The following is a 58,333-nucleotide window of genomic DNA, read 5'->3' on the forward strand; positions in this document are numbered from 1 at the left end:
GAACCCCAGGAATTCATTTTTTGTTAAAATCAAACTTAGTTTTATTTTGGACCCTTTTGACCAAAATGTAGACCAATTTGAAAACGGGACCCCAAATTAAAAATCTAAATACACAGTTACATTCGGCATATCAAAGAACCTCTGTACTATAATTTTTGCTGAAATCAAACAAAGTTTAATTTAGGACCCTTTGGCGAAACGCACGTCTGGCGTACTAAATTATGATCCTGGTACTTTTGATAACTATTGGACCTCATGTGGACCAATTTAAAAATGGGGACCAAATTCCAAGAACTTAATACACGGTTAGATTCAGCATATTTAAGATCCCCAAGATTTCAAGAATAACCCCCATTGAAATTGGTCAAGAAATAAGCAATTTATACAAAGTATTAGAAAAGTATTGTTTTTGGCCCCTTTTTGGCCCTCAATTCCTAAGCAGTTTGAGCAATAACCCCCAAAATCAACCTCAACCTTCCTTTTTGGGAATGGAACCTTGTGGTACAATTTCAGAAAGATCCATACACTTACACACAAGTTATTATCTCAAAACTAGAAAAAATACTTATTTTGACCCCTTTTTCTAAACTGTTAAGACCAAAACCCCCAAAATCAATCCCAACCTTCCTTTAATGGTTATCATCCTTATGTTAAATTTTCCAGAAACCATCCCTCTTCTGACAAAGCTGACGACGACAAAGTGATACCAATATATGACAAAAAAAATTTTAAATTTTGCGGTCGTATAAAAATCTGGGAAATACGTTGACAATCTTTGATAATAAAATTGAGAATGGAAATGGGGAAAGTGTCAAAAAGACAACAACCTGACCAAAGAGCAGAAAACATTCGACAACTAATGGGTCATTAACACACCGATAAAATCCTGTACCACGAGGTGTGTCTTGGCTGATAAGCATTCTTATAGGCAATCCAACATTTTCAAAAATGGAAATTTTTAGCTAAATAAAGGGTAAAGATGGACAAATAAGTCATGTAAAGCTAGAATTACAACTTACAGTGATGGAATGACAATGGTGAAAACTTAAAATGAACATAATCAGTAGCTGACTGCAAGACCGAAGCAAAACAGCTCTGTGTCAAAAGTACAAAAATAATATTGTCACATATCAAGTAGGCCAGCCAAAATTGTAACAATCAAGTTACATTTACCAGGAAAACAACTTAAATGTCTCTTGACTTATGTTTAACTGTAAATATGCACAAATGCAAACAGCTGGTGCTAGTGCAAGTGACACTTAGTTCAAATATCAAAAGTACACATAAGCATATGAAAAGGTTCAGAAAAGTAACAACCAGCAACCACTGACCCATGTTTTATTTAAAAACATACAAAAAATGTAACAACTAAACTAAAACAATACAATGTATTAAAAAAAAATCAATGGCATCCCTAATATATGTTTCATCAATCTTCCTTATAATTGTGAAAATATTCTCTCTAAAGCAAATATCCAAAAAGATATTATACAATAACTAACATGGTAGAACAAAAACTTATTAGATGCAATGTTTTTCACACAAAAACATAAAATAAAAAATAGTTTATGACAACAAAACATATTTCAAATTTAAACAACCAAAACTGTGGCCTTAAATAATACAAATTAAACTATGACAAAAAGCTGCAAATTTATATCAGAATACTTATTAAAATTTAAAGAAGAAACTTTCTCATTTTTTTAACAAAATTATTTTTCATTAGTGCTTGACTATAATTAAGTTTTATTAGTAATAAAATCATAAATTACACAGAAAAGCTTTTTTTTTGTAAAATTCTTGAGATTTAAAACTTTTTAATATTTTATATTAAATTCGTTTTATACTAGAAAGAAATTATTTTGTTTCATAAAACCAATGATTTGCAAATAATCTTATTGAGTTTTCATTCTAGTATATATATCAAATATGGCTCCATATCTTTTGAAACAAATCTTTGACAACTGCATATCTATTTCAGAGCCCAGAACAAATGGTATAAGATGGTTATGTGAAAATTGAAATCAACACAAAATCTTATCAAAAAATCAATAAATGAATGTCAGAAAATATATCATGCTAAAAAATGTTACACACAATAGAATCTATACTTCTGTAAAATCTAAGAAAAAAGCTTAAGCACATATTATGTCAACTTGTAATCTAAGATGAAAACTAAAACACATATTATATAAAACTTGTAAACTATTTAACAAATATATATAACATAACTGTTTGACTAGCAAGTAAACTGCTCCACTAACAAATAATACTTAATAAAATCTGATGAAAACTTAAAATTTGTAAAATCTTTAGTTCAATTTAAAACTTAAAATTTCTTGTAAAAAAAAAAAGGATCCTAGATAAAATGTTATAATTTATAATAACATATTTTACTATTCAACCTATGGATAATAAAAATCAACTTCTGTTTTTCCATATAGGATGTTTTACTCTTGTTTAAAACTGTTGTAACTGAAATCACAAATGATACCCTAGTATTGCAGCTTTGTTTTTTGGTTAAACTGTTTCTGTGGAGAGGTTAACCCTTTCCTCCATAATGACGCATTTTGACGCCACCCCTTTCCTCCATAGTGACGCCTTTTGACGCCTGTGTAGTACCTCAGTTAAAACACTTTGACTACAAAATGTCTGAATCAGACTTAAAACAAATTGTTTCCAATATGAAAAGGACATTCATAAGAATATCTGACTTGAATTTCATTGATGAAATATTCGTTTTCACAATGCATTAATACTTTAAACCTGACGAATTTTTTTTTATTGACAACTGCATATCTATTTCAGAGCCCAGAACAAATGGTATAAGATGGAAATGAAAAAATCCTATGGGAATCAAGTATGTGAGAGAAAAAAATTCCATGGAGGAAAGGGTTAAGCACAATCAATGTGCTGTATGCTGTATATCCAAATTGTTATAAAACATGACTATGCAACAATAACCAATAATAAGTGAAAAAGTGACATCCTTGCATGTGTATAAACATTCTTTAAAATGCTACAGGGTGTTATTTTGTGAAAAATTTAAGGAAATCAAGCCTCCTAAATCCTTATCAATATGTTCATCTTGTGAATATTCTGAGCAATAAAAAGGTTCCAGTGTAAAAGTATGATGGGCAATCCATATACCCACTATACAGATCGACAAATAAAATCACCCTGATTTTTATCATCATTGCATAAATAACAAAAAAATATAATTATACGAGTGAAAACTTCGACTAAATACCGGTAATACATTTGTACATGAATGAAAACTTCGACTAAATACCGGTAATACATTTGTACATGAATGAAAACTGGACTATGTAATAATCATTATGCATTATATTTAGCATCATTTAAATGACTTGTTCATCTTTACCCATACCCTCCTTCCTTGATGGGTGCATTTTACATAGACAAATATAATCGTATAATATAATCAAAATGAGGATGTTAATTTGATGTATGCCTTTTTGTGCTTCTTCGTTACATTTGTTGTTTTTATAGTGATTAAGATGATAACACAATGTTGACTGCTGTACCCCTATTTTGACATTTTTACCTATTATGTCTGTTTGTTTTGTTCACGTATCGGTGACTATATAATGGAATTCGATGCGACTGTCATACAAGTGAGAGGTTTAGCTAGCTATAAAACCAGGTTCAATCCACCATTTTCTACATTTGAAAATGCCTGTACCAAGTCAGGAATATGACAGTTCTTGTCCATTCGTTTTTGATGCGTTTTGTTATTTGATTTTGCCATGTGATTATAGACTTTCCGAATTGATTTTCCTCTGAGTTCAGTATTTTTGTGATTTTACTTCATACATCTTTGTAAATTACTGTAACATGCTTAACAAAATAAAGACAAACATATTCACTAAAACTAATGCTACATGTATGGTTCTATTCTGGTATGCCCCAAATAGCCCTAATATCAGACTCAGTAATTTTAGGAATTGTAAACAAAAATTAGTTATACAAGCACATTTTTTTAGAAAATTCTGGGGAGATAAATTATTATTTTAAACCTTATAAGTAAATATGAATAAAACAATTTTACTTATACATGTAGAAGTATTATATTATCTACTTTAAAAAGTAAATGAAAAAACTTGTTCAATTAGCACCCTGACTGTACTATAAAAATACATATGTTCATGTTGTTATATTTTTTTGTGTAGTTATGTAGTTGACAATAACCATAAATTTAAAAAAAGAAATTTAATTCAAAATCTGCTTTGCTTAGATATTGATATAAGATCCAACAAACAAACTATGTATGTTTTAATAAATTAACTTCGTGTATTTAAATGAGTAGAACAAACACATGAGTAAAAAATAAATTTGTGAATGCTAATAAGATTCCACTTTAAATGTTATGAATAATTACACAAGCTGTACACATTGGATCAGAACCTCAACTTACAGGCAGTTGCTTTAATGAACAAGATGTGAACACAAAATTTATGAAAAGTCTGTTTTATTTCATATTTTTTCCCCAAATTCTGAACCAACATATAATTTGTGTATAGTGTATTGTGTAAAAAATATATGAATACATGTTATGTTACAGTGACATTGGGGCTTTAGATTTTTCACCCAAAATGACCATCAAGTTCAAGTTAGTAAAGATTCATTACTGTGTTCAACAGAATCCATATAACTGGCTCAGTTCTTTCCTGAAGTTGGTAATTGTTTGTGGTGAAATAACTCCTCCTGAAAATATCTTGGTTTCACTCTGAAAGAAAAAAATAAATGGCAACAAAAAATTTAAACCAATCAAGTAATTCAATGCAATTTTTTTAGCCTGCAACTGCTGGGGTATTGATTTCTTTATGATTATAAAATGCTTCGCTGAGTGCAGCCTGATACGACCACAGAGGTTGTACCCTGAACAGTTGGGGCAAATTTGGGCACAATATTCAATAATTGATACTGTCTGAATTTGAAATGTAATCAAATGTTTGACATAATATAGGTTTCTGACACAAAACAAATGTCAAAATCTTACAAATCTATTGCGCAATACTGTGCTGAAACTTTAAAAAAATTTGAAATTTGAAAAATTAAAAAAAATTAAATTGAACCCCTAAAAAAATTCAGAACACCCCATTCCAAACTTTTTGAATCCCCCTTGAAGCAATTACCCCCACACTAAATCCCAGCCTTCCTTTTGTGATATTGAACTTTGTGGTACAATGGCAGAGAGATCCCAACACTTACAAGTTATTGTCCAGAAACTACAACCAGATGCTCTGCAGGGCGCAGCTTTATACGACCGCAGAGGTTGAACCCTGAACGGTTTGGGTAAGTATGGACACAACATTCAAGCTGGATTCAGCTCTAAATTTGGATTGTGATTAAATAGTTGACACAGCATAGGTTTCTGACACAGAATGAATGTGGTCTAATGAACTTAAAATATTTTTTTTGCCTTTGAGCAATTCACTATGATGTTGAATATTAATCCTCTCAAAAAAATGTTTCTGGACAAAGAAAGATAACTCCAATTGAAAATTTCTTGCTATTGCACAATATTGTGCAATTAGATATTTCTTGCTATTGCACAATACTGTGCAACTGAAAATATTTGCTATTGCAAAATACTGTGCAATTGAAGATTTCTTGCTATTGCGCAATACTGTGCAATTGAAAATTTCTTGCTATTGCACAATACTGTGCAATTGAAGATTTCTTGCTATTGCTAATTACTGTGCAACTGAAAATTTCTTGCTAATGCACAATACTTAATATAATAATTTTGAATCCTGATTTGAACCAACTTGAAAACTGGGCCCATAATCAAAAATCTAAGTACATGTTTAGATTCAGCATATCAAAAAAGCCCAAGAATTCATTTTTTGTTAAAATCAAACTTAGTTTAATTTTGGACCTTTTGGACTTTAATGTAGATCAATTTAAAAACAGGACCAAAAATTAAGAATCAACATACACAGTTAGATTTGGCATATCAAAGAACCCCAATTATTCAATTTTTGATGAAATCAAACAAAGTTCAATTTTGGACCCTTTGGACCCCTTATTCCTAAACTGTTGAGACCAAAACTCCCAAAATCAAACCCAACCTTCCTTTTATGGTCATAAACCTTGTGTTTAAATTTCATAGATTTCTATTTACTTATACTAAAGTTATGGTGCGAAAACCAAGAATAATGCTTATTTGGGCCCCTTATTCCTAAACTGTTTGGACCTCAACTCCCAAAATCAATCCTAACCTTCCTTTTGTGGCCATTAACATTGTGTCAAAATTTCATAGATTTCTATTTACTTAAACTAAAGTTATAGTGCGAAAACCAAGAAAACGCTTATTTGGGCCCTTTTTGGCCCCTAATTCCTAAAATGTTAGGACCAAAACTCCCAAAATCAATCCCAACCTTCCTTTTGTGGTCATAAACCTTGTGTTAAAATTTCATAGATTTCTATTCACTTTTACTAAAGTTAGAGTGCGAAAACTAAAAGTATTCGGACGACGACGACGACGATGCAGACGACGAAGCTAACGTGATACCATTATACAACCAAAAAAATTTCAATTTTTCCGGTCGTATAAAAATGCTTGTTTTGACCCCTTTTTGGCCCTTTATTCCTAAAAGGTTGGCACCATAACCCCTAAAATGAATCCAGACCTTCTACTTGAGGTATTAAACATTGTGGTACAATTTCAGAGCAATTGAAATATTTAAACACATGTTATTATCCTGAAAGTAGAAAATCGTTTGGGACCATCATCCCCAAAATCAATTCCAACCTTCCTTTTGTTGTATTGAACCTTCTTATTGAATTGTAAAGAGATCCATTCACGTTAATTAAAGTTACCGGTATTGTCTGGAAACCAAATGTGTCTTTGGACAACGACGATGCAGACAACAGCATACCATTAAACAATCCCAAAATTTTTTTGGCAGTTGTATAAAAATTATTATTTTAACCAGGTGCTCCGCAGGGTGCAGCTTTATACAACAGCAGAGGTCGAACTCTGAACAGTTGGGGCAAGTATGGACACAACATTCAAGCTTTATACAGCTCTAAATTTGGATTGTGATCATATTTTTGACATAATATGAGTTTCTGACACAAAACAAATGTCAAGATCTTACAAATCTATTAAACAATATTGTGCAGTTAAAGATTTCTTCTTCAAACTTTTCAAAAAATTGGAATGAAAACTACTACCACCCCCCTTTTTTTGCAATTAGTCCAAAACCTGACATTTCTTTATACATAATTTACAAGTAGTGTAAAGGAGGTAAATCTGAACATACCCAACATTGCATGTTAAATATTTTTGAATTACCTCCCTTTATGCTGCTTTTAAATTGTCTTAATTGTCCATTGACCAGAAAAACCTAGTTTTCCCCTTTTTTTTGCCCCTAATTCCAAAACATTTCAAGTCATAACCATACCTTTATGGTAAGGAACCTTGTAATATAATTTCAGAGAGATTTAAACATTTAAACACAAGTTATAGACTGAAAATACAAAAATGCTTATTTGGGCCCCTTTTTTGGCCCCAAATTCCTAAACCTTTGGAACCATAAACCCCAAAATCACTCCAAACCTTCTACCTGTGGTATTAAACATTGTGGTACAATTTTAAAGCAATTGAAATACTTATACACAAGTTGATATCCTGAAAGTAGAAAAATGCTTGTTTTGAGCCCCTTTTGGGTCCCTAATTCCAAAACAGTTGGAACCATCATCCCAAAAATCAATCCCAACTTTCCTTTTGAGGTATTGAACCTTTTTATAAAATAAACTTAAACTAAAGTTATTATCCAGACACCAAATGTGTCTTCGGACGACGACATCATACCATTACACGAACATTAATTGTTTTTGCGGTTGTATAAAAACAGACTATTTCATCTGGTTTAAAAAGATACAGTACATAGTTCCAACAATCTAAAAGGCAAAATTCTGGCTTGTCAAGTATAATGCTATGGGAAATAACCAGTTTCTACTTATAAAATATTCATGTTCTTTTTTCTCTTATAAGTTTTAAAATTAAGGGTAAAGTGCATCCACTGTACAGTTTAACAGCACATATAACCTTTTTTATAGAGATTCAACCACTAACATGAGTAAAAGTTAGATAGTAACCTGTAACAAGGGGATCTGACACAGTTTCAGGGTAGATAACTATTCAAACAATAATGAAAGTTCAAGGTTCCATTGTTGTTAGTTTTGTTTATGACATCAAAAATATCAGAATCTTAACCCAGGATTTCAAATCTTTAAAACTTAAAAATTGTGTAAGATTACCAATCTAAAGAATTAACAAAGGAATATTTGATGTCTTGAAAAGAAAATCTCAAAAATATTTGAAACTGAATCCAATTCCCTTATGAAAGTTATAAATCTTCAATGTTACTTACCAGTTTTACTACTTCTTTCTGTATGGTGAGGGCATAAGGTTTAAATTCTTGCTGTGACTCTCTGCACTTCATGGCGATACCTTGTTCTTGGAGTTGATGACTAGGGACTGGGTGTTCAAATCTTTCCTAAAACCAAAACATTTTGGAAATACAATAGGTATAACAAGTTTTATACTAAAAAAATATTAATGATTGTTGTGTTACATGTTAATTTAAAGTATTATTGGAAAGCAAATAAAAACCATTTAGTCTTGAATAGAAGTCTACTTAAAAACTTTTCCTGCCCATTTGGTTGTAAAATGGCCAAATTTAAATTCAATAATAACAAGCATCCTGTGAGGAATGCATGGCAAAACATAGTCCCCTACTGGTGAAAAATTCTTTGTATTGGAACAAATTGGTCATTCAAGTATATATAAAACATAATCAACTTTTTTTTTAAATTTGAAGTTTCATATAACTTTCATCTCTGTTTAGCTAGTGAATTATTTCTTAAGCGTAGATAAGAGTGTAGATTTGGAAAACATAACATAACTTGTGGATAAAAAATATGAATAGGAACCCTAATACATGTATAACTCAACATCAGATCATACAAATATATCCATTACATCCCAATATGAAATGTTAACACAGTTACTCACTTAGGTGGAAAATTCAAGTCCAGGAATTACCCTTATAGTTAATACCATTCAAGTTCAAGATTAGATAACTCAAAAAAATATGTTTTGGGCAAATTGATTTTTTCAGCTCTGGCCTTTGACAAAGGGGATTCCCAGCTCTGACCTTGGACATGAACACAGGAGATTCCCCACTCTGACATTGCACTTAAACACAGGGGATTCTCAGCTCTGACCTGGATATGGAAACAGAGGATTCTCAACTCTGACCTTGGTTATGGACACAGGGGGATTCCCAGCTCTGACCTTTGACATAAACACAGGGGATTTCCAGCTGACCTTGGACATGAACACAACGAAATTCTCAACTCTGACCTCGTACATGAACACTGGGGATTCCCAGCTCTTACCTTGGACAAAAAAACATAGGGAATTCTCAGCTCTGACCTTGGACATGAACACAGGTGATTCCTTAGCTCTGGCATTGGACATGAACACAGGGAATTCTTAGCTCTTACCTTGGACATGAACACAGGGGGTTCCCAGCTCTGACCTTGGACATTAACACAGGGAATTCTCAACTCTGACCTTGGACATGAATACAGGGAATTCTCAACTCTGACCTTGGACATGAATAACGGGAATGTCAACTCTGTTCTTGAACATGGTTCCAGGATTGTTCAGCTTTAGCCTTGGGCATGGACACAGAGAATTCTTAGCTCTGACATTGGATGTGAACACAGGGGATTCTCAGCTCTGACGTTGGACATGAACACAGAGGATTCTCAGCTCTGACTTTGGACATGAACACAGGGGATTCTCAGTCTTTTTCTTAAACATGAACACAGGGGGTTCCCAACTCTGTTCTTGAACATGAACACAGGGGATTCTCAGCTCTGTTTTTGAACATGAAAGTATGGGATTCTCAGCTCTGTTTTTGAACATGAAAGCAGGGGATTCTCAGCTCTGTTTTTGAACATGGTTCCAGAGATTTTACAAAAAGTGTAGTGATAAGACCCTGTGAAATATTTCAAAGGAATTTATCAACTTACGCCACATAATTCCAGAATAATTTTCAATATAGGTGACATGAGTAAGGCATGTTTAGCTCTGGTAACTGCTACATACAAAAGGTTTCCTTCATCTGTATTTACATAACCTGCAAAAAGTAAACTACATTTTTAATTTTATATCAATTTTTCATTGATTACATATTGATTACTTAACAATATCTACGGTAGTTAAATGTAAGTTGCATAAATGAGAATTTGGGCCAAGATTGCCTCTGAAATATAATGTTCAAAATTTCTTCAGTTTTCAGTATAAAATGTAGATTTAAGAATCAAAGTTGATCAATAAAACATGTCCATTTATTATGTTTCACTCAAATATGCAAATAAATAGAGCAAAATCATCATTAAAAACAAAAATCATATAGTTGTATTTTCTTAACTTATTACATAATATCAGTAAGAATCAAATTTCTTAGTGACAATTTGCAAATCACTTTGTTGATGTGGTTCATAATTGTGTCCTGTTTTTTCTTATAGATTTGACCTTTGGTTTTCCTGTTTGAATGGTTTTACACTAAACATTTTTGGTGCCCATTATAGCTTGCTGCTTGCTGTTTATTGTAATCCAAAGATCGGTGTTGAAGATCGTACTTTGACCTATAATGGTTACTTTTACAAATTGTGACTTGGATGGAGAGTTGTCTCAATAGCACTTATACCCCATCTTCTTAAATCTATCAATCATTTATATCAAGCATTGTTTTAATCTAACATAAACTTTTTTTTACCTCTGTGCGTTTAACAAATGAGATTTTCTTATTCATGAGACTAAAACTCATCTTTACTATCATTAGATAGAAAATGCAAAAACAGTTTCAAATCCTGTACATACCTGGACATATTGGTAGCTGAGCTATTTGAGGTTTATTCCCATAATACCTCTTTAGAATGGGTTCAACACCATAATCATCTGTAACTTTTACTGTACTAAATTCTAACCCCTTAGCTTTGTGAGCAGTCGACAATACAAAATCTGAAAAAGTCACAGCATATAATTCAATACTCATCAGACTAAAGCTTGCAAAAGATAACACTTAGCAAAAAACTTTACCTACAAGTGCCCTTATTTTTGTCATAAATATAGATATTAATATTTAATCAAGCAAGTAAAATTCATTCTCAAAATTTCCAAGTTATAATATCCATTGAAGACCAGGGGACTTATAAAATCAAGTGACTCAATCATAAATTATTTCTTTCTCTAATTGTATATGACCACATATCTTAAAAAATGTCAATCTCACATAATACATCCTAATACCACTTCTCTGCACACGTTTCAGTAATTTTGACCTTCACTTTATACAGAATAACTTCAAAATCTATATAGTGTACCTCCTCTCACAATATGTGACCATATATCCAAGCAAGTTTGCAATTCCATGTATTGTATTTAATTGGGCATCTGGAAACCACTTTTTTGCACCAATTTCAGTAAATTTCTAGTGTGACCTTGACCTTTGACCTCAAAATCAATTAGGTTTCTTCCTATCATTATATGTGACCATACATTTAAGGAAGGTTGCAATCCATTATAAAGAAATTAAGATAGCATAAGAAAACGAAAATTACTGGCGGCTGACGGGTATTAAAATTGTTTAACCCATGCTTCTTTGAAGCAAGATGTATAATCATACAATACACCAAATATAGTATTTTGTTAATATAACCTAGTATGTTATAACGGTAGTTTTCATAATACATGCCTTCTTGGGATCTGTCACACAAGTACTAAATTGATAAAATCTGGGATGTTATATTTATAAATTAACACCATACCTGCATCCTTAAGATCTGTCACACATTTACTGAGTATTTTGTTGATATATACAGGTGTATCAATGCTGTAAGTCTTCACAATCTTTATCTTCCCCAATAGTTCACAGTCTAGGGTATTATTTGCATACTTCTCAAACTCCCACATGTTTTTAAATTTACTTATCAGTCTGTCCTCAATAACTCTGTGTTCTGAAATGATTTTATTTTTTATTCAACAACAGTATTGCAAACACACAGTTAACAATTACTCAATTGACACAGCTATCTCAGTGAAGGTCCCTGTTACCAGAAGTTAATGGATTCTTAAGGTAGATAAATTGAATATTGTAGGTTGTTTTTGCTTTTGTTAGTCTTGTGTATTTTTTTCAATATTGGTTCATTTTATATATGTTTTGAAGATTTTTGTGACTTATATTTTAGCTGAACTGGAACACATTTCTATTCAAAGGCCAGCTGAAGCCTTATTCAGGTGCTGGATTTTCTCACTGTTGTTGATGACCCATTGGTGGCCTTGGGCATTGTTTTGCTTTTGGTCAGGTTGTTGTTTCTTTGACACATTCCTCATTTCCATTGTCTATTTTAACCTCCATATATTTCTATAACAAAATACTAATTTCTAAAACTTAACTTGAGGGTTAATCAATATGTAAGAATGAAATAGTCCTGTTCTATATCAAGATCTACACAAAAACCATTTAAAAAACATAGAACATTTATAAAATTTCTAAACAGTTTAATAATATTTAAAAAAAAATCAGACTTAGGTGGTTGCTATATATGCACACTTATCTTAAACATCCTTGATAAAGTTGTTCCTATTTCAAGGCAAATGATATATAGACATGATAGTTAGTTCCTAAATACGGTTTAATCTTGTTTCCATTCTATTTGTTTACCAATTGTAAATTGTAAAATGTTACAAGTTATTTTTTTTTTTAAATCTGACTGTAGTGTAACTTGACACATAACATTTATCTTCAATATGTTCCATACCTTTTATTCTCTGTTGATATGACATCGTTAATATATATATATCCAGTATTCTGTCAAATCCAAAACCATCTGCTCCCTTAAAATCATAAATTAATAAATTATTAATATGTGGGTAATAAGTCATTCCATATATCTTAATTTCATGAACCTGTTCCTTTTTTTAAATTTTACTCTCTCACAGCACAACTTTGTATCTTCATGAAACATTTTCCTAATTTACAAGTATCACATTAACTTAAGGATGCTCTAAGTTGATTTAATAAAATAGTAATGAAAAGAAAAAATGGGTGTTTTGGGGCAAAATATTTTACCGTGTATTGTAGAAAAAAACAGGTTTTCTGAACATCTGGCAAAACTAAACCTGACTTAAGTACATCCTTGACATTAATATCAATGATTTATAAAAAGGAATTCCATACTTGGACATACACCAAATAGTGGTCATATGGCTTTAAGAACCCGAGAAATAGATCAAACCACAATATCTTAAAAATAACCATGAACCATGAAAATGAGGTCACGTTAATATGAACCCTGCTACTAGAGCTAGACAGACATATATACTTTACATTGGTCTCCTAACAATGTTAATTGTACTCAACAGTAAAAGAAAGGGACAGATTTATATTCCAAGTTTCTAGTTATATCTTCACCTGACTTTCTTTATAGTCTTATAATTCATATAGGAGTTGAATTGATCAGATTGGTCAATAAAACAAATGGCGATTTGTTATTTATTTTATACAAATGTCAAGGAAGGACTTCAACACTAAGTCCAGTCACAATAATAATCCAAGGCTATTGTTCACATTCAGTTTTAGCTGTTTTAGTGTTAGGTGGATTATAAGTTTTCTAATTAAAAATCATACCACACAATCAATGGTTCATAATAATTTTTGACCAAATATATAAGTCTCTGTTTACGTGAAAATATATTAATCATCAACAAATAATGTATAACTTACTCCAACAAATCCTACTTTGATGTCATCATCATTCATGCGACATATCTTGACAGCTTCATCAAAAACAGTGGCATTTGTTCTACAGATAATGGCCACTTGACCTACTGTGCTTCCAGTTACTTCACCTGAATGGAAAAAATACATGTTTTACTGTGAGCTCTAGCTTACTATCTAATGAAATCCCATTAATAAGTATTTGGTTAACAGGAAGTTGATGAGCTTTGACTATGGAAATACATCACATGTATTCACATGAAAACCGATACCAAATTGCAGGGGTGCTCTGATTCATGGTTCCCGAGGAAAATGCAACAAAAATTTTATTATGTGTGAGAAGATATAAAAATTTGGTTAGCAGGAACTTAGTTGATGACTAATGAATCTTAAAACACATCATTAGTATAATATGCTAACATGGATCACAATACCAAATATCAGAAAGTTCTTTGAAGTTCCTGGGGAAAATATGAAAATTTCTTGATATGGAAGGACAGACACAGACAGACAGGGATAAAACATCATAGCCCCATACTGAAATATACCCTGTGAATCATCGTTTATAATAGAGACATATCATATACCCTATTATTTTCAGTACTCTCAGTAAAATTATATAAAAGAGGATGCCATATTTGGTTTAATTATACACTTTTTGTCCCCTTCAGTTTAGAGGACTGCACTTTAATGGACAAGATATAATTATTTTCAGAAAGTAAGAAAAGTCTGTAATCACCATCATAAATTCAGGTTAGAAGTATTGAAATACACATACATTAAGATTTCCAACAATGTTATTTATACTCTCTAACAGTTCTTTGAATATCATGTATAGGCCATGTCAATCCAATAAGTAAAGCACACAACTTACATTTTTTTCCATTTCCAACAAGTGTTTTCTTTTTCTCTCTCTTCAAGGTTTCTAGACAGCACATAGCTATCTGTGCTATTTCTGGTCCAAATCTAAAAGACTAATTGAAAAAGTATTAAATTTAAATAGTATTAAGTTTAAAACATATTGAATTTAAATACATGTATTGACATTCAGATTTATCAAATAAACAAACTCATCATGAACTTTAATTCAGAGTATCTTAAAAAGTTCCAAATTCTTAATTCAAAGTAAAATTCTTCCTATATTTTTGATAATAAATTACCAGTCAATGTGTTAAAAGTTAAAACCTTCACAACCGCCAAGTGTCTGCTTCGCCATTAATCTTAAGTGAAAAATGTGCCTGAAAACCAAAATTTCTTAGTCGGTAAATGAAACTATATATTTCAATTCTTCCCTTTAGGCTACACCAATTTAATTCCTTGTTCGACGGACCCTCTTGCACCTATTTGTTTCAAAACAGATTTTTAAAATTTTTTTTATATTCCAACTTCCCGCATCTGGAAATGTAATCATGTCTATTTCCTGCATCGTTTTTTTGTAAATATTATAAAAAGATATCAGCATTTGTTTTTTAGAACACAGTCTAACCTGTATATAACGATTTAAAACCTATAAGCACCCCATCACACTGTGTAAATATCTGTGAGAATATTTGTTTCAGCATGAAAGCAATTTATCCCACGTGGGAGTGCTCCGATATAAATATATAGCAGTGGAAATACCTATACAGAACAAAACATTGGTTTTTCTTCCCCTTACTTATATTCCCTATCAAGAAATTTTCGTTATTAATCAAGAAATTTTCGTTATTAGAATAGAATAAAGTACAAAGAACTTCTGAAGGATTCAACTGCAATTATATTGTATGCTGCGAAACAAGACTATCCATAGCCACTGCATGTGTATGGACCTTTCCTAATTGATTCAGGGGCATGTTGTTCAGCAGTTATCGTTTGTTGATGTGGGTCATTGGTATTTTCCTGTTCGGATATTTCAATTAGATAGTTGGTTTTCCTGTTCGAATTGTGTACACTAATAATTTTGGGGTCCCTTATAGCTTGCAGTTTGATCTGGATCGAAGCCCTGTGTAAAGGCCGTACTTTGACCTGTGTTTGTTATTATCAGGTTGGGAACAACCCTCCCTCAGCAAGGGGTCTTTTTACTGTTGTAGAAAAGGAAATAGAAATACCAAGGATTTGTATAGTGCTACTATACAAAAACTTTGAACACTTAGAATTTTTTACTCAAAAAGAGGAGAAATACATCAAATTTTAAACAACTTTTCTAGGGGTCAACTTTTTTTTAATAATTTTAAACTGTTAAAGTAAATGTGTTAACATGGTTGAAGTGAAGGAATATTACAAAATTCTTGATCATGTTTTGACCATTTAATACAAGATAGATATATAGTTTTTGGGGAAAATATGAGCCCTTTTATACTTAAAAGTGTTTTTTACAAAGAAATATATTATAACTTATATTGACCCCTAAAAAAAAGGATATTTATAACATAAAGGGGTTGTTCCCAACCTGATTATGCCACTTAGATGGAGAATTGTCTCATTGTCAGTCACACATACATATATAGATCAGATTTAATTATACAATTATTTCTTGGTGAACAGGGAAAAAATACTTCATAAATTAAAAAAATGTCAAAGTACAAGTGATAAATCAAGTTTTAAGATTGTCAAAACCTACTATTTTATGTTTACAAAAAAAGATTATAATTGGTCGCCTTTACTTTTCAAGCTTCGCCTAAAAAATTTAAAAATTAAATATTTTTTTATTAAAATTTTCAAATCGCTCGCTCGCCCCAATTTTTGAAGTCCAAAAACCTGTAGAACAAGAAATTAAATTGGTGTGGCCTTAGAGATTTGTTTCTAGTATAATCATGTGATTTTCCTTACTTGAGTGAGGTAGAAGACATTTGTTGCTGATACTCTTCCCATAGCATTTACAGCTCCCCTGAAGGCATAAATCTGTTGATGTGGATCTCCTACCAATATCTTAGCTTGTGGTTGATTCAAAAGTATATCAGCAAGAGCTACAAAAATAACATATTATAAAACAGAAAATATTTTGTGACAACAAAAATGTACAAATAATTCCAAAATCAAAACTTGATATCCAGGGCTCACACTACTTCAGAATTATAGGGAGAAGTGACTTCTCTTTTTGAAACTGATAGGGAGAAGTGGTGAGATTTGAAAGAGAAGTGCTCATTCGCGCGGTGCGCTACAATGTTTGGATTTTACAATAGTATAAAGGGCCATATGTAAATAATGTTCTTTTTATGTTGTTCAATTCATATGAGTAAAACATTACAAATAAAGTAACATTTGAAACTTAAGGTTCTTGTGAGAAGCTACCAACTAGATATCTAGCACTAAAAAAAAAAAATATTTTAAAAAATGTAAAGAAATTATAATATATCAATTACAATTTAATTAAAAATTATCTTGTGTATGAAATTCAGTGTTTCTCATAAAAAAATATAAAAGTTATTAAGCTGGGCCATAATATATTGATATTAGTATAATAGTCTCAGAGTTAAGCAACTTTAATCAATAGTTTGAAACAAACCATAAAAAAATATAGGGAATTATATACACCAATCAATTAGATGTAACCAAAAGTCTCTTAATGCGTGTGGAATGCGTAATTTTCCCCTTTGGGATCAATATTCTTCGGTCAGCTGTTCCATCCGTTATTGTAAAAGTACGGATTTCGGTCATAGCTGGTCCGGTTCAGATCCGTAGTTTAGAAATCGGTCAATGGCGGACGAATGCAAGAAAATTTACAAAAATAAACGATGTTTGACAAGTTATTTGGAAAGGAACATGACGGTTTTAATGCAATAAATGGATTAAACATTTACTGGAGGCAACTTTTTTCACGTTTAAATGAAGTAACAAACTCATTTTGCCGCCGAAATTTAGGTTGATGTACGTTTTCGAGTAACAAGCATTGAAACTTGCGGAAATGCACGAAGTGATAAAAAGTTGTATTTTTATCAAATAACCTGCTACACACTGCGAAGACAATGCTTCAACCTCTTTTCTAAAGATAATGAATCGTTTATGTCTGAATTTCTTTAATTATCAGTAAAAAATTGATGTTTCATCAACTTGGTAAAAATTGAAAATGTCCGATGACGGAAGCTACTGAAAGCGACTATCGTCAAGAACAGGGCGACTTGATTTCGCTTTTGGGGGTCGGGGAAAGCGAAGTGACGGTCGGGAAGGCGACTTCTTCGCCCAAGTCGCCTGGTAGCGTGAGCCCTGGATATCTAACAATTTTTCTAATGATTACTTCTAACAATTATCAGCATACCTAATCACTATTACATATACAATATATAAAGCACAAACAAGTTAAAGTATTGACATACACACAGAGGGTAAGCTTTCAAGACAAAATTGGAAGTTCAGGGTAAATAGTAAAGCGTGATCTAAGTTATTCCAATGGTTTCTACATAAAATGAACAAGCATATGAAAAAGAAAGCCCATTGTAATCTTTCCTTCTTTTCTTTGCTTTTTAAAAATAATTATTTGTTTTTTTTCTGACGTGAAAAGTTTGCTCCTGTATATTATCTTTTATAACTATAATTTTATACAGAATCAAGGTCAAGTTTGTACAAATTCCATCTTGGGAGAGCTTCCTGGAAAAACAAGACTACCAAATCTCAGTGGTTGCAAATAATCTTGTGGTGATTATAGAAAAAATTTGAGAAAGCTCAGATGATCTGATCTGTAATTCATGGGAAAATTGCAATGGGAATTTCATTGGACAAACAGAAATCATAAATATGAAATTTTGCATCAGATATTATCTCTTAATCAAAAAGAATGCATAACATGCACAAATGTATATTTGTGTATTTGTTTTGACCATGTGACTTTAAAGGGCATAGGATACAGTTTTGATCCCGTATTTACATTTTGATAAAAAATTTCATCTAGACTATGTTTTACCCAATTAAATCAAATATGTAATAACAAATATACCTTCATGTGCTACTTAAGGTGGTATGGGAGTCTAAAATAAAAATGATAGAATTTGTTCATACTTTGCCAAAACGTTGTATCTATTGATACATGTTGAAAAATATAATAAAAATGATAGGTCACCACGCATTTTCTCAAGCTACAGGTTGTGACAAAATGACACATTTTGTATGGATTATACAGGAAAAAACACCATTTTGTGATTAGAAACTAAACAAAATGATAGATTTGTTAAATACTTCAGGAAAAGATAGCTTTCAGACACTGCTTTGGGAATATCAAAAGAAAAGATAGGGTCACCGTACGTTTTTTCCGGCTAAAATACAAAATAGGAAAATTCCATACAGAATCCTTCAGAAAATGCACTTTTTTAGAGTTACCTCCCCTTAAAATGCCAATTCAAAAAAAAATAAAAACAACCAAAAATAATTAACATTTGCAAAAATATCAATATTAAGAAGTTATATTCTTATAAATTGGTACTTTTAAATGAAAATGTACATTAAACATCTGCATTTCTGCATCAAATTTTGCTAACTTGATGGAAAATCTGGACCTTTGATTCTCTGATTTTAACAATCCAAGATGGAGGAAGACACTCATACCACCTTAAGTAAAATGAGGTCAAAATTTTGAATATTTGCTCAAACTTCGGATATGTGGCGGTATTTTCTCTTTCAAAAGAAAGACAAAACTTTTTTGTTTTAAAAGATAAACACAAATTGTTTTTTGTTAAATAATTTGTAATTTCTTTATTTTATTAGTATACTAAAAATTTATACATTTTTTATTCAGAAATAACTCATATTTATCAAATGTTCATGAAATCGTTTTTTGCTGTATATTTATCAAATTTTAAAAAATGCACTATTTACTTTTTATGAAAATATGTACACATAATCTTTTTACGTAATCAAACCAAATGGCATTTTTAAACAGAGTCCATGAACTCGTTTTCAATTTAGATAAGTTTGAATGATAACAAGAATGTGTCCAAAGTACACGGATGCCCCCACTCGCACTATCCTTTTCCATGTTCCATGGACCTTGAAATTGGGTAATAATTTAATTTGGCATTAAAATTAGAAAGATTATACTATAGAGAACATATGTACTAAGTTTCAAGTTGATTGGACTTCAATTTCATCAAAAACTACCTTGACCAAAAACCCCCTTTCTTTTTCTATGTTCAGTGGACTGTGAAATTGGGATCAAAAGTCTAATTTGGCTTTAAAATTAGAAAGATCATATAATAAGCAACAAATGTACTAAGTTTCAAGTTGATTGGACTTCAGCTTCAACAAAAACTACCTTGACCAAAAACTTTAACCTGAACAGACGGACAGACGAACGAACAAACGGAGGCACAGACCAGAAAACATAATGCCCCTCTACTATCGTAGGTGGGGCATAAAAATCAGTCATAAACTTTCCTATAAAGTCATAGTTTGGCATCACAAAAAAAAAACCAATTTACGTTAGCAACGTCATTACCTCCCCTGTAACTGTATTGTATGCCCTTAACAACAGTGAGATGAGATCTACATTGTGTAAGACAATTAAGCAGCGCCACGGCAGATAATGTATTTAGTGTCAAACTAACTTATATATTCTGAGGTGCCAACAATATACTGAAACTGACCATGCAAGATCCTCAAAAGCAATCTCAAGGTCGTCAAATACCATCCTCATGATTATACTGAACTGATATAGACAGTTGCAAACAAAGCACTTTACAGCATGTTAAGGAAGATTATGCCAGCTACATAATATAAAGCAATATTTTTTAAAAGAATTCCCATGGTTGAATACAGATGATGATGAGAGTTAATATATAAAAGCATGAAGACATGAAAAATAAAGAAGATAACTGACCTCTTCTTAAACTCTGAAAATAATTATTGTCAGTAATCAATTGTTTTGAATGCTACTCTACTAATTCCTACTTGAAATTTTCTGAACTCAAAACTTATTAAATAATATGCTTCGCAGAGCACAGCCTGATACAACTGTAGAGGTTGAACCATGAACAGTTAGTGCAAGTTTGGTCACAATATTTAAGCTTGATACTGTGTGAATTTGGATTGTGATCAAATTTTTGACATAATATAGGTTTCTGACACAACATAAACGTGGTAAAAGATCTTGAAAATTTAAAATGGTTTGAAATATTTGTATTAATTTCACTTGAAGGTTTCTTGCTATTGCGCAATACTGTGCAAATTGGATATTTCTTGCTTTAGTAAAATACCTATGATATTGTGCAATACCTTTAAATAAGATTATTTTATTAAAATCATAATATTTTGTTATAAGCAGTACGATCTATTACAAGTTTTACCTGGAGACATGTCTTGTGCCTCATCAATCAAGATACAGTCATAGCCCCATAATGTTGGCTTGGACAACTGATACACCTTTAGGTAGCCATCATGTGACATTGTAACACTTTTATCATTTAAATTCATCATCTTGGTCCAAAGCAACTGAGCATCTTTGGCATAGATCTGAAATACATAACACAGACTTTGAGTGTTGTTTGCCATATTTGTTTTCTTGTTTTAATAAATCATACCATTTGTTTTCTCTTCTGACTTGAAATAGATGATGACATGCAAGAACTTTTATAGCTTAGTGTAGATCTTATTATTCTGGTCATTACCATTGAAAATAATAATAAGTCTGTGAAATTTGCAAAAATATAATATTTCAGGGGCAATAACTCAAAAATATGTAGTACTATCCTTTTTCTGAAAATTTCACAGAAAATAGACGTTGACCGGCTGATCAAACAAGTGAAACTGCGAGCTACTGCTCACTGATGATACCCCCGCCGCAAGTGGATAATATTAATAGTGTAAAAATATGCAAGTGTTCGGTAAACAGGAAGTTGTCGAGTGATGAATCTGAAAACGCATCACACAGTAAAGCTGACTTATATAAATCCTGAAACCAAATTTCAGAAATCCTTGTATTGTAGTTCCTGAGAAAAATGTGACGAAAATTTTCAACTTGGCTATCATGTGTAAAATCATACAAGTGTTCGGTAAACAGGAAGTTGTCGAGTGATGAATCTGAAAACGCATCACACGGTAAAGCTGACTTATATAAATCCTGAAACCAAATTTCAGAAATCCTTGTATTGTAGTTCCTGAGAAAAATGTGACGAAAATTTTCAATTTGGCTATCATGTGTAAAATCATACAAGTGTTCGGTAAACAGGAAGTTGTCAAGTGATGAATCTGAAAACGCATCACATGGTATGGCTAACATATATAAATGTTGATACCAAATTACAGAAAGGGTGGATGTGTAGTTCCTGAGAAAAATGTGACGAAAGTTTTGTGATGGACGGACGGACGGACTGACGGACAGACTGACAGACAGAGGTAAAACAGTATACCCCCCCTTTTTTAAAGCGGGGGTATAATTAGCTGCTGTCAGATTTGCCACAACAACTTTAATTTTTCAGATATAAACAAAATATTTTGAAATTTATTAAAAATAACATTTCTGGGGTATAATTCCAAAATTGTTTGTCTGTTTTTTTTTTGAAAATGTAGCAGGAAAAGACCTTTTTACCTCCTAACCAATTTGACACTGACAGATTTGCTCTTACTGCTTCAAATTTTTACGCAAATGCAAAATGCATTTAACCCTTTTGTTCTATTCCAGCAACAGACGCAATGTTTGTAGACAAATTAAATCTCTTGATACAATTTTCAAATTATTTATCCTAGTGAACATTTAGGTAAACTTGGTAATACGAGGCAGGCATTTCCTGCAAATGGGGATGAAGTCTGTATGAATTATTTTTTTGTAACTTAAATATTTGTTAAAAAAAAAAGAAACGGAATTACCGTAACGTTTCCGATTTTGGTTCTGTTGTAAGGGATTTTAGTTGTGACGTTATTTAAGTTATGACGTCATATGCAATGTAAACAAAGAAACGCTATCATCAGGTAACGTTTTTTTATATCAAGGAATTATTAACAAGAGGCTGTCACAACGACAGCAAACCGGATTTATTTACATTTATTTGTGTCCTGGCAATATCACAAGAACCATTACTTATGAATGGTGAAAGTGAAAATCATCAATATCAAATTTGACCTCCATTTTGTCATCAGTATCAACATTTTGAAATAATAATATTTGAAAAGCTTAGATTGAATGGTTCATGAGTAAATGCAACAACGTGAATGGAAACGCCATTTTACGATCTTTCAAGAACCATAACTCCTGAACAGTAAAAGTCAAAATCGTCATTATGGAACTTGACCTCTATTTTGTCATCAGTAACAACATATTAAAATTTCAAAAGCTTTGGTTGAATGGTTCATGAGAAAATGCACGGACACGACGGGAAACACCATTTTTCAATCTTTCAAGAACCATAACTCCTGAACGGTTAAAGTCAAAATCGTCATTATTGAACTTGACCTCCATTCTGTCATCAGTAACAACATATCAAAATTTGGGAAGCTTTGGTAGAACAGTTCATGAGTAAATGCACGGACACGACTGAAAACTCCATTTTTCAATCTTTCAAGAACCATAACTCCTGAACGGTAAAAGTCAAAATCGCCATTATTGAACTTGACCTTCGTATAGTTGTCAGTAATAACATATTAAAATTTTAAAAGCTTTGGTTGAAAGGTTCATGAGTTAATGCACGGACAACATTTGATTGCCGCCTTTCAAGAACCATAACTCCTGAACGGTAAAAGTCAAAATCGCCATTATTGAACTTGACCTTCGTATAGTTGTCAGTAATAACATATTAAAATTTTAAAAGCTTTGGTTGAAAGGTTCATGAGTTAATGCACGGACAACATTTGATTGCCGCCTTTCAAGAACCATAACTCCTGAACGGTAAAAGTAAAAATCGCCATTATTTAACTTGACCTTCGTATAGTTGTCAGTAATAACATATTAAAATTTTAAAAGCTTTGGTTGAACGGTTCATGAGTTAATGCACGGACAACATTTGATTGCCGCCCGCCTGCCCGCCCGCCCGCCCGCCCGCCCGCCCGCCGTACATCCCCAAATCAATAACCGACATTTTTGTCACAAAAATCCGGTTAAAAATGAAATTGGTATTGCGTCCCTTCCTATTTTATACTAGACTGATAAATATATATTTTACTCAAAGTTTCATACAAACGAGACTGGAAAAAGGAAGTACATTGTAGATTTCAGTGCAGATCCGGATATTCAAAAACGCGACAAAATTTTTTTCCCCGATTTTGAGTTCATTAGTACAATGAAAATATCAGTAAATTTTCCTGATTTTTTTAAAAAAAAATTTTATTGAATTTTCTACTGTTATTGGGGACTTTGTCCCCATAATATTTGAACCAGTATTATCAGGAGAAGAATTCTTTATTAAATTTTGTGACAATGGGTGCAAAGAGCCTTGATATTTTGGTCTCTTGTGGAGTTGTCTCGTTGGAAATCATACTACATCTTCTTTTTTCATATTGTAGGCCATGTGAGTTAAAAATTCAGAGTCATAACAAGCCAGGATGTATGCCAACTTATTATATGTCCTACCAAACATGTTGTGACAGGGGATTCAAACTAATATCTATTAAACAATGAACTAAGCATGTACTTTTATAGTTACCTCTTTTTTGTCTGAATCTAAATATGTCAGCTGACCATTGTCACCCATCCTTTCATTTGGTACATGTGCTGTTGTAATACAAGGATCAGCTGATGCTATAAATGTTTTCACAGTATCCATGACAAACTTAGCTCTAGTATATAGGTTATATCCCCTTCTTTTTGGAAGAGCCTGGGTAACAGCATGTACTTTAAGGTCATACAATTTTCCAGCATTTTTATATCTGGAAAATAAATAGCTTATAAGTTTAATTACTTATAGCAAGACACTTTATCAAACAATGGTATTTTTTGGTGAAACATCCTATTATCCTCATACACAACTTTCGACTGCAAATAGTATAAAGACTTTTACTTCTATGTAGAGGCACAGCCCCTACAGCAAAAGCTGTAATAAAACTAAGCAGGCCTATATTTAGAGATAGTAGTTATTATGCCATTGTAAAAATGAAAGAAGTATGAAGTATATTTTACACGTATCTGCATTTTAACCTGTATTTAAAATTTATATCCTAGTAAAAAAAAAATCCATTTTGTATACACTGATTTAAGTGTCGCTCACCTTGGTCTATGTGCATATTAAAAAAAGGACACAGATGGATTCATGACAAAATGGTGTTTTGGTGATGGTGATGTGTTGGTAGATCTTACTTTACTGAACATTCTTGCTACTTACAATTTTCTCTATCTATAATAAACTTGGCCCTTTTGTTACAGAGGAAAATATTTTGTAAAAATTTACAATAATTTACTAAATAAATGAAAATTGTTAAAAATTTACCAATAATTTACTAAATAAATGAAAATTGCTAAAATTTACAATAATTTACTAAATAAATGAAAATTGTTAAAAATTTACAATAATTTACTAAATAAATGAAAATTGTTAAAATTTACAATAATTTACTAAATAAATGAAAATTGCTAAAATTTACAATAATTTACTAAATAAATGAAAATTGTTAAAATTTTCAATAATTTACTAAATAAATGAAAATTGTTAAAAATTTACAATAATTTACTAAATAAATGAAAATTGTTAAAATTTACAATAATTTACTAAATAAATGAAAATTGTTCAAAATTAACAATAATTTACTAAATCAATGAAAATTGTTAAAAATTTACTATAAAGGGCAATAACTCCTTAAGGGGTCAAATGACCATTTTGGTCATGTTGACTTAATTTGTAGATCTTACTTTGCTGAACATTATTGCTATTTACAGTTTATTTCTATCTATAATAGTATTCAAGATAATAACCAAAAATGGCAAAATTTCTTTGAAAATTACCAATTGAGGGCAGCAACCCAAAAACCAGTTGTCCAATCATCTATAAAATTTCAGGGCAGATATATATTAACTTGATAAACAATTTATCAACTTTTCAAATTTGCTCTACATGCTTTGGTTTCAGAGTTAATAGCCAAAATCTACATTTTACCCCTATGTTCTATTTTTAGCCATGGTGGCCATCTTGGTTGGTAGGCTGGGTCACCGGACACATTTTTAAAACTAGATACCCCAAGTTTGGTTAAATTTGGCCCACTAGTTTCAGAGAAGATTTTTGTAAAAGTTAACGACGAGGGACACCGACGACGACGGACGCCAAATGATAAGAACTAGGCCATTGTCCATAAATTTATTATTTCTAAGAGAAAAAACTCTTAAAAAAAAGTTGATTGTCTGCCAATTCAGAGATAATGCTGATATTAATTAATAGTACAAGTTTTATAAAAATCTGGCAAGAATTGTACTCATGAGAGTGTTAACAAGACCAGACAGACAGACAGACAGACAGCCATTATTTCCATGTCCCCAGCAAAGCGGCACAGGAGTGAAATAAAAGAATACAATTTTAGTACTTTAAACCCTATTCTTAATTGTACCTTATGCCACTAACACCATAAGCCAATGAATGACCTGTTCTACACTCCACATTGATAGGAAACTGTGTCTTGGCATACTCACTTACAGACCTGTAAAATTATAAATCATTAGACATCATTGATTATAGAGCCTTCTTGAAGTTCTTCATGCTCAAATGGTTAACTAGACACTTCCAAAGCTTGCAATGCTAACATGGTATCAGGGGCGTAGCTACCCGGAGGCACGACAGCACGTGCATCCACGTCGTTTTCACAAAAAAAAAAAAAAAAAGCAGAAGAGAGAGGGATGAGTTGGTCAATCGGAATCGGAGACTGTTGGTGTCTTTTCCGTCTATCCCGGATATTAGTTTGACAACCTAGTTACAAGTGTTGATGAAGCTGTTCATTCAGAAAAAGATCGTAGCTCCGAAGTTGCGTCACGTGCACATTGATTCGGCATGCAAAAAAAGAAATGGCGAAATAAAAATTTGTAAATTGAATGTTAAAGGAAACACCTATGTTGTCACTTTTTTTAAGTGATGAAATATCATTAGATAACGACATTTGGTTTCAAAATAATTTTTTTTTTGGGAGATTATGACAAAATCGGAAGGTTACTTGTATCTTTTACAAGATTTTTACTTTTGAATTTGTCATACTCAGTCTGTTCTAAGATATGTAGTTTTGGGGCACATTTTACAGTGTAAAGTACATCAGTTTGGAATGAGATGTACCAATCTGCATTAGAATTATCAGATCCCTTCGATATCGTTGAAAATATGCCGAGGCTATGTGGTTCAGTGACAGACTACCGGAGCCAATCACCCTGCAACCACGCCAAAACAGTATTGGAAAGCCTCATTATTTTTTTGTGTTCATAGACCATATGATAAGGCAACTGGAGAGTGGAGTCGCGTCAAGTTATCAGAAAATCGCTTCTTTGTGCTGTATCTCACGGCTTCATCGTGTTGTAGGAAATATCACAAACGAACAAATCTCAATATCGTCTGAAACATACGAAACTGACCTAGCATGTAATTTTGACGAATTCAATTGGGAGGTCGCTCGATGCCGAACACGTACGCAGGTTTATAACATCTCGTGAGTGCTACCATGCCATGATGGCCCTGAGATCTATCAGTCACGGTACTACGTATATAATTGAAAACAAATGTACGATCAACAATGAACAAAGAAAGTTACATAGCATTACCATGATTACTGCATGTTCATCGGGATTTCAGTGTGAATGTTGACAAAGTAATAGAGAAGTTTGTTTCTGCCCAGACCCGAAGAGCAGATTTTGGACAATTTTGAGTAAATTCTGTATAACAAATATTTGTTGTTTATGTATTACTATATTCAGAAGATTTATTAATAGTTTTACATTCATAAATTTTTATCTACATATAGCTCCTCTTTTAACCGTCCTATGACCGAAAACCGAAAAAAAAACATTTCTGCATAATAGGGTCCCAAATTTTTTTTGCCTCGCTCCGCTCGGCGGTAGTTGCTTCAACATCGTTTCTTTCTAGCTACGCCCCTGGGTATGTATCTTTGTCCAGTGTCTAAAAACTTATTAAAGGTAATAAAACTCATGGTATTCTCAACTATCCAGACCTAAACTATGCAATCATAAATTATAAACTCATATAAATCTATTTAATAACAACTCTGATCTAATTTTGTCTAACAAATACAGAATGAGACAAATCAAATCTGTTTAGATGTGACAACTTATTAAACCATGTCCAACTTATTAATTATCAATTGTTTTTAAGGCTTTTTACCTATCCTGAATTAATTGTTCTCATTTTCAAATTTTGTCAAAGTTAATAACATTTCATGGACTTTTTACTGAAGAGATTTTCCACTGAAGTTATGTATTGTTTATTGAGCATAATAATTAAGATAGCTGTATTTTATGTAAAGCTTGGCCTACATTCTTCCTTTTTTACTGTTACAAATAGTTTTACTAACTCCAGGCCAAGCTTTAAACACAATAGAGTTATGTCCTTATCATCAGTTCTACATATTTTGTTTATATCCTAATATTTTGTACCCTTCTTCAATGTAGCCGTATTTGATTTTTTGTCGAGCCTTCGACTTTAGTCGAAAAAGCGAGACTAAGCGATCCTACATTCCGTCGTCGTCGGCGTCGTCGGCGGCGTCAACAAATATTCACTCTGTGGTTAAAGTTTTTGAAATTTTAATAACTTTCTTAAACTATACTGGATTTCTACCAAACTTTGACAGAAGCTTGTTTATGATCATAAGATAGTATCCAGAAGTAAATTTTGTAAAAATAAAATTCCATTTTTTCCGTATTTTACTATAAATGGACTTAGTTTTTTCTGCGGGGAAACAAAACATTCACTCTGTGGTTAAAGTTTTTAGAATTTTAATAACTTTCTCAAACTATCCTGGGTTTGTACCAAACTTGGACAGAAGCTTGTTTATGATCATAAGATAATATCCAGAAGTAAATTTTGTAAAAATAAAATTCCATTTTTTCCGTATTTTACTTATAAATGGACTTAGTTTTTTCTGCGGGGAAACATTACATTCACTCTGTGGTTAAAGTTTTTAGAATTTTAATAACTTTCTTTAACTATCCTGGGTTTGTACCAAACTTGGACAGAAGCTTGTTTATGATCATAAGATAGTATCCAGAAGAAAATTTTGTAAAAATAAAATTCAATTTTTTCCGTATTTTACTTATAAATGGACTTAGTTTTTTCTGCAGGGAACCATTACATTCACTCTGTGGTTAAAGTTTTTAAAATTTAAATAACTTTCTTAAACTATCCTGGGTTTGTACCAAACTTGGAAATAACCTTATTTATGATCATAAGATTGTATCCAGAAGTAAAGTTTGTAAAAAGATTACTCTGTTTTTTTCTGTAATTTACTTTCAAATGGACTTAGATTTTCTTACAATCATAAAATAGTAACAAGAGGAATATTTTTATTGATTTTTTTCCTCATTGTTGTTGAGCCTGTGATTTACAGCAAAAATAGGCGAGACACTGGGTTCCGCGGAACCCTTACAAATTTTTTTATCTGACAACCCTGCATACCATCTGGTATCCACTTAAGGGAACTCTACCAGCACAAAACTTTAGAGGCGTTGGTTCAGCAGCTCTTTATTTATCTTCTTATACTTATTAAATAAAAATCTATCCCATCACATTTTCATTTTTTTTTACCTCTCTGCTTTGTTTAAGACTAGTACTTAACCAATTAGTGACTTACTTATTATAGACGACCATCAGAAATCTCATATTTGGTCTCATCTTGGTATATGTGACTAGTGTTGAAGTTTTACCAGTACCTGTGAGACCAATCATAGTTTATATGTAATAGCATGAAGTCTTAAAATCTTAAAACACTTAACAAAGGTAAAAACTTCTATGCATATAGCTGTCAAAACCACCAGATTTAACATACACAAATTTAATGTGAGGGTACACAGTTTTTTCACCTAGGTTTGTTTAAGAAACAGACAGACATTCTAATTTCAGCAGATCTTACCTTATTTACTATATAGTTCCACAAATCAAATTTTGAATGCATACTGAATCATTGAAAACAGGTTGGTTGAACTGGCCTCCAAACAATCTGTAAGGCCAGGGTTTTTTAATTTGTTGGTTTACAGATTTTATACATGAAAAAGTTGGGTATGTCGGTCGGAATAAAAAATATATCCCCCTTTTTGGAAATTGTATGACAATGGCATGAATTTTATGTTTAAAATAGCTGAACAAGAATATTTGGAACTACAATTTATATGACAAAATAAAATACAAACATATTGTTGGTAAGGTGAAATTTATATATTTTATTTACATATTTTATGTCTTGAAAGATTTTTTTTCTCTCCAAATGTCCCCACTTTTTCATATAAAAAACTTGTAGACCAACAAATCAAAAAACTGTACCTAAATTGCACTTTACTACACATGTGTTAAATCAAATAACTGATGTTATGTTATTGTTCAAATAGATAGCATAATTCTTTTCATTCATATGTACATCAATTTCCATTGAATCAAAATCAACTTTTAAAGTACCAGTAAGACAAATTTAATTTTCACTTGATTGCATTTTATTTTTGCATATCATTATTACCTGCAAAAGCTACAATCTTGATGATGTCACCTGGTTGTACATCATAGTTAACAATTCTGGTTTGTTCATGTGTCATTTGTTTACTTTTGTCTGGAATGCTAAATTAAGTAAAAAGGTGATTAGAAGAATAGCATGTACACATTAGGCCACACCAATTTGATTAATAGTTCTTTGGATTTTCCCGCTCCTGTATTGGAGAAATTGACTTTAAAAAAACAAAAAAATTACCTCTTCCGCAAATATTTGGGCCGCATGCCGCTCCAAAATTAGTTTATCCTTTACATTTTTTTTCTCTTGTAGACGTTTTTCTTGTGCATATATTGCTCCAATCGATTCAAACGCACGTGTGATAAATCGATTTGTTAATAAAAGGTAAAAAATCGGGATGCCAACATAAAATTGTGTCAGATCATTGCATAGGAGATAGGACAAGTAGTTATTAAACACACAGTTATTTGAAATGGATTTCGTTTTATCTATGAAGTCTTGTTCTAGAAGACAAAATAAAAAATCTTTCGTTAGACCATCACGATCACAGATCACAACAGTACTCGTTAGAACCATTGTCATTCCCGATCATTCGTTTCAACAGACATAGTCCGAGATTAGTATGACGTACAACGGCTGTTTAGTCAGACAAGATATGGTGTTGTCAAACGGCCCCAGCTTGTGAGGCAAAACAGCCATTGTTTGTCAGAGTAATCTCGAACTACAATAGACCTAGATAGAGCTATCTGTCTTGGATGAAATTGATATTAAATTCACATGATTTAAAAAAAAAATGACATATTAATCTTATTTTCAAATTGATGTAAACCCATATCCCCTTGTTAGTCTATTGACATGCACTCAGAACTCTTTTGTAATGGACAATTTAAGAGTTCCAATATTCGAGACCAAAGTGGTGGTGGCCTGCTAATAATAATAACGCATGTATTATTGGTGCAATCACTTCAAGTTTGAGATACATTTAGGTTTCAGGGGCAAAAGGAAAATGTATTTTGCCAAATTAGAATAATGTGAATGTGAATGTGGTTTAAGCCTAATAAGGACATAATGTGTTTTAAGGGAATGTTTCATTACACTGAGATCAACATACATAGCAATATAACTATTTTACTCAAGATGTTGTTGAAATATTCACCTCACTCATTATGTTGATCCTTTTGGGAATAAATAGTTCCAACTAGATGCCAAGCAGCCAATAAACAATAAATTATAATACTAAACCAAATTTAAAAGCGAACCAGAAAGTTGGGTATGGTAAAGACTGTACTACAGACACAAATAAATCAATTGATATGCATAAGAGCATGTTTCTCCTCATTTGTCTTTGAAGTTACCCAGTTTTAACATGTACATAAATTTCTAAATTGCAAAATTTAAAAAAAAAATAAACTGCTCGCTCCACTTGTAGAGCACCCGCCTCAACAAACCTCATTTTCAAGAATTTTTTACAATCAAAAAAATTTCGCTCACTCGCCCCATATTTTTTGGAGATTTTGTCCAAAGAACTGTAAATCAAATTGTTGTGGCCCTAAGATAATTATATGTGTAAAGACAAATTGGTGGTCATTGGAATTTGCTATTTCAAAATCATTAATTTATCTGCTTAAGAGTTATTCATTTGAGAATCTTTGAACGTTCAGAAGATATTACATGGAAACAACAGAAAGTGCCATTTTCCAATCTTTCTAAAACCATAACAGGCATTTCTATTGCATGGAAATTACATCAAGTGTGCCATTTTACAATCTATCAAGGACAATTTCGCCTGAGTGATAAAAGTGAAAAGCAATATTGAAATCCAGTAACAACATTGTTGATAGGTTCGTAAGTTATTGCATGTAATTCCAGCCTGCCATGCCATAATTCATCATATTAATAACTATATTTTTCCTTTGGAAAACCTGGTTAAAAATTTCATGATATTTAGAGAGAAATCAAGGCATATCTCCACTCATCAGTGTCTAGCTGAATCGCTGTATTCTCAGTCCACATGTTTATCTTTTAATTAGTTACTAGAATATGATTTAAACATATAGTACCTGTTTCTTGCAAATGTTTCTTCTACAGCTTTATTGTTGTTTGTAGTTTCAAATTCTCCCATGCTTACTGGAGATGAATTTTCAATGTTCAATTCACCCTGCCTGACTGGCTGTGAATTTTCATACAAGTACAAGGCATAAAATAATCTATAATGAAGCCTGGAAAATAAGTATGTTATCTATTACCGGTTTATCTAAATTAAATAACAAGGTATTTATCTTGTTTCTCCTATGCAAAAATTTATTTTAAATGATAAATTACTAGGACTAGTAGGACTTGTGTAATAGTGGTACATGTTTAATTTAATAGTGGGGGAAAATTTAACTTTCCTGGAAACTTGATCCCATTGTTTTAAAAATGCCTTCATACAATTTTAAAGGAAAATGCATTTTCTTAAACATTTTAATTCATAATGCATTTTAACCAAACAAAATCTGTGAAAAAATAAAGTCTTACATTCATGACAATCAAATATGAATTTTCAAGTTGAAATGGAAATGACTGTTTCAAAAATTTAAAGAAAAAAAGTGTTACAATAATTGAATGAAAGAAATTTAAAAACCAACCCATTCCACACTTCATCACTTTTCACTGTCTTGAAGGCATACAGGAATGTAGCAATACAGTAGAGACATTCTAATAGCTCTATAGAGGTACACTGTGAGGTAGGTACCAGTAGAGACTGGATTATCTCCTGGATGTCATACACAGTCTGTGATATAATGACTAGGACAGTGATACAGCACCAAGGGTTGGGCTCCTGAAAAAAAGAATTAGTACTTTAATAAGTACATGAGGTACACTGAGAGGTAGGTACCAGTAAACACTGAATTACTTCCTGGATGTCATACACAGTCTGTGATATAATTACTAGGACAGTGATACAGCACCAAGGGTTGGGCTCCTGAAAAAAAGAATTAGTACTTTAATAAGTACATGAGTTACACTGAGAGGTAGGTACCAGTAAACACTGGATTATTTCCTGGATGTCATACACAGTCTGTGATATATTGACAAGGACAGTGATATAGCACCAAGGGTTGGGCTCCTGTAAACAAAAATAGTACTTTAATTAGTACATGTATTACTATATTCTTGTATGTGTCTTTAATTTATGTTAGTTTAATGTGACACTGATATTGATTAAGAATTGACATACAAATGTGTTATCATGGTTGACTTATAAGATAAATTTTTAAATTATTGAGAATAAAAGTACTAGTGACACAGATTGCTTTCATTGCAAAATGGATATTATTGCCTGATAAAGTTTTACTATAAGCATGATAAGCAACCTTTAAGTTAGTCCAGATTATATGAAAATTTTGATGAATTCCTGTGAAAGGGAATACCAATCTACATTTCATTACATTAAAATTTATCGTGTTAAAAAATGCACATACCTCATTCAATAAACAGTCAGTGACTCTTTCTTGCATCAGTGCTTTTGCCCAGTTATATTTCTTGTGCCTCTCTAAACACTGAATCATATTTCCTGCTGTTATTGGCTTAAATTCCTTCATATATCTACAAAACACAAAAGGTACATCTAAACATGAATACGTCCATAGTACATGGATGCCCCACTCACACAATTGTTAAGTGGACTGTGAAATTGTGATCACATTTCTAATTTGGCATTAAAATTAGAAAGATATCATTTCATAGTTTCAACTTGATTGGACTTTAACTTCATCAGAAACTACCTTGACAAAAAACTTTAATCAAACAGGGACAGATGGAGGAACGGATGAATGAACAGACATACAAATAGATGAACGAACAGACAAATAGACAAATGAACGGACGCACAGAATGGAGCATTAAAATAATCTGAATACTCAATTCTGTAATATATCCAACAGTAAAGATCTGTGATATTGCAGAATGCATTATTGCCTTCTTTCCTGTCATTTTGATACTGTTCTTGTTATTATATCTTTCTCACTGTAAACATCCATAAGAATTATCTCTGAATATTGATTTCATCTTAAAACTGGGTCAGATTAACTGATGTTTTAGGAAGGGACATAATTTTGGACAAAAATGCTAAAGAGCTTGCAGAACCTGTAACAGAGAAATGTACAAGTATGCTCCTAATTTCAGTCATATGTATACATGTATGTCTAAAAGTCTTCAAGAATGCAACCAAATTAATAACCTACTATTTTTGTATGTATCTGCTGTTGTCTGCTCTATGGTCGGGTTGTTGTCTCTTTGACATATTCCCCATTTCCATTCTCAATTTTATTTTTTTTTAAAATGAAGACAGTTTTAGTTTCTTAACATATATGTCATGTATGTCATGAACATATAAATGAATATTTAAAAAACCAGACTTTGTTTCAACACAAAGAGAATCTCATCTGATAAGCTTGACAAGGTAATCAGCAAGGCTACCCATCTCATTCAGAAATATCACTGGGTTTATCAACATCCTCACCTGATAAGCTTGACAAGGTAATCAGCAGGGCTACCCATCTTATTTAGAAATATCACTGGGTTTATCAACATCCTCACCTGATAAGCTTGACAAGGTAATCATCAGAGCTACCCATCTCATTCAGAAATATCACTGGGTTTATCAACATCCTCACCTGATAAGCTTGACAAGGTAATCAGCAGGGCTACCCATCTCATTCAGAAATATCACTGGGTTTATCAACATCCTCACCTGATAAGCTTGACAAGGTAATCAGCAGGGCTACCCATCTCATTCAGAAATATCACTGGGTTTATCAACATCCTCACCTGATAAGCTTGACAAGGTAATCAGCAGGGCTACCCATCTTATTCAGAAATATCACTGGGTTTATCAACATCCTCACCTGATAAGCTTGACAAGGTAATCAGCAGGGCTACCCATCTCATTCAGAAATATCACTGGGTTTATCAACATCCTCACCTGATAAGCTTGACAAGGTAATCAGCAGGGCTACCCATCTCATTCAGAAATATCACTCGGTTTATCAACATCATCACCTGATAAGCTTGACAAGGTAATCAGCAGGGCTACCCATCTCATTCAGAAATATCACTGGGTTTATCAACATCCTCACCTGATAAGCTTGACAAGGTAATCAGCAGGGCTACCCATCTCATTCAGAAATATCACTGGGTTTATCAGCATCCTCTTTAGTTTGTGATACTTCTTCTTCCAGGGAACAAACTGAAAACAGTCAGCAAAGTTATTTAAAACTTATTCCTTGTAGCATTATAAATACTTTATTATACTTATTTTAGAAATATATTTCACAAAACTGTTACTACAAAACTTATAAATGGGTCTTTGGTAATGGTATTAATCCTGTTCCTTTTTCATGTTTTTTAAATTTTCAATACATTTAAAAGCTTATAAATATGTAAACTCTGACTGTCAACCGTGTGAAGGCTTGATAGCCAGTCAAGGCCATTAAAAACTTCCATCATCAACTCCATCAAATTCTTTATGTGTCTGTCCAAAGTCGGAAAGTTGTCTCATTTATAACACTCATACCATTTCTTCTTATTCCTCCTGGTAAAAATTCACATTTCCCCCAATTAAATGCACAAAAAATTAATATATTATAAACAGTAATGAATCCTCAGTACCATAGATATATATATATATATATATTATATACAAAACAAGAATGTGTCCAAAGTACACGGATGCCCCACTCGCACTATCCTTTTCCATGTTCAATGGACCGTGAAATTGGATAATTATCTAATTTGGCATTAAAATTAGAAAGATCATATCATAAGCAACAAGTCTACTAAGTTTCAAGTTGATTGGACTTCAGCTTCATCAAAAACTACCTTGACCAAAAACTTTAACCTGAAACTCCCACTTTCATTTTCTATGTTCAGTGGACCGTGAAATTGGGGTCAAAAGTCTAATTTGGCTTAAAAATTAGAAAGATCATCTCATAATTAGCAACAAGCGTACTAAGTTTCAAGTTGATTGGACTTCAGCTTCATCAAAAACTACCTTGACCAAAAACTTTAACCTGGACGGACGAACAGAACCTCCGACGGACGGACAGACGAACGGAGCCACAGACCAGAAAACATAATGCCCTTCTACTATCGTAGGTGGGGCATAAAACAACAAGATTTGATTTGAACTTAACTCCCCCTTCTTAAAAATATAAACATGATAACAGGGAAAAGGGAAAAATTGTATATGATCATTTGCTATTGCATGACTGATTTATTTTCCTGTACAATATATACACATGGAAAAAAGTATTGCAACACCTTGATTTTTTAAAACTTGAAAAATCAGCCTCTTTTTTTGGATGAAATATAATAAAATATGTATATAATATTATTGAAACATAGTTTATGATAACATTGGCATTAAAACGAACAAAAAATGTTTGAAAAAAAAATGATTTATATAACCACAATTTTAATAACAAAATGAAGTGTTTTTTGTACAAAAAATTGCATTTTACAACTTTTACTGTAGTCGAACTTCACAATGTCAGACATTTCAAAATTAATCTTCAGATGACTGTTCACATCATGGTTGATCGTTTTACGCCAAAGAATTAGTACTTTGTGCGCAGCCTCCATTCAAACGGATAACCGTATCTAAACGTCTTCTGATTCCTGCCATAAATCGACTAACTTGTTGCTAAGGAAGCAGCAACCATTTCTGATGGAGGGCATTGTTTATTTCATGATGTGTTTGAACTAATGTGTCCTTTCGCGCATTTTCCACCCAATAGTGTCCCAAATATGCTCGATATGGTTCAAATCCGGGCTACGATCGGGCCAAGAAAGATGAACCGAATTCCATTTGAACATTGGATCTTCCTCCACGATGCTAATTTCAAACTTTGGCGAGCTCTGCACTACATTGGATACGGAAAACTGTGTGTCTGTTTGTTAGCAAAAGTCTCTGAAATGGTTTTATCGCACGATAACCAGTAGCGATGAGTCGATCTCGAACAGTTCTTGTTCAAAGGCTCCTGTATGGCCACCACTCTCTTTTTAGGATTGTCTTGTATGCAATGGGTTTCCTTCTGACCAAACTTCATTATGCTTGATTTTCCCTAGCAAATGGTATAGGGAGTCTTCATTATCTCGGAAGGTCTTTAACAGCGTTTATTGCCTGATTTTTATTCTCAAAACGACTTATAGTGGAATGGTGATGACCAACAATACGTGAAGTTGTTAAGCGACATCCCTGCTTCTCGTATGCTGATAATCTGCCATCTTGCTGCAGTTAAGAGTTGTCAAGGACCCATTACAAGGTGTTAATCACATAACTTTAAAAACTTGGTTATTTAAAGTGTTGAAAACAATGAGAATAAAAACATCTGTTTTGCTGTTTTCGGGTACAGTAGCTGCATGCGCAGATAAAAACTTATCAAGTCGATATTTATTGATTTAACTCAGGTGATACTTAAATAATGTTTAACTAGTTCTATTTTACCAAATTATATCACAAAAAAATAGAGTGTTTTTTTAATTTCAATTTCAATTTGGTGTTGCAATACTTTTTTCCATGTGTATATACAGTTGGTCTACCATAAGTATAATACTGTGTAATACTGTGATATTACATATATAATTAGTACTTGAAATGTTTCTTTATGTTGTATTTGCATACATTGTCATGTTTAATGTGTTTGTATCTTGGAATACGCATTGTATCATATGTGCTTTGTCCAATAAAATATTTGAAATATATATATAATTCTGTTTCATTTAAACTTAATGTTGATCTGTAATAAAAGTGAATTTGTTTCCATGTTCAGGTTGACCCGGGAACATATATATGTATATTGATAGATATACTGTTCCCAGGTTGACCTTACTTACACATTAATGATTAAAATAATCAGATTAAAAAACAAATACTACAAGTTTTTTAGTTCTTAATCATTCTTGGTTGTTACTTTCTAAAATAAATACTGATGTAAAATTTTTCATTACTGTGAATACTTACTGCACAAAAAATGAGGTCAAGGTCACCTGAATTTGGAAGAATCATTTTAATATTGTTGAATTTAAGAAATCAGAGACATATAATACTGTATTATTGGTCTCTGTTCAAATCAATGCCAAATTCCGACATAATATCAAAGACTATATTGTTACATAAATACAGTGTTATAGTAGATTCAGATAAGATAGCCATGTTATTTTGTTATATTACTATCATCAGGCTAATTTCAAAGGAAGCTTTGTCTCTTCGTTCTCTAGTTATGTCTTAGCTCGCTGTGCAGTGTCTATAATACAACTAAGGGTAACTAGAGGCCTCCGGGTGTGGGAATTTCTCGCTACATTGAAGATCTGTTGGTGACCTTCTGCTGTTGTTTTTTCTATGGTCGCAGGGGCGATTCCAGCCATTTTAAAAAGTGGGTTCCCAACCCAGGACAAAGGGGGTGGGGGGAGTTCCAACTATATGTCCCCATTCAAATGGATTGATTGTCCAAAATAAAGGGGGTTCCAACCCCCGAAACTTTCCCCCTTGATCCGCCACTGGGTCGGGTTGTCTCTTTGACACATTTCCCATTTCCATTCTCAATTTTATACTATATAGTCATAAAGTCAATTCAACATGTTGATGTTGTGTCCAGAAATATACTTACCCTCTCTGACGAAATAATTCTGTTAAACCTTGTGCAAACTCTGTTGCATATGCTGTTTAAGGATTCAACTGGAAGCTGGGCAAAGATGATTTCAAGTAATTCATCTGGAAGTCTGTCAAAATATACGGGGTTACCATTTGCAATATCTGGATGTGTGTAGCCATTTTCAACTTTGGAGCGTTTTGGAGATACATTCATAGTGCTCAGTACTCCTAAGAAATAACAGAGTCTCAGAAAAAAACAAAACGTTCGACGTCCACTCTAAAAATAAACTATATACCTGTCCAATGCCGGGTACACATTTGTTTCCGGAAAATTATCAAAAATTACGGGAAATCCAATTAACGATTAATTTAAATTAGATACGAATTTCGAATTATACAAACATACAACACCAAGCCCAAGGATTTGTATAGTAACAATCTTTCTATACGTAAAATTACTTGACAACATTTCAAACTATATGATGCTATATTTATTTTTAACAATGACGTGCTGATGAAATATTTGATATAGCATATATGAGGGGGGCAAGGGGTTTACTGTTATGCTGTTATGTAGCATTTTAATTCTTTGTTATCTGTTATTCTGAAAATATATTTGCTGTTAGCTGTTATTGTCTTATTCTTTGTTAGCTGTTATTGGGCTTTAAGTTTTTTTGTTATCTGTTATTTTGATAATGTATTTGCTGTTAACTGTTATTGAAAATTGGAATGTTAGCATTTTTTTGACAGCCAATATTCGGTAGAAATTGAAGATCATTGGACATTGGGGTTTACCAATACTTATATGTTGGTCCCGTATTCGGAGATGGATTCCATTATGCCCGCGTCACACTGTCCCGATTTTTACGCCGATTGCAACACGATTATGGAAATTTTCAAAATCGGGACTGATCGTTTCCAGATCGGGCTATTCGTAGTGCCATCTTTCACCATCGTTGAACCATCGGCCACTTTTTCGAGCCTTCGGGGACAACTTCGGGAAGGCTTCTAAATTTTTTAACATGTTAAAAAATCCCCGAAGGTTCGTCCGATGTTGAGGGTTCGTATTGAGTTCGTATCACCATCCTCACCATCGTAATGTCACCGGGAATGCATCTTTAAACATCGTATTGCATTCGTGTTTGCATCGTTTCCATCGGGCAGTTTCGGCATTACGATGTCTACACGAATGAATCACGAAGCTACCCGAAGGTCTTACGATGGCAACATGACTTCTTGAAGAACTCGTAATCCTGTCGTGTTGCCATCGAATAAAAGTACGAAGGCGACCTACTGGGAGACATTCTAGGAGACTACACCAAATTTGCTGATGACGGAACACTCTGGCAAACGGCTCAACCAGACCAGATACTGGAACTCAAAGATAGAATGAAGGATGACATCACAAAGGCAGTGAAATGGACTCAAAAGTGGAGAGTAAACATCAACCTAGACAAAACTGAAATATGCATCTTTTCAAAAAAAAACATCGATGAAGAGGACAAACGCATTTTGATTCAAGGTAAAGAACTGAAATACAACTCAACACCAAAGCTTCTTGGAATCATTATGGACGAGAAAATGACCTTCAGTAAACACATTGATGCAATCGAAAAGAGAGCAAACCGTAACTTAACTATTCTGAGAGAAGTGCGACAGATCAGCAAATTAAAGACAGAAAAGTTATTACAATTATACTACAGTCTAGTCAGATCAGTCATGGAATATTGTAGTCCGGCCTGGCAAATAGCAGAACCAAAAGACCTGCAAAAACTTGACAGAGTACAGAGAAAAGCACTTATCCTATGCATGGATATGCCTACAACATCTGGCAGAGAAGCACTAGAAGTGGAATCAGGAGTTATGCCAATAGACCTGAGACTAGAACAAATAGCCATTAAAGAGATTGCAAAGATTAAATCCAAATCTGCACAGGAACCAATCAAACAGCAACTTGTGAGGTATGAAGAACATGACGCATATGACAAGTATCCAACACCAATGGGCAAAGCACTAACTAAGCCAAGCAGCAGAAATGGAAAAACAGACAAAGATAAACATCAATCTTATAGAACCAGAGTTTACCTACAGACTGGGAGAAACTCAAATGACTCAATCAAAACCTTTATATTGGAGTCAACTAGGCAACTCAAAATCAAGGACAAATGAGCAACAGGAACTTTGCCAGGAAACCATTAACCAACTCATGGGAGACTGCACACAAGAACAAGCAATATCGTTTACAGATGGATCATGCCTAGGGAACCCAGGACCCTGTGGAGCAGGTGCAATTATCTATGCTGAACACATTAAACCTGCTGCCAGATTACATAGACCTGTGGCACAAAGAGGATCCATCCTTCTAGCGGAACTCATAGCAATTCTCATGGTCCTAGAATACTGCATTACAGAAAACATTTACAATGCAATACAAAGAATCAAAATTTTCTCTGACAGTCAAAGCGCCGTGGGATTACTTACACTGAACTGGGCCCCAAACAGCTACATCTCCGTAATAAGAGAAATAAAAGAAAATATTGAACATCTTAGGCAAAAAGGACTCAATGTAATTGTAGCATGGACACCAGGACATGCCAACATAGTTGGTAATGATGAGGCTGACATCCTTGCAAAAACAGCGGCAGAGGAAGCAAAAGAATTACCACCGGAAAATAACGTCATAACACTACAGGACGTCAAACAAGCAGCATACAAAAGTACAGGAAATAAATGGCAGAGAAGATGGGAAATATCTGAGAGAGGCAGGGACCTTTATGAAAAAATACCAACTACAAAACACTCAATTATGTATGATTTCCCAACTAAAAGACATTTCAGTATATTCGCCCAACTAAGAACTGGCTATACAGAACTGAATTACTACAAGAACCGAGTAGGCCAAACCAACGCCATAGAGTCATGCAACTGTGGAGCACCTGAAACGCCTCAACATTTCCTTCTGGAGTGTCCCTACTATGAAAAAGAACGAGAAGATATGCTACACCAAATATCCAAAGAGGTCGGGGTCAGAAACTTGAATTTAGCTACTATGCTGACAAGACTGGACGGCGAAAACACAGAAGAGACAAAAGCCAAATTACAAACAGTGGCACATTACATTGACAGAACGGGCAGATTTAATACTGCTGTTCCTCAATCCCAATCTTAACCAGCGCATACCAAATTTAAAGCACAGAGAAGAAAATACATCGAGGAAAACGCACCAGAGAGTAAAACCGTACATTGGGACAATTCGTGCCAACAGGCCTTAAGATTGAGGATTGAGGACAAGAAGGAACAAGATGGAACTACGACGGCAATAAATCCAGCTAAATGTAACTTAATTTTCGGCCTAAAATACATTTAAAGTGCCATGCGCGATATGCCCTGGTCAGTCTAATACGACAGTTAAGGAAGACGTTCACAAAACATGGAGCTCATATCATATGATTCTATGAGAACAAGAAAGGCGACATTGTTGTTTCTATTAATTAAATTGGAACAAGAAGAGCAGCTATTACAGGCTCAGGATTTACTTTATACAAGTTAAATATTATTTTTGTCAATTTTTTATATCAAGTAACATAATGAAAATCATAAACGCTTCTCGTACACCAACACTGCAGATACACGTATATAGAGAAAAAACCAACGTTTTCTTCATTATTCTGATTGTTAATGTATCGTCTGAGTTGTTGTCGCACGAATAGTTACTCCATAACCATTTTGTTTTTAATATGTCATATTTTGCCTCATTTGATGCTTTCCCCACATCCTTCCTTTTGTCTATATTATTATGATATTCTCCTGGAAAGAGCTCTTTTTTAATAAAAGGGATCAACGCACACAAATATTTACCTTTAAGATAGATCAGTAAACATGGGCATAATTATGGGTGATTATTCAGACTAGTGCATACATTTTACGGTCCAAACAAGACAATGCCAAGCATGGTATCCCCTCGTATGTAACATATTAGGGACACATATGGACATTATATTTGTATATGACACATGCAGAAAATGGTAAATTGAATATGCATATTTGATTCATAAACTATTTCAGAAGTCAACCAAAACATTCAGTAACTGGAAATACCTTTAATATTGTCTTTAGAACCAGCAGGTAAAAAATTGACCAACCAATTTCCTGTGTATTATGCTATTTCAAGGAGAAAAAAACAAGTCCATCTGCATGACCTTGTACGTTATCAGATAATTACAACGAGGAACAGTATACCAAATGTGGTTAAAATCTTTTGAAGCATATTGGTTTTAAAGTGTCCACAAGGATGATATCGCCTTGTATTACAACAGCCACTGTGACCTTGACATTTGAACTTTAAAGTTAATAGCGATTAATTTAAATGCATCGTAAGCTGTACACGACGTCTTTTAGACATCGTATGGCCATCGCGCCATCATCGTAATCCATCGTGTAGACTTCGTAATCCATCGTGTAGCCTTCGTGATCCATCGCGTAGGCTTCGGCTGTGATATGAAGCTTAAATAACCGTCTTCGGTTACCTTCGTATGTCCATCTTTTGCTATCGTATATAATTTCGGCACCATCGTATAGACTTCGTTATTCATCGTACTTGAATCGGTCACTTTTTGGTATTTTAACGAGATCGGGACCAACTTCGTACGAAGTTACAATTTTCGCATTCGGGTGTCCATCGTATATAAAAATCGGGACAGTGTGACACGGGCATTAACATATATACCCATCAAGGAACTGAGGTCCAGGACAATTCCAGTATATTTTATAATTATCCTTTGTAATAAATATCGTTTTTTGGAACATGTATTTAGAATTATCTTATTTTTTTGTATGAGGATAATGGTCCTTGTTTACCGTACGAACATATTAAATTAGAACAATTATTAATATGACAAAAAGGTAAACATATTGCAAGGAATATCTGACAAGGATCTAGGTCCTTACAACCAGTTAACCTTTTATTTTATATGGTACATAGACTCGGCTCTGTGATTCTTTTCAAAGCAGAACCATAGGCGGATTTAGGGGGGCCAGGGGGCCCGGCCCCCCCCCTTTTGGGAAAAAATTTGGTTGCTTATATAGGGAATCACTGAAGCGTGACTGGAGCGGACCCCCTCTTAGGTCAATCAGTGGGCCCCCACTTATGAAAATTTCTGGATCCGCCACTGAGAACCAAATACATTGTACAATGAAAGTTCCAATCATGTACTGGGTTCCAAAGCTGTACATAGCTCATTACAAACAAAGATTTATTTTGTCTTCAAGCCATCGCTCCCCTACTAAACTATGTAGTCTACTTACTAGTAGATCTACACTTGGTACAATCAAAAACCTGATAAAAAAAATATCAAAAAAACGAAAGTGAGCTCACATCTTTAGATATAAACAATTTCCCAAAGTTTTATGCAAATTGGTTAAAGAGTGTTTGAGATTTTTAATGCCCAACACGACGGACGAACAACAGTATACCATACATAATACGTCCTGTAATGAGCGTATAAAAATATAAATATATAAATATATAATGAGTAGTAAACACATTCTAGATACATAATTCAAAAAGCCATTTTCATAGAAAATGGAATTCATAACAAAGGATTATACCTGTAATAAGAAATACTGGATTTGTCAAGGACCCGACTTATTTTAATATTTCATTTACTGTTATCTGTTTTTGTCCATTTTAATTCCTTGTTATCTGTTATAAGCCAAATCAATTTGCTGTTTCGCTGTTATTGGGACCCCCTTGCCCCCATCCCCCCCCCCCCCATATATAGCTTCTGACACAGAATGAATGAGGTTTAAGTTCTTAAATAGTATGAAATTGGACACTTACTTGTTCTGACCCAATATTAAAAAACGAAATAGAGGGTTGGAATCAGCATAGAAATCATTTTTGGTGAAATCAAACGCGTACGTACCGTGAGTTCAATTTTGGACCCTTTGGTTCTCCAGTAATGTGGACCGGGACCAAAAACAATTGATCTAAATACTTACATGGTAAGATTATTAATAAGTATATCAAAGAAACCAATTTATTCATTTTTTTTAAATGGTACAAATATTAATTTTGGATCGCGATTTGAACCAACTTGAAATATACGCCCTCAAATAAAAAATCTAAATACACTCAGTCTGTTAGATTGGATATATCTGTTTTGTTGGTTTCGTATGATTATTTTTTCTAATTGGCTAAATTGTAGATCTTGTCTTGCTTATCATGTTTGCCTCTTCAAGCTTCTATCTATATTTTATATTTTTTTAAAAGGGGCAAAAACTCTAATGAGGAGTCGATATAAGATTAAGACCATGTAGACATTGTCTTGCTGATCATTTTCACGATATAAAGATTCTCTCTATCTTTGAAAGTTTTTCAAATAATACTAGTAGGCAAAAATGAAGAATCAAAAAGGAAATTGCGAAAAGGTTGCTTTGATTATTTATCACAGATTGTTATTTACTATGAATCACATTTTTCTTAACAACTATACCATTTTTTTTCAGAATTCAAGTCGATTGCCAGATTTTGAAGTACTTTGAAATATATATATATACTATTCAATTCAAAGATGCAATGTCTTAGAAGATGTAGGTACATGTATATGTATGCATGCCACCACCGAATTAACTGGAAAAACAGAGTAATTACAACTTCCAATTGCATCAACAATGTATATCTACATATAGCTGGAATTTAGCTTTATTGAAACAAAATATACTAACTTTAATCTGTGTGTTTTTGCTTACGCTTGAGTATACCTTAAACATAACCTGCTGTTCGCACATGAGCTTTCAGAATACATTTAAATTATGCCTGTGTAATCATTACTAATGACAAATAAAAAGAATACTCAAATATTTGAGAAAAGTTTGAGCCACTAAACGGAGTACAAGACTCACCCCTGTAGTTCTTACAGATAGTAAGAGCAAATATGTACTACCAGAGTATAGCTTACCTATTGAAACCGGGCGTTTGGTAAAATAAAAATATGTTTATCGGAATATATTAAAAATAAGTGGTTAAAAGCACATCAGTCTGCAAATATTTCTTTAATAGCTTGCAATTATAAATAAAAGTGACGAATACATTTTATTTGTCAATCATATGATACCGTCTTATATGTTTGTTCATTTTCTATCATTGTCGGATCTAAGTTGGGAATCTACTTACTTTCCTTTTGATTCAAGCGTCACCATTTAGGGTCAGGAAGTTTTTTTTAAATACCAACAACTTTGTAACGAAAGTTTGACAGAATATTTTATGATCAAAAGAGTATCCAGAGCATAATGATAAAATAATATTTTTAATTTCCCCGTATTTTACTTTTAAAGGAATTTCAATTTGCATTTAACAAGTAGATACAATCTGTGGTGAATGTTTGTTACACATCAATTACTTTGTCAAACCAGAAGCTTTTTTATGATTAACATTTTCTGAAACAAAACACAATTAACATAAGATCTGGGATTTTTATTTTTTTACATGATTAATTTTAAAACCTTCAGAGATTGTAATGAAACTTGAGCAGAAGTTAATATTTCTGATCAAGAAAAATAATTTGGAGAAAATGTTTTGATTTTTAAAATCTGTAGTAGATTGATAAATGGATTCATTATTCGTGGGAAGTAATTCCACGTAACCATTCACGAATTATCAGAATACATCTGAACATCTATGAAAATTGATAAATGGATTCATTATTCGTGGGAAGTAATTCCACGTAACCATTCACGAATTATCAGAATACATCTGAACATCTATGAAAATTGATAAATGGATTCATTATTCGTGGGAAGTAATTCCACGTAACCATTCACGAATTATCAGAATACATCTGAACATCTATGAAAAATAAGTATTTCTTGACCATTGACAAAATTTGCAAAAAAGGATGGTTGTATTCAGTATGGTTACTGAATACAACCATCCTTATATAAAATTAAGAACAGATCCCGAAGGCGAAGATCTACTTCAATCTGTAATCAATAATTTCCAGAAAATTACAGATATTCTAAAGAACCCTTTCACTTTACACGTGTGTTGTCACCTGCGATCATACTGAATACAACCATCCTTATATAAAATTTTACACGTGTGTTGTCACCTGCGATCTTACTGAATACAACCATCCTTATATAAAATTAAGAACAGATCCCGAAGGCGAAGAACTAGTTCAATCTGTAATCAATAATTTCCAGAAAATTACAGATAATCTAAACAACCACCCTGCTTGAAATTTTTTTACTCTCCTTACTCAATATATGATTGGAACTGTTGTCGGTCACATCCTAACGCTAATCCGTTTACTGTTGAGGACATCACTCTTGTCAAATATATTAATCAACGGTCATATCAATTATATAAAAAAAAACTTCCTTAGATACAAGAACACCAGGGTTCTCAACAAAACTCCCCAAACAGATTCAAGCCGAACTGCAGGTGACCAATATTACTTTAGTCTACATGTATTTCAAGACGGGATCCATCATAACCTAGCCAGAGTTTAGCTTCGTAAAAACGTGCTAAAAGTCAAGTTAAGTGTCTGTGTGCATATAGAGCATACTGGTATTATAAATTTAGGTATACAACGTAACAACCAACAATAATGGATTAGACAGAAAATCTCTGAAAAAAACTAAACGTGAAAGTAAAATTTCATGTACAAAAAAAAGAACAATAACAAAATTAACGAACTACTAGGGAAATTCAAAACAGAAAGTTCCTAGTCAAATGGAAAAACAAAAAGCTAAAACACATCAAACGAATAGATGATAACTGTCATATTCCTAACTTGGTACAGATATTTTCTTACGTAGAAAATAATGAATTAAGCCTGGTTTTAAAGCTAGCTTAATCTTTCACTTGTGTAACAGTCGCATATAATTACATTGACAACGATGTGTTACAGCAGATTTCAGTCAGTATGTAGCTAATGGTAATATCTTTGGTTAGCTTGCTTGTTAGCTGAACCGTGAAGTCATTGTTAGGTAAGGTATACTACCCTCCTTTTAAAGTAGCTTATAGTCCTACAGAGAGATAGATTTTTTATCTGTTGGGCTAGTCTACTATTAAAGGAGGGAAGTTTACCTTACCTAACAATGACTTCACGGTTCAGTTAACAAGCAAGCTAACCAAAGATATTACCATTAGCTACATACTGACTGAAATCTGCTGTAACAAATTAACATGAGAACAACTACACATTGTAATATTGAAAAACCATTTAAAAAACAGCTAGAGCCCACTAAAAGATCGAAAATTGAATATAGAAAATGAGCTAACAGCTAAGTTAGATGTTATTTCCTATTACCTCTTTATCCATGCCTTTGAAAATTCTTTGGGAATCCAATTTTCAAAAAATTGCTACTAATATACAGGGTAAAATTGTACTATATACAGTTTCTCCACTTTAAAAAAAAAGAAGTACCAACCCGATTAATTATAGCACTAATGTATAGTTGACAAAATGTTCATTATTGATAAATCGGAGAAATATGCAATATTTCATAGACAATGATGTAAATCAGATACTTAAAATCATGTCAAACATAGCAATTCAAGAAGTAAAAGTAAATGTTGAACTTTTGAATAAAAATTTCACCTACAAGTTAGAGCCGGACAGCATTAGATTTCATTGAAAATTCAAACTCATCTTCAGAACCAATATCATTTGAATGATACATTCTTGTGACGCACAGTTCATAATTGTATTGTGTTCTGTCATAAATTAATTTTAGGTGGTCTTTGTTATTCTGTGGTTCAAATGTTGAAATGCACTATTATATTTTTTATTGTCTCTGTCCTGAATGATATTGCATTTATTTGTACTGCATTATTATCACGTAATGTTGTCATTTTAGCAGTTTTAACATTTCAATATAAGCGGGAGGTTTGGCTAGCCACAAAACCAGGTTCAACCCACCATTTTGTTTTAGAATAACCTGTACCAAGTCAGAAATATAGCATTTGTTATCACATAAACCATTTCTATGTAATGCTCAGTTTGATTATGTAGCAAGTCAGTTTTTCTGTTGTTCCGTTTTAATTCTTATAGCTGATGCGTTTCCCTATGTGTTGGTTTGTGTCCTGGATTTGTTTTAGTAAAATCAATTATGACTATTGAACAGCGGCATACTACTATTGCCTTTATTTACTTTTATAAAGCAGTTCACAAATTTCACAAATGTAAAAGAACTTGCAAATCTAGAGCTGTATTATGTCAATCTGGCCATGGTGTTCATCTCTCATGAAACGCTATGAAAAAGGTATACAAACCACTGAAAAAAATGAACAAAACATGTCAGCTCAATCGTCACCCAGATGTAACACTTTAACATTGAAATAAAGGTTATAAAGACTTAATCTCAATAGGAACTTTTACTCTAGCAAAAACTATATTATTGGAAGAAATATGATGCAATGCAATGGATGCAACGTCAATCTTTATAAAATAGAAAATAGATGTGTCAACTATGATATGACTTGTCCTCATTGTTTAGAATAAAAGACTGACCAATATTTTGCATGCATTAGGCTTGAAGAACACAATTGTCATAAACTCAGAAATTTTCGTCAAACTGAAGTAAACAAACATCTTATAATGTCCATAGCTTAGACACCAATAACTGTGCTCCTGCACACCATACATCAATATCTTAAGAATACTCTTCTTAAAAAAACACATATTCTGATATACAATAAAACCTTGTATTAATCAAAGTTATGGAAATCACTCATGGAAAGATTAGAAGAGTAGTTTGAAAAATTTCTTATTAAGATATGGTGGGGGAAAATTATCATTAATAAAGCACTATTGCTGAAAATTACATTAACAGCAGGTCTTTAGAAGGAAAAGTGCTTTTCCAGTATGAGAATAAAATGAGCTCATTTAATTAAATAATATGGGTCTCTTAATTTGCACAATTCTATTTAAACTGCAGTTTATATCTTATCCAAATAATGTTGCCTGTTCTGAACAATTAAAAAAAAAAACAATTGCAAATCAAAAATTCTTCTAGTAAATGCTTCCAACTATCATTGTAAGACATACAATCTAGACCAGCAGCTAAGAACTTTAAAGTTTCAACAAAAATAATATAAATATATTGTTTTGGGGCATTTTGTAAGTTGAAAAAGAGGTTATATGACATTGAAGATTAAAAGTTGTAGAGTGCCTTTTGGTCAATTTTTAAAGTATTTCTCAAAACAGGGCATTGAAAATGTACTTTTTCAAACGTAAACAAATAAAATAAACTTATTTTATTAGAATTTGTATTATGTCTTGATTTCAAAAATATATATTCACTTCTAATAAAAATTTAAATGACTAAAATAGACATAATGATTGATGGGGAATAAATTAAGGTAACACGATACCGAATGGCATATCTCCCGATTTCCAAAATTTTTGGCATACGTCTACTTTGAATCGAGTTACATCGGAATATGTAATAAAAAATGGGGGTCACCATTTTTGTTTTTTTGTAATTTTCATAGGAAAACGTCAATTTTGGCGACAAATTTACTTAGGTATATAGGGGAAATGCCTTTTTTTCAGCTTACCTTTTTAGATTTTCGAATGGATGGCTATTTTTTTATATACGGAGAAAAACAAAAAACTAACATAATATCCAGGATTGCATAGTGAATCCATACACGTATAGAAACTCATATGTCACCATCCTTGTTTTTGAAATAAATGGCTTCAAAGTTGATCGATAGGCCTAGAACTTGACCAAAAACGTGTGACGTTATGGTGTACGGAATATAACGTTATTCCTTCTCAGAGAAATGGAGAGAAAAATATGTGTCGGGATCTGAATGAGTATATTTTATTTTTATTTCCCCTGTCGACTGTCGTAAAGTTCCTAGTAATGCAATATAAAATTCTACTGAATCAAATATAATTTTATTTCATCCTGCACAAGGAATTTCACTCATATGAATTAATATTAATATCGTCTGATTTTCACATCAAACGAGCATATACTTGAAACTTGCGTGAACAGGTTCCATGTGAATCTTAATTTATGATAATAGTTCATGCAAAAATCACCGGAATTTTTTACACGTTAAGTTCACGTAAATATTTGAAATAAAATTATTTAAATAATATCTTTGTTCTAAAATTTGATTAAAACCATAAAAAGTACCTTCAGATTTACGTGAAAATTAAATGAAACATTTCACGTGAGATTCATCCGAATTACTAATTTTTAACTCAATCATATTAGACAATGGTGGTATCATCACTGCATCCCGTGATGCAGAAATATAGTATTTTAAAAAATTTGATTCATTTAACAGTTTTTTAATTACTCGGTTTGATGGTTGTTTAACGTTCAGTGGCAAATAGTTCATGCATGCTCGGGACGATACAATACAGTTTTGAAAACAGTTGTTTATAAAAGGCACATTTGATGCATCACTCAAAAAAGATCAATAATTCTGTTATTTGTGAAAATAATGAGGAAAAATAATGATCCTGATAAAATACACATTACAAAAAATAAAATAACAAAACTCCAAGAAAAATTCAAAACGAAAAAATCCCTTATCAAATGACGAAATCAAAAGCTGAAAAACATCAAAAGAATGATAAACAGCTGTCATATTCTTGACTTGGTACATACAATACATGTAGTATAGTGTACTCTGCGTGGTGTAAATGTGTTACTTGTTTCCTCAGCAAGTCGGACAAACCTTCCAAACTGTTAACCCGAATAATTCAGTCGTTATATTCCGCTTACTACATTAAGTAGGTAAGAGAGATCGATTACGGGGAGGGACTGAATTATAAATAAAGTATCATGTTACCCCACTTCCATAATGAGCAAGCGGTAACATATATATTTAGTTTTGAGTAACTGTTCAATTTTGGTCTTCCTCGCGGTCTGCGTTTAAAATTTGTCGTATTTTTGAAAAAATTAGAGGCAATGATTTAAATTTTAACAACTAAAGTTCCAAGTTACGGGTGTAAATTGTAGGATTGATTGCTTTGATTATTGGTTGGTTAACGTCCAGTGGAAAATATTTCATGCATGTTCAGGACGAGAACACGTTAACAATAAATACAATTCATGTAGGTAGGTTTTGCAAGAGGCAGGGCATCCGCGATGATGGTCGGGAAAATTTTAACTGACGCTATACACATTATTTATGCATGTGCCTGTCCCAAGTCAGGATCCTGTAATTCAGTGGTTGTCGTTTGTTTATGTGTTACATATTTGTTTTTCGTCCTTTTTTTAATATATATTAATAAGGCCGTTAGTTTTCTCGTTTGAATTGTTTTACATTGTCTTATCGGGTCCTTTTATAGCTGACTATGCGGTATGGGCTTTGTTCATTGTTGAAGGCCGTACGGTGACCTATAGTTGTTAATGTCTGTGTCATTTTGGTCTCTTGTGGACAGTTGTCTCATTGGCAATCATCCCACATCTTTTTTTATATATATATATACTTATAATACTTGTTCTAAAAACTAATTTTAAGAAATAAACTTTCCGGGCCTTTTCCGACGCCTAGTATGCGAGCAATATGGCCCTTAGAGCCCTAAAAGGTAACTTTGTTAATTTTCTTTCAGTCTTTTTTTCTCCCAGCTTGTACATGTACATTATTTCCAACTCAAAACTAAAAAACACCGAATACCCATGCAAGCGTAAATTAACACGAATATAAAATCTAAATGATTTCAAGATCTAGCTTTTTACAGTCTCTTGCCGTTTGAATAAAAAGTCAGTCGTTTGCATGTAAATTTCAAGAAAAAAATTATAACGGAATCAGGGAACACGGAACCGGTCTGACTACAGCCAGCCCCAACTATCAACTTGCGTTTGTAGACGGAAGTGGATACTCGGGGCTGGCTTTATTCAGACTGTAACGGAACCTGAATTTTGTTATTTTATTTCTGCCGAATCAAGTGCCCATATATTTCTCAGCCTTCGTTAACTTTATAATACTTCATTCCGATGTTGCTGTCCGTCCTGAGTAGACCTGGTTTATACGATTACAAAGCTGGCACTGTATTCTAAAATATTTCCAAAACTATATCGAATTTACTCTGTACAGACCAATAAATTCCAGAGACTGTTTACACATGGAACACAGGAAAAGTTATTCGGCTAAATAACCACTTTTTTTACATTCCATACTTGTAAACAAACTATTTTCTGTATGATTTTCAACGTCTGCTTGTATTGTGCTTCTCCCCTAATTACATCCGTATTCTCATCCAAATAAATTTCAATTTTGTCCGAGCGGTGTTTTTGATGACCATTTAATTTAAAACGCGTTAATAGTTGTAAAATTCCCCGTTTTTTCACACATCATCCTAAGCTTCTATAAATTAGATTTCTACATTCAAAACAAAATTTCATGGGGATACGGCGTGAATCATGAATAAGTATTTATTGCAAAAATAAACCAAGGTTTACTTTTATAAATTGTTATTTGGATGGAGAGTTGTCTCATTGACACTCACACCACATCTTCCTATATCTAGACCAAGAAAAAAAATAAAGTGATAAAACTGTGTCTGTTATGCATAAGAACATATATAGATAAAGTGTGAAGATGCTAAAAATATCAAAGAAACAGAATATTTAAAAAGTAAAGTAATACTTTTTAAAGATTAACAATGAGCAGAATGATTGCCTGAAAACGATAAAACAATCTATGTCAAATAACCGCTACGTATTGCATCAAAACTCTCGGCACTCTGCATCTAAGGAAAGTTACCATGGCACACAAAACCTGCTGCATTGGCTTATATGTTTGAACGTTATTCGATAACGTCAGGAACGATAACTCATGGCGTAACGTCATTCGGTATCGTGTTACCTTAATTTTATAAAACTGTAAATAGAGGATTTTTTTTAATTTTGATAAATATATAGCAAAAAAATGCGATTTTTTCTTAATTCATGACCATTTGATAAATATGAGTTATTTCTGAATGAAAAATGCATAATTTTTTAGGATACTTATAAAATGCAAAAAATACAAATTATCTAACAAAAAACAATTTGTGTTTATCTTTTAAAACAAAAAAGTTGTGGCTTTCTTTCGAAATGGAAAATACGGCCACAAATCCGAATTTTGAGCAAATATACAAAATTTCGACCTCATTTAACTCGAAAAGTAGCACATGAAGGTATATTTTTCATTACATATTTAATTGAAGCAGGCAAAAACTAGCCTATATGGAATTTTTCATCAAACTGTAAATACAGGATCAAAACTGTATCGTATGCCCTTAAGGTAATCCATTGATTATTTATTTTTCAGACATAATTTATAGAATCACTTATGTATTGTAGATCAAAAGAAATAGGCAATAAATAAATCTATCATCCTTATATATATATCAAACATCTAATATATACATTTGTGTATTCAATTATGAAGTCAAATATTTGTATATTGAAGTTGTATATTGAAGGTTCCAATTGTGTAAGACTGAGGTTGATAAGTAATGTGGTTAATTTGATTGACAGTTTAGGAGGTGCGGCATTGAAATTAAAGGTCCACCTTGTCTCTGATTGCTTGGTGATAATGACAGTTGTCAGTCATTATAGTATTGTTTCAATACCCAATTACCTAATCAAAATGTTATAAAATAAAAAAAAAAGCCTGCACATCAACACACCTTAGTTACATACATTCTTGGATGAACTGCTGCAAAAGTATACCATTTTTTTCATTTCATGTGTATTTAGTGCACATACATGAGAACTGTAGGGAACTATATTTCAGTGTGAATACATTTAGTAACAGTAGCTAACCTGTCTTGTTGTAAGTAAACAAGTTCTAATCTTTCCAAAAAGGAAATGCAAATATCGAGCAAGATAACAGAATTACCAACCTTAGAACAAAAATTTGGAAAGAAAGAGGAACAATTGAAAATTAAGAAAGCAATGCTTAATGAAGATATGAAAGAAAAAAAAACAAAGATAATGGATAGATTAAATAAAGCAGAAATAAGAAGCAATTAACTTGGAAATACAATTAATATACTTTGCAGATCAGAATATAGCGAATATCAATGCATTCTTCAATAAACATCTATTATCCAATACACTGCAAATCTAAAAACAAAGATGAGGAAAATGAACTGATTATTGGTATAAAAAGGGTCACAAAAGGAGTAGGTTCAGTAAGACCCCTTTTTGGCCCCAAAATATAGCAGTTTTACAAAATTGTTAAAATGTAAACCTTTCAGTTATTTATTGGACAGTAGAATGCTTCTGCTAAATAAATATGGGCTGTTTTTGACAAAACAATGCACATATATCCGGTTCTAGCACCATTAAGTCATGCTAAATTACTAAAATCTTCATAATTCTAGCATTTTAGTTAAATTTTAGACGGTTTTCGTGTAAAACGAAAGTGGCCGCATTCGTGTTCATCCTTAATATTGAAATGTAAGTTGTATTTTATGATAATACATAACATATATAAAGGTTGAGGATGAACACGGGTGCGGCCACTTTCATTTTTACCAAAAACCATCTGAAAAGTGACATTTTTTGGCATATTAGGTAGATTTTTCATATTTGAGCTTGAATCGGATCGTTTTTAATGACTAAATCTGTTAAAATCTTTCACAAAAACTAATTAATTCAAATAAAATAGACACTTAGGTGTTTAAAAAGTGGTCAAAATCTTTCGTCAGATGAACCTGAAATTTGAGGCCAAAATCGGTCCTTACCGGACCTACTCCTTTGTACAAAGTAAAATTGAAAGCAAATTGAACAAATTAGAATCAAATAATCATGCAGATCACAACTTTCAATCTGGTGCATATCATCAATACATTAATGAAAGACTTAACTACTCCAATAGTTACTGGAATTACTACAATATCAAAACAACTAGTATCAGAATTGATACCAAGGATATAATGAAGACTCTTCACTATACCAAAATACAGAGTTGGCCCAAAATATCTGCAGATCGAGACAATCTTTTTCAAATCCTACACAGAAATATGCACATATAAAAAATAACCTCAAACGTGCGAATACTCTGCAGGTAAAATATTGTAAAATATCAAATTCAAATTCAAAGAAAGAACAACAGAAAATCCCAGAAAAATGCATATAGCACAAACTAACTTCAAAATTAAAATCAAAATTCTAAAAATTCTCTTATTGGACACTGCTATATTATCCCCAACTACTCAACCAAGTTTTTTTTAAAACCAGGCCAGCCTCACTCCCAGGAGATACAGGGAGCTGAATTTGTAAATAGTGAGAGAGATGTGAAAACATATACTAACCAGGTGCTCCGCAGGGCACAGCTTTATACGACCGCATAGGTCGAACCCTGAACAGTTGGGGCAAGTATGGACACAACATTCAAGCTTGAAACAGCTCTGAATTTGGATTGTGATCAACTTTTTGACATAATATGGGTTTCTTACACAAAACAAATGTCAAGATCTTACAAATCTATTGCACAATATTGGGCAACTACCACCCCCCTTTTTTTTGCAATTAGTCAAAAACCTGCCATTTCTTTATACATAATTTACAAGTAGTGTAAGGGAGGAAAATCCGAACATAACCAACATTGTATGTTAAATGTTCTTGAATTACCTCTCTTACACTGCTTTTAAATTGTCTTAATGGGTTGTCCATTGACCAGAAAAAACTAGTTTTTCCCCCTTTTTCCCCCTAATTCCAAAACATTTTGAGCCATAACCCCCCAAAGTCATTACTTACTATCCCTTCATTGTATGGAAACTTGTGGTATCATTTCAGAGAGATTTATCACAGGCACTTGTCTCAGAATTTTTCCCCCCTATATACCTTAATATGTTATATTAAGGTATATAGGGAAAAAAATATTCTGAGACAAGTGCCTGTGAGATTTATACACTTAAACACAAGTTATTGTTTGAAAACTACAAAAATGCTTTTTTTAGGCCCCTTTTTGGCCCCTAATTTCAAAACTATTGGGACCATAACCCCGAAAATCAATCCCAAGCTTCCTTTAGTGATATTGAACCTTCTGGTAACAATTTATAAAGATCCATTCACTAAAACTAAAGTTATTGTCTGGAAACTAAATGCGTCTTCCGATGACGCAGACGACGACATGATAGCATTATACAAAAAAAAATTGCGGTCGTATAAAAACTGAATATTAACTTTAAACTGTTTAACCTGTGCTATATATTTTTTTTTAAAGAAACAGAAGATGAAAAGACACTATCTTTACTAAATGAAATAACGACAATCTTACTTGAGTTGACAAAACAGTTGATAAATAAGACCTATTCCCCCCCCTATACAAATGCTTAGGGGCTATGATGGCACTGCTATTTTATCCTAAAAAAGATTTACCGGTAGACACTCTTATAACACCTTCTGCTACAGGAAATGAAATGTGCGGAGAACCTAATCTGATCATCTTGTAAAGGTAATAACCATTTGAGTTAATTTCAAGACTGTATTGCTCAACTACATGGAATAGTCTGTACCTATAAACTTACCCATCAAATTCTTATTTGTGGTAATCTTAATGGAGATGTTGTAATTGGTCCATCTTCACAAAGAAAGGACTCTATCAATGGACTCATGGAAGATCATTCTTTAGAAAGGAAATATACTGGTTGCACATTTATACACTCTAATGGACATGATATCACTGATTATTTCTAATACCAGGATAAATACAAACATTCTGTTCTTAATTTCATTGAATTTTCAAGAAACTAGAAATAAGTGATGTCATTATCCTATTGAAATGGCCCATCAACATCATCATTGTTTAAAGCAGCAAAAATCAATCAATGTTACTTTCAAACCCAAGATTAAATGAGAGAAAATAGATAAGCAAAGATATGAAAAAAAACCATCAACAATAAACATTCAAATAGGAAATCTGAAATTAAATATCTTGAAGACATAACCAATGCATTTTTTGAACTGAATGAAATCATTGCACAATCTACACAAGCTTCTACCCCAGCTATGAAAATTGGCAGAAAAAGACAGAAACTGCAAGCTATGAATGAGGAAATTTAAGATGCTCTTAAAAAACAAGAATCTTGTATTCTTTGAATGGAAAATAAATGGTAGACCATATACATATTTGAAAAATAAAACAGACCGACAACACATGCTTTACGAAAAGTATGTACAAAAGAAGTTGCTAAAAGGAGAATATGTGAACGCCAAAATCTGATTGACACTATCCGATCAAAAAAATGTTTCACAATATCATTAAAAATCAAAGAGAAAAAGATATCAAGATATATTAACCAATTAATTGTTGACTGTAAGATATTCTATAATGAAGATATATAAGATGACTGGAGCACTCATTTTCATC

General features: G+C 32.6%; 1 protein-coding gene across 3 annotated transcripts; it reads right to left on the bottom strand.

Annotated features, from left to right (window-relative positions):
- Positions 1-1,324: 1,324 nt before the first annotated feature.
- On the bottom strand, positions 1,325-39,289 carry LOC143044941 (F-box DNA helicase 1-like). 3 transcript variants are annotated; one of them, XM_076217205.1, is made up of 19 exons: positions 39,008-39,289; positions 35,477-35,586; positions 33,821-33,944; positions 32,984-33,177; positions 32,417-32,575; positions 30,369-30,466; positions 29,493-29,571; positions 26,259-26,348; positions 24,371-24,593; positions 21,083-21,248; positions 16,641-16,777; positions 14,707-14,806; positions 13,839-13,963; positions 12,874-12,949; positions 11,881-12,069; positions 10,934-11,074; positions 10,081-10,187; positions 8,409-8,534; positions 1,325-4,750 (listed from the first exon to the last, which is right to left on the bottom strand). In XM_076217205.1, the coding sequence occupies exons 1-19, from the start codon at positions 39,203-39,205 to the stop codon at positions 4,658-4,660; spliced, it is 2,535 nt and encodes an 844-aa protein (XP_076073320.1). In that variant the 5' UTR covers positions 39,206-39,289; the 3' UTR covers positions 1,325-4,657. The 3 variants fall into 3 exon arrangements, with proteins under 3 accessions (XP_076073320.1, XP_076073328.1, XP_076073337.1); XM_076217213.1 differs by lacking the exons at positions 35,477-35,586; positions 39,008-39,289 and adding an exon at positions 35,015-35,158; XM_076217222.1 differs by lacking the exons at positions 35,477-35,586; positions 39,008-39,289 and adding an exon at positions 34,861-34,929.
- Between the last annotated feature and the right edge of the window lie 19,044 nt (positions 39,290-58,333).

The sequence above is a fragment of the Mytilus galloprovincialis genome, chromosome 1 (assembly GCF_965363235.1).
Source record: "Mytilus galloprovincialis chromosome 1, xbMytGall1.hap1.1, whole genome shotgun sequence".
NCBI lineage: Eukaryota > Metazoa > Mollusca > Bivalvia > Mytilida > Mytilidae > Mytilus > Mytilus galloprovincialis.

What these genes read in the sequence shown, in the direction of transcription:
- LOC143044941 (XM_076217205.1), bottom strand. Translation starts at nt 39,205, where the DNA reads ATGAATGTATCTCCAAAACGCTCCAAAGTTGAAAATGGCTACACACAT. An exon ending in GAATTATTTCGTCAGAGAGG is followed by an intron (nt 35,587 to 39,007) that starts GTAAGTATATTT and finishes GACTGTTTTCAG; the next exon opens with TTTGTTCCCTGGAAGAAGAA. An exon ending in TTATTCTGGAATTATGTGGC is followed by an intron (nt 8,535 to 10,080) that starts GTAAGTTGATAA and finishes TTTTGGTTTTAG; the next exon opens with GAAAGATTTGAACACCCAGT.